Source organism: Myotis myotis, unplaced genomic scaffold (genome assembly GCF_014108235.1).
Source record: "Myotis myotis isolate mMyoMyo1 unplaced genomic scaffold, mMyoMyo1.p scaffold_m19_p_8, whole genome shotgun sequence".
Lineage (NCBI taxonomy): Eukaryota > Metazoa > Chordata > Mammalia > Chiroptera > Vespertilionidae > Myotis > Myotis myotis.
The window spans coordinates 35,309,805-35,362,233 of record NW_023416390.1 but is presented as its reverse complement, the minus strand read 5'-3'; the positions used below and the strand labels follow the sequence as shown (position 1 = coordinate 35,362,233).

The 52,429-nt window shown below is 46.1% G+C and overlaps 1 protein-coding gene across 9 annotated transcripts; it reads right to left on the bottom strand.

Moving 5' to 3' along the window:
• Positions 1-4,589: 4,589 nt before the first annotated feature.
• On the bottom strand, positions 4,590-49,356 carry TRAF3IP1 (TRAF3 interacting protein 1). Of its 9 annotated transcripts, none has more exons than XM_036319431.1 (17): positions 49,126-49,350; positions 46,022-46,090; positions 45,468-45,629; positions 43,532-43,672; positions 42,995-43,429; positions 40,659-40,730; positions 40,412-40,576; positions 39,605-39,680; positions 29,150-29,251; positions 26,464-26,484; positions 25,260-25,344; positions 24,735-24,818; positions 23,487-23,592; positions 23,239-23,275; positions 21,644-21,720; positions 7,840-8,063; positions 4,914-6,708 (listed from the first exon to the last, which is right to left on the bottom strand). In XM_036319431.1, the coding sequence occupies exons 1-17, from the start codon at positions 49,246-49,248 to the stop codon at positions 6,543-6,545; spliced, it is 2,145 nt and encodes a 714-aa protein (XP_036175324.1). In that variant the 5' UTR covers positions 49,249-49,350; the 3' UTR covers positions 4,914-6,542. The 9 variants fall into 9 exon arrangements, with proteins under 9 accessions (XP_036175328.1, XP_036175324.1, XP_036175323.1 ...); XM_036319430.1 differs by having other exon boundaries at positions 23,469-23,592; positions 49,126-49,346; XM_036319438.1 differs by lacking the exon at positions 40,412-40,576 and adding an exon at positions 35,097-35,213 and having other exon boundaries at positions 23,469-23,592; positions 49,126-49,344.
• Positions 49,357-52,429: the final 3,073 nt, after the last annotated feature.

The following is a 52,429-nucleotide window of genomic DNA, read 5'->3' as shown; positions in this document are numbered from 1 at the left end:
ATATATCCCAAGAAACCAGAAACACCAATCAGAAAGGATATATGCACCCCTATGTTCATAGCAGCACAATTCACCATAGCTAAGATCTGGAAACAGCCTAAGTGCCCATCAGTAGATGAATGGATTAGAAAACTGTGGTACATCTACACGATGGAATACTATGCTGCTCTAAAAAGGAAGGAACTCTTACCATTTGCAACGTCATGGATGGAACTGGAGAGCATTATGCTAAGTGAAATAAGCCAGTCAATGAAGGAAAAATACCACATGATCTCACTCATTCATGGATAATAGAGACCATTATAAACTTTTGAACAATAATAGATACAGAGGCAGAGCTGCCTCAAACAGATTGTCAAACTGCAGCGGGAAGGCCGGAGAGGGTTGGGGGGCAGGAGGTAGGGGGGTAAGAGATCAACTAAAGGACTTGTATGCATGCATATAAGCATAACCAGTGGACATAAGACACTGGGGGATAGGGGAGGCTAGGGGACTGTCTAGGGCGGGGGGATAAAATGGACACATATGTAATACCCTTTGTAATACTTTAAGCAATAAATTAAAAAAAAAAATTTTTTCTATTTCCAAAACTAGGCCCCAAAAAAGTGAGTCTGGAAAAAAAAAGAAAAAAGAAAACCAGAGGGGGAAATAGAGAGCTCATTTTATTTTTTTTAAATATATTTTATTGATTTTTTTACAGAGAGGAAGGGAGAGGGATAGAGAGTTAGAAACATCGATCAGCTGCCTCCTGCACACCCCTCCTGGGGATATGTCCGCAACCAAGGTACATGCCCTTGACTGGAATCGAACCTGGGACCCTTTAGTCCCTAGGCCGACGCTCTATCCACTGAGCCAAACCGGCCAGGGCTAGAGAGCTCATTTTAATGAGATGGTATAATAAACCCAACGGGAATAAATCCTCCGTAACACAACCAAATGTTTACAAGACACAATTAAAATATAAGAATTCAGATAGATTTAAAGGCAAAAGATGACAAAATATGTCAAGGAGAAATCAATTAACCGTCAGAGTGGGTGGGAGACTTGAACACAGTAAGTGATAAATCCCATAAAAAATGTCTATTAGGACATGGATTTGGACAAGACAATCCACAGACATGACAGCATGATCACACACAGATATCACATTGTACCTAATAATTTGAAAGGATGGATTTTTAAAATATGGGAAACAAAAATATCAAGTGCGGCAAAAAATGGAGGGAAATGGCCCCTTGTGCTCAACTGGAGGGAATAGAAAACGGTCCAGCCACTGTGGAAAACAGCCCGGCAGATCCTCAAAAAAATTACACGGAACTACCAATTCCAACTCTGGGTACATATGCAAAAGAATGGAAAGCAAGTACACAAACAGATATGTGTTCACCCTGTTCACAGCAGCATTAGTCACAATGGCCAAGGGGTGAGAGCAGTCAGTGTTCATCAATGGGCGAATGGATAAATAAACGTGGTTCAGACACACATGGACTACGACTCAGCCTTGAAAAGAAAATGAATTCTGACACCTTCTACACAAGGATGAACCTCGAAGACATTGTGCTGAGCAAAGTAAGCCCGTCACATAAGGACAAATACCGAGTCCACACATACGGGGGACCCACGGTAGCCAGATTCTGGGGACAGAAAGAAGAGGGTGGCCAGGGGCTGGGGGAGGGGATGGGGAGTTACTGTTTAATGGAGAAGAGTCTCTGTTTGGGAAAATGGAAACGTTCTGGGGATGGTGGTGATAGTTGCATAACAATGTGAATGTACTTAATACCACTAAACTACATACTTAAAGATGGTTAAAATGGTAAATGTTATGTGTATTTTATCACAATAAAAAGGGGGTGGGGGAAATGACATGCAAAATGTTTAAATCCAAAAAAATGATAAATGGTAAAAAAAAAAAAAATTAGATGGACCTTTTATGGAACTGACAGTGTGCTAGGCCGTTGAGGGAAGAGGAATGGGGAATGAGACATGTATTTGGCAATGAAGAAACCATTATGGAATGAGAAAATGCTTGCAACTGAACCAAAATAAGGTATCAGTGAACTAGCATGCAGCTATTCAAGTAATGGTATGAGAACAGTGTACATATGTGTGCTTATGTGTGTGTTGTATGTGCATAAATTGAGGGGTAGGAGGCCATATCCGAAGCCCTTAAGCATGTCTGTTGGAACCTCAAGTGGCTATTTTGTGGGGAAGGATGACAGGTGTAGTCACTTGGAAAGTAATCAGCTTCCCTCCCGGGCACCATCCCAGCGGCCCCTCCACCTGCTCCCAGATCCAGCACACTGGCCTTTACCGCGGCGGGGGACTCGGGGAACACAACTGGAAGGAGCTGTTAAGGAAACAGATGATCTTAGAAGGGAGGACAAACCCCATTATAAGAGGGGATCTCCAGGGCCTACCCTGGCGTGGGAGGAGAGCTGATTTCTCCAGGGGCCCCTCTGCCTAGGACACTAAGAGAGCACTAGCTCCCAGTCAGAACCTAGAGGACCAAACCAGAGACCACCTCCTCCCCTGGTCCGGGGGAGGTGAATTATAAATGTTAACAATGACATAACACATATTTTGAAAAAATTAGTGAGATAAAGATGTGTAGCCCACAATTTCCATATAATAAAATATAAAGTGCTCTCTTTTGTAACTTCCATGTAGGTGATTGGTTCTCATAGGCTTTTGCTGATTTTTGCTGAACTGGCGAATCCATAGCCAAACTACGGTTGCAGGTGAGAAGCAAGTGTAGTTCTGACCTTCACTTACTTTAACAAGAGAAAAGCAGGAGCTGCGAGGATGTCACTTGCTCGGCAGTGACACAGGTGACGTCCTTGCTGGACTGAATGATAGTTTTTGAACACTGGAAGGAACTGCCTCCACTTTTTGTGCTGTTCATAATGAACGGCTGCAGATAAAACACACTTTTTGGTTAATGTGCATCATTACCTTTCACCCTATGGCATCTGCCCATTTCCACAGTGCGACTCCTCCCACCTTGGCCAGAAGTGACTGCACTGAACCTGAGTCAGGAAGAGCTGGGCCGTGGCACAAAGTATTTCCATCCTACGGATACAAGGCACAGGCAGCCTCAAGGGCATAGGGAACAGTAAATGTAATAAAAGAAATTAAGTGATGAGTTTTCAGTATCTACTACTCTTATTTTATTTTTTTAAATATGTTTTTATTGATTTCAGAGAGGAAGGGAGAGGGAGAGAGAAACCTCAATGGTGAGAGAATCACTGATCGGCTGCCTCCTGCACACCCCCTACTGGCGATCAAGCCCACAACCCAGGCATGTGCCCTGACCAGGAATTGAACCGTGACCGCCTGGTTCATAGGTTGACACTCAACCACTGAGCAACACCGGCCAGGCTACTATTCTTGTTTTAACATAATGGCTTGAAAACTTCCTGGAAGTTTAATAGTCACCTGCAGCAGGAGACCAAAAGTGCAGGCCCCAGTGAGCCCATGTCTAGGGCAGGGTCTGGGAGTTGGCAGGTGGTGGCCAAGTGTGGACATGAAGCGCCCCACAGGCTGGGTTCTGCCAGGCTCATCCTTTTGGGGGCGGGGCAGGGAGGAAGTGAGGGGACCCCTTAACACAGTCCAACTCACCCGGGGACTACTTGGCTCTTTATAAATTGTGACCTTGTTCATTGGTGAGGAGTCCAAGACTTTTATTTTAATCCCACAAATGGTTGTTTTGGCAGGTGTGGCAGGAGGGGAAATAGCGACATGGGTGTGCAGTTTTACAGGCGACAGGAGGCTCTGGGGGGAGCCGGGCCTGCTCTCAGCTGGGGCGCTGCAGGCCGAGAGTGCCAAGGCCACATGCTGACTCCAGGTTTTGATTTTGCAATTATCCAAACGAGCTTAATGCTTCAAATCCCTGGTTTAGGAGTTTTTATTTGAAAGTTCTATTTTTAAATGCATCCGTGTTTGTATTGAAACTGCCCCAAAGACGCCTTCCTTCAGAGCCTTAATCCCTGGAAATGGAAAACCCGCCAGAAGAATGCGGGTGCTGCTCTGCTCCCCAGGTCCCAGGTGGAGAGCAGAAGGAGGTCACCTTCACGGTGGGTCTAGCCACAGGGGACCAATAGGTGTGAGTCCCAGTGACCAACTCAGGCTGCACAATAGCCCAGGACAACAGCCCATGGGCCCTTCCTCCATAGAAAAGATTAAAATGTTTATAACTGCATTGCTATAAAGGCAAAAATATCACATATTAAAATATTTGCTTTGACTTAAAAGTTCACTTTTGTCTTCTAAGAATTTACACTTTCATGGTCTCCTAAAGTGCCCTGGGCCCTGACAATAGTTTTTCAATATATATTTTTTATTGATTTCAGAGAGGAAGGAAGAGGGAGAGAGAGATAGAAATATCAATGATGACAGAGAATCACTGATTGGCTGCCTCCTGCACACCCACTACTGGAGACTGAGCCCACAACCCAGGCATGTGCCCTGACCAGGAATCAAACCATGACCTCCTGGTTCATAGGTTGACACTCAACCATTGAACCACACCGGCTGGACTCAGCTAAACTTTAGAACTAAAATTATGAAGTATGACTCCAGTACTTCCTGAAAACTTATAAACCAAAGTAGAGAAAACATTTAATAATCCCATTTGTGTAGTTTATCAAAATAATAAGCAACACCAGGATTTAACTCATCTATAAGACACAGTTATAATCAGACTTTCTAAAGCTTCATGAATGATCTTAAAATTTGATAAATGCTTGTCTCATAAAACTTCAATTTATACAGAAAAGAAGCAAATGTCACAATATGAATGAAAAGGTACATTTCCCTGAACTTTCTTCAAAGAAAAAAAGGACATTCAAAAATTTAAAAAATCCAAATGCTTGTAAACTTCTTCCAGGTATGAACTGAATTGCACAACCCATATATTTATAGAAAAAATACGATTATTTTTAATGATTTATGTATAAAAGAAAAAATAAATTTTATGGTACAATTTGAAAGACTACTTCATACAAAATTTTACCCACATACAATGTATGTAATTTTTTGCAACAAAAATTCTAGTCATATATACAAATTCATAAAGGGCAGACATCTTATCTTGAAGCAAAACAGGGCCATTTGGGATTGTGGCTAAGTCATTCAATTCAGTAGAAAACAGATTGTACGTATATGAAGGACTAGTTAGCTAGAATGCCTCCCCGCCTCCAACAAACTATTTAGTATAATCAGATCAAACAGAACTTTACGGTGCCTTTAGAAAGGAGAAAAAGACCAGTGTTTCTAAATGGCAGATCTTGGTAATCTGATCTTGAACTTACTCAGCTTAGAAAATCATATAACTACCTTAGTAAAAGATTTATTTTGGAAATCACACTAAGAAAAATCCAAGCTGTGCCATTTGTGTTAGCCCTCAGAGAAACAAAACTTCCTCAGGCAATTCCAACACTTAACCAGCACGCCTTGGTTTACATAATAAATACAGCATCTAGAAATACAAGTATCAGGACCAGTAAGTACATCTCTGAATGGTGAAACCCTTTATATACAAACTTGAAGACATGTACGGTATTGTATGTAAATGAAAAACTAAATATAAACCATATTTTAAAAAATTTGGCTTTAAAAAATAATTTCCTCCCCCCATAAATAGGTCTTATAAAAAATTGGTAAATTGTGCCTCCTTTAAAGTCTTCCTTTCTCAGATTCCCCTAAACTATCCATCTCTCGGGTGCACAGGTGCATAGACCTGTCCGAAGGGAAGACGTGCTCCAGGCCTGGGAGAGCAGGCCTCCTGCAGAGCCACACAAGCGCCCACCTGGGGAAGCGCAGGGCTGATGCCGAAGGAAGTGAGGATGGCCGGGACAAACTCATGTCCAGACAATGTCATGATGGCCACACTGAAATCGCCTTCTTAAATGTATGAACTTTACAGGTTAGAAACACAAGCAAAAGATAACAGGAACCAATAAGAAAGTTACATAAAGAATTATATACAAGTATGAAGAGGTTTAAAGAGTTCACCTGCATCCTTATAAAAATACACCCTTTAACCCTTTTCAAGTGCAAATGGATTAAAAATACAATCCATTCATGTTCAGGCCACATTCTATTTATAAAGTGCCTCAAAAAGCACAGTCATCCTTCATCCAGTGTCTGACTTGCAGAAGTCCTCACCAAACCTGAAACTGAAATCTATGACCACTGTTCGCCTTGGTATGCCAACAGCACTCCTGCCAGAGAATGTCAGTGTAGAACTGACCTCCCCAGGCTGCTGCGGACAGAACATGCCTGCAGAGAAATTCCCACCGGTGTCTGGAAGAGCTGTTTGTAACCAGTGAGCAGCCTAGCCTGAGGAAGGTAGAAAACACGGTCTTTTATACACTGAATGTGCCTACAGTTTTGAAAGCTCTGAAAATTAGCTGGATAACATTAACATTATAAATTGGTTTTTTTTGGTTTTTTTTTGCAAATTGAGAGTTAAAGAGAAATAATGTTCTGCCTTTTTATTTTCAAACTGAGGCTGACTTCAAATCTTTGAAATTTTTTAGCTTTCACCTTCTTGAACTCAGATTGATACTGTACACCATTTTCTGAATTTTCTCCTCGTTCTTCAGGATGTTGGCCTTCACGGCACAGATCTTGTCCTGCTGGTCTTTAATCAGCTGCTCCAGCTCCGCCAGCTCCACCTTCAAGGGTTCCACGGCACTGTCCGTGATACTGACGGGAACAAAACCAGCGACTCATAAGTATCCCGTCTCATTTTAGATTTGCTTCTTAATTAAAACCCTGAAAGACTACAAAAGTGCTTATCTCATCCAAAGAAAAAGGGCAAAAATATAAGTGTACATGATAATGACATAAAGGGACAGAAACCTCATGCCTGGGGAAGATCCACTCATTTTCACATCCCGCCACAACCAAAAGTGAAGTCAAACATGAAATTTATACAAAGGAGGCTAGTATTTCTTCCTTTTATCCACTGATTTTCTTAGAGCGTGACCAGGAGGGAGGGAAGGAGAGAGAGAAACATTGATGCCTCCCTCACACGCCCCCACCAGGTCGGGATCGAACCTGCAACCTAGGTATATGCCCTTGATGGGGAATCAAACCCAAGACTCTTCAGTGAATGGGCTGATGCTCTAACCACTGAACACGCTGGCCAGGGCAAAAACACAACAGTTGATACAGTTACATGCATCCTAGATTCACTGATTATAAATACCGAGTATCAAACAACGTTCTAAAATAATCTTTTTAATGACTATTACATTTCTTATATCGTAGCAATTTCAAAATGGGTTCACTAGCAGTTCTTTTTTTTTTTTTTTTTTTTTTTTTTTATATTTTATTGATATTCCACAGAGAGGAAGGGAGAGAGACAGAGAGTCAGAAACATCGATGAGAGAGAAACATCGATCAGCTGCCTCCCGCACATCTCCCACTGGAGATGTGCCCGCAACCCAGGCACATGCCCCCGACCGGAATCGAACCTGGGACCCTCCAGTCCGCAAGCCGATGCTCTATCCACTGAGCCAAACCGGTTTCGGCAGCAGTTCTTTTAGAGTAAAAAAATAAAATACTTTTGAACTGCAAACAGATAAAACTTGGGGAATTTTGATAAAACACATGAAAAATATGGTATCCAAATTGCAAAGTTTCCTCTATCTTTTAATGCCTAAATCTGTTTTGTGTATGAACATTAACTGCCAATCTCTTCTAACTGCTACAAAAAAAATGCACACCCTGATGGGAATGAGGAACCAAGATGACAGGGGCGCCCAGAGGCCTGCAGACTTGGGGGAGTCCTGACACTGCCCCACACCCCCTCCACCCGGACCCGCCCCTGACCTCTGCTCCTTCTGCAGGGCCTCGGCATGCTGCTGGTTCTCCTGGTGCCACAGCTGCAGCTCGTTCTGCATGGCGTCCGCGTCCTCCTGGAGGTAGTCCATGATTTTGCCCAGGGGCAGCGCACTCTTGCACAGCGTCTGGATGGACAGGCGGAGCTTCTCTATCTCCTTGGAAACGATGTCCTTCTCCTTCTTCCACGCTGACTCCAAGGCCAGGGACTTCTCCTACAATCAGCGGGAGAAGGAAAGAAACATCCTCAGTCGGATGGCAGGAGGGCACAGGAGCGGGCTGCCGGTTCAGCCTGGTCAGGGCTCAGACCTGGGTTGTGGGCTCCATCCCCCGTGGGGATGTGTAAGGGAGGCAACCCATGGAAGTTTCTCTCCCGCCGCCCCCTTTCCCCTTTCATCCTCCTTCTCCCCCTTCCTCTTTCTAAACTTAGAAAACATATCCTCAGGTGAGGATTTTTTTAAAGTTCCTTGTTTTCATAAACTGAGAATGCCTGTGTTCAAGTTACAACAGAAGAGCAGACACCGACTATCGAGTGTGCTGTTCACCCAGAAATATTCCAGCATCAAACTCCTTCATAAAGCACGTGTTAACTTTCCCACACTCACAGAAAAGCACAGGGAACATGGAAGCAGCGTTAACAAATGATAAAGTGACACGGGCAGGCTGCGTCCCCGGGCCCGAGGCATCCTCCGAGGTGACAGTCCTGGAGGGCACCTTGGCCTGCTGCTATCTCCCCGCCTGTTCCATCCCACAGGACAAAGGGAATTGTATGTCCACACCCGTGGTTCAAGGGTCAGCCATGCTGCACCTGCACGCATATTTTACTCATTTGCTTTGCTGACTGGCATTTCATTTTAGGACTACCCATGATTTATTCATCCTCCCCAAGGCTGACGGACACATGGGTCATTCTTGGACTGGGCTCTTACAAACCATGCAGCTCTGAATAATCTCACACACATCCCAGCACACAAGGGCCCGGACATGCCATGTGTAGGGCCACTAGGGGTCAAAGGGTATGCCTGCCTCTAACCTTGGGACACAATGTCAAACAGTTCCCAAAAGGGCTATTGACGTCAAATATGGTTCATGAAGCAGTATTGTATTCGTAAGCTCTGAGAGCTGCCGAGTCAGTGGCAGCTCTGCAGTGACAGGTGCAGGCAGTCAGCACTGAGCCAGGGCCCTGGCCGCAGAGAGAAGCTGCCGCTCAGGTCAGAACATGCATGACCCCAAGCAAGCAACCTTCTAGGTGCAGAGCCTGCACACGGAGCAACTACAGACAGAAATCACATGAGCGGGAGGCTCCTGGATGCAGGTACGAGCTGTACCACCTGTGGTTTCACTGCGCAGACTGGGGCCCATCGGACTGGGGTGATGTCTGACCTCTGCAACTTACTGTCTATGTCATCTCGGTCAAGATAACGTTTGTGCTTTAGTTTCCTAACTAGAAAATGGGGAAGATACCTGGCTCATAGATCACTGAGGATTAAATAAAAAGACATATGTAAGTCCTCAGTCATAAGCGCTCTGTAATGTCAGCTATTGCTATAATGATTATATTGCCCACAACGAAGAATAACCAATTGGCTGATAAGGGACCTCCCACAGCCGATACAGATCATTCGATGTCAGCTACTCCTACAAACAGTTCTGTCCTTGCGAAGGACCAAGGGACGGCCTTGGAAGTCTGGGTAAGGTCAGCGTAGGGATGCTGGCCTGAGACCAGGGGTCACTGTGGCTAAAGCAAAGGTTAGTGCACAGGACAGAGGAGACAACGTTCAGACCCGCCTTTCCCACCAACCTGAAAAGGGGAAATAATTTAACACTGACATTAACAAAGCAAGCAGGCAACAGGGAAATGCAGAACTCAATTTCTCGACTAAAAGGCTCCCTTCTCTACCTAAAGAAATGAAAGTAAGTTAAGAATGTGACATTACTGGCCAAACATTTTTATGAAAGACTATTCTCATATATTTATCTTCCAGATGAACTTAAGAATATTCTTTGCCAAGTTCCAAACCTCCACTGAACATTTATTAGAATTACATTAAATTTATAAGTTAATTTCAGAGAAATGACATCTCTATAATATTGAGTTTCCCATCCAGGAGCACAGTGTCTGGATTTTTTTCCAGACTTTTATATTTCTTGGTAAAATTCCTTGGCTTCTCAATCTAGTTCCTAGAAAAGTCCTTTTAAAAGCACGCATGCCCCGGGAAGTCAGTTTTGTCTCCAGCTCTGCAGGGGACACTGTTTTCACCGCTGACTGCTGACATAGAGGGAAAATACTGACCTCTGTGTATTTATTTGTCACCGGCCATCTGATACATTTGTTTCTAACAGTTTTAACTTTGGGGGTTGATTTCCTTGACAAACTGTTGTCATCTTCAAATATGGTGACACCCTGTCTCCCTTCCAGAATCACATCTCATTTCTCTGGCACTGGCCAGAGCCTCCAGAACATCTCAGCCGGGTCAAATCCCATCCCTGCACCTGAACCTGGTAGAAGTCGCTGCAGCCCCTTGCTGCGGCACCGGATGCTGAGCACTTGGCGCGGGCCTTCCTGCTCCCCTGGTTCAAAGTACCTTTCTACCCCAGTTCGGGTGAGTTTGCAGCGCAATGGGTGCTGAATTGTACATATGCCACTTATTTTTAAGAGACAACACCCTTACTGGTGATATTATTTGGTTCGAGAGTAACTTTTTGGTTAAATGTAAGACAAGCAAGCCACGTTTAATGGATGCTACAACTGACGAATTTTTTTAACTGGAACATCTGACTCTTTGCCTGATGTAGCAGTACGAATGAGGAAGAAATTGACAAAGGAAACGATGAGACTGTATTTCTCTAATAAGGAAGTTTTCAATCCTAGAATATATTCTACTTCACTGTTAATTATATAATAAAATACATGCTTTAGTAATTCCTAACCTTGACTTTTATTCTTTCAGAATAAACACAGAGTGAAAGAAAATTTTTGTTTTGTTAATATTCACCCAAGGATATTTTTCCCAAGGATATTTAGCGAGAGTGGAAGGGCAAAAGGGGGGGGACAGAGAGAGAGAAAGAGATAGAGAGATATCGATGTGAGAGAGATCAGACGGGGGATCAAACCTGCAATCCAGATATGTGCCCTTGACTGGGAATCGAACCTGAGACTGCTTGGTGCTTGAGCCGATGCTCTAAGCCCAGAGCAACACCAGCCAGGATGGAAAGCAATTTGTTTAAAAATTAGAGATATCAGTGAAAAGAAAAGAAAAAATTCAAAGAGAAAATCAACAAAGCCAAAAGTTGGTGGTTTAAGAAGACAAATTTCCGGAAAAAAACAAAAAAACAAAAAACAACAAAAAGCACAAATAGGTAATATAATTAGTAAAAAGAGAGAAAAACTAAACTATAAGTAGAGCAGATATTTAAAAGAATTCTATCAAGACAATAAACTTGAAAATTTCTAAAGAAAGTGGTAACTGGGGCTGACTTGAGAAGAAACAGAAAGCCTAAATACTCCCATAATTAATATAAAAATAAAAGCAGTAGTTTCAATTTTTTCCACCAAAGAAACATGACGCTCAGACAGTTTTACAGGTGAGTCCCACCAGTTGTCAAGACACAGTATCATTCTACCTACAATCTATTCTAGAGAAGAGAACACTCCCCATTCATTTTAAACCTGGCACTCAGACAAGAGCAGGAAAGAAAATCACGGGCCCATTTAATCCATGAATATAAATAATAATTATCAACTACAATCTAACAGTGAATAGATCTATATCATAAAAGGCCTGTGGTCGTGACACCAACATGGCCCTCTGAAATGTGCCTCTGTAAACGGGTACAATTGTGGTCGTGACACCAAACGAGCAGAGGCTCTCGTGGCAGGCAGGGCTCGAACTACTAGTGGCAGAGAGCTACTGAGCGGCGGAGGAGGGCGGGCGAGAGCTACAAGCTATGATGGGCGGGGTAACCAGCTGAGGCAAGCAGAGGCGAGCTACTCGCACACAATTTCGATTTCAAGCGCGCTGGGCCTCTAGTAGAAAGATAATATAACATTACAATGCTGGTTTTATTCCAAAAATGTAAGAATAATTTAATATTAGAAAAGCTATAAATGTCATTTAGTAAGTTAACAGAATCATGTCATTCATCACAGAAAAAGAATTTAGTAAAATTACCACTCAATTCATGATATTGGGGGAAAACTGTACTTTCCCCATCTGTTTGCTACAACAAATACCAGCCAAGGGTAAATTCCAAAAGTGTTCCCATGAAAAATCAGGAAGGGAACAGGTGGCCAGAGCAATCAGGCAATGAAAGGAAAGTGCAAGGATGGGAAGGGGGAAATTAAGGCTGTGACTCAGCGTGACAAGAACAGCCAGTGAAGCTCATAAGAAAGAGCACGGCCTGGGGCCAGAACACCTGGGTGTGACCCCAACTCTGCCGCTCACTGGTGTCCCCAGTGCCATCTCAGGTAAGTCCCGTAACCTCCTGAGACCCCACCTGTACCTCTCTATCATCCAGTCAGTATCCAGCCGCTATTAAAGCACAGAAACATAAGAAAATCAACAGACACATTTTGAAAACGATCAGTGTATCAATGAGGCTGGTTGTGTCAACAGCATTCCTACCTCCTGGCAATAAAGAATTAGAACACCAAGTTAAAGCATGCAGTGTTACAACAGCAGAATAAACTCAAGAGTACCCGGATACAATGTAGCTAAAGACGGGCACAACCTCAGCAGAGAAAATCGAACCGTTTACAGAGAGAGACACACTGCAGAGGGCCAGGCACAAACACTTCCGCTAAATCCCAAGCCAGCTTCCAAGGCACTCAGTGAGCTGGTCAAAGCGCCTGCCCGGCAGTGAGAGGACCGACCCGTGTGCCAGCCCGGCCACCAGCCGTGGGGCCCGAGGAAGCTGCAGGAGGTAAAGCAGGGGGAGTTGGGCTGGGCCAGGGAGACAGCTTAAGCCCACAGTCTGGGGACAAGCCCATGGACTAAGAACAGTTTTCACATCCTTAAATAGTTCAAGACAATATGTAAAGAAGATACTTTGTGACACACAAGAAAGTTCTATAAAATTCAACTTCCACACGTGAGGTTTTATTGGAACCTAGGCAGGCTCATTCACCAGGGCACCACCGAGCGGGAGGACAAAGAACAAGGCTCTCTCAGCTGAAAATCCCAACTACCCTTTCCAGAAAAAGTGTGCTGACCCCCGGTGCAGTGAATCCAAAAAGAGCCCCCGACACACAGATGAGTGTGGAAAGGGGAGACACTGGTTACCTATATGGAACACACACACACCTCCTCTCACAGAATAGGAAGACGAACTCCAGGTGGATTAAGGGTTCAACTGCCCAAAAAAGCTTTCATTAAAAAAAAAAAAAAGTATCTTTCTGACCTTAAAAGAGGTTTCTTAATTGAGGCAAAAAAAAAAGCACTAATCATAATAGATAAGACTGAGAAAAGTTAAAAACTAAAGTAAAAAACTCAGCCATCAAGACACCTTAAAGTAAGTGAAGAAAAAAGCTTCTGCACCCTGGCCAGGTGGCTCAGTTGGTTAGAGCAGCGGTCACCAACCCATGGTCCGCGGACCACTGGAGATCCGTGAGGTCTGAAAGGTTGGCAGCCGCTGGTTTTGAGTACCGTCCCATACACCAAAAGGTGACAGGTTCAATTCCCAGGGCAGGGCATACCCAAGTTTCAGGTTTGATCCCCGGTCAGGGTGAGTTCAGGAGGCAACCAATGGATGTTTCTCATATTGCTCTTTCTCTCTCTGTGTGTCCCCCTCCCTCCCTCACTTTCTCTAATATCAACTGAAAAAATACTTTGGAATAAATTATGATTTTAATGTGGTTTTAACTCCCTTGACCCTATACCCTACTATCTATTATGATGTTATTTTTCTATACTCTAATTTTTTGAAAACTGGTTTAGGGCTTTTGCATTAAATTCTGTAGTGAGAGTTATGTTCAATTCTACTTGCTTAACTGGTTTTTTGTTTTGTTTTTTAAATATATTTTATTGATTTTTTACAGAGAGGAAGAGAGAGAGAGAGATAGAGAGCTAGAAACATCGATGAGAGAGAAACATCGATCAGCTGCCTCCTGCACAGGTACATGCCCTTGACCGGAATCAAACCTGGGACCCTTGAGTCCACAGGCCGACGCTCTATCCACTGAGCCAAACCGGTTTCGGCATTGCTTAACTGGTTTTAATGCTCAGCTTAATTCATTTCATCCACACCAATGCTGCCCAATAGAAATATATGGACCACATAGACAATTTAACATTTCCAATAGTTTCGTTTAAAAATAAATGGGTGAAATTAATTTCAAAAAATTTATTTAACTCAATATATCCAAAATATTGTTTCAACATATAGTTAGTATAAAAATTACTAACAGGATTTTATGTCTTTCTTTCCTTCTGTCTTTGAAATCAGCTGTGTATTTCACACTTGAGGCGCTTCAGCATGGATCTGCCACTTTTCAAGTGTCCCAGCGCCACCTGTGACGAGGGTCAGCTCAGGGCCACCCTCTGCCCTTCCAATACTGTGAGTTCCCTTTGTACCCAGAACATAAAAGCGCTGAGTGCAGACTCACAGCAGGTTAAGCTTCTTGCTTTCATAGAAGTACCACAGTGCCTCTAAAATAGCATGCTTTATGTTTAATGTCATACTAATCTAGGTCAGACGCTGTTTTAACTTCATTCCTATCACACTTCTCTTGGAAATCTGTATTACTGTCCAAACTACAAATTTCCAAGTTGTGGCAGAAAACCAGAGCCAGAGAGCTGAGCCGGGCCCCCACTGCCAGGGCCTGCGGTCAGGACGGCTGCACTGCAGGGGCTAAAAAAGCTTCACCCAGCAGATTCTGTGGGGCTCACCGAGGCCATGGCCCCTCCTCATTGTGCCCTGACCGTAGGCTTCATGGGAAATGTCCGTTACGCCTCCTAACAAAGACGAATCCTCAGTAGTTTGAAGGACTTTGTCCTCAGACCTCTTCAAACTACTGAGGGCTAGTCTTCCATTGCTGGACCCAAGGTCACCGGGCAGTTCCAGCTTCTGTACCATGGGACCAAGTCCCTGCTGTTTTCCCAACAAATGCTTTCCCGACCACCTGCACTTTCCCAAGCTTCACTCACATTACACTCAGTCTGACTAAACCCAACCTGAATTCTGGTTCTACCCACTGATTTTCATCCTGTGGCTAATGTGATGTCAACTCCTCACACATTCCTTAATGTGTCAGTTAATATATTTAAATACCAGGTCTACACTACTTAGTAACTGAATTTACACCTACAGGCTTAGGCTGTCAAAGTCAATCAAACTGGACATACTTTGCCCTAGCCAGTTTGGCTCAGTGGATAGAGTGTTGTTGGCCTTCGGACTAAAGGGTCCCAGGTTAGATTCCGGTCACTTACCTGGGTTGTGGGTTCACTCCTCTCAGGGTGCATAGGGGAGGCAACTAGTCAATGTCTCTCTCTCACATCAATGTTTCTCTCTCTCCTTCTCCTCCCCCCTCCCTTCCACTCTCCTGAAAAGCAATATCCTCAGACGAGCATTAACAACAACAACAACAAAAAACCCTTTAAAAAAAAGAAAGTATGAAATTTACATTCAATTAGAATAGATACAACATGAAAAAAAGACTGAAAAATCAGAAGAGAACAGTCTTCACACAGTCCCCAAAAGTGAGTTAACCACCTTTGAAATCACTGGTTATTATTCCAAAGCATCTTCATTTACAAAGTTTAAAACACAAGTATTTTTAAAGTATAACTAACACTAATAAAAGTGCTTTTCTGGTTGTTTTTCAAAAACTTCATAAATCTGAAGAAAAAATGTTGGCATGAACTAATATCTTACTATTAGCAAAGTTTAATATTTCCTCTTGAAAAGGGAACAAATAAGTCAGGATAATGAAAAAAATGCTCAAAGCAGTCTGATTCACATATTTATTTTATAATATATTATTCAATCCATTAGTACACTAAGAAATGGCTTTTCTTCCAACAAAACTTCAAAGACAGGCTGGAGAGATGCCCAGATTACAAATATGTATTTCCTTAGCATTGAAAAAAAAAAAGCTCCCTCCAAAAAAAGTAAAAAGTACTACGACTAAGGGCACACTATAACTTATACGTGAAAAGCAGAGAAAACACCTAGTATTTGAATTTGTTGTGTTGTTGTTAATCCTCACCCAAGGATATTTTTCCAATCACTTTTAGAGAGAATGGTAGGGAAGGGAAGGAGAGAGAGAGAAACATCTATGTCAGAGAGATACATCGATTGGTTGCCTCTGACATGCACCCCTACTGGGGCTGGGGATTGAACCTGCAACCCGGGTACATGCCCTTGACTAGAATCAAAACCAAGACCCTTCAGTGTATGGGGCAATGCTCTAACTACTGAGTACACCACCCAGGACTAGTATTTGAATTTTCAGAGATAGCAGATATGCAAGTAATATTATGATTAATTTGTATAAATCAATAATAACAGGCAACTACAGCCCACAGGCACTGAGTACATTACAATCACCTCCCCAGGTAGTCCACAGGGTGTACTGAAGCCCAGCCCCAAAGTGTAGAAGGTAGAAATGTGCGAGCACCCTAAGCTTTTACAAACACCGATCACAGCCAGGCCAAGAAGAAAGGCTCACTTCCAAATAATCAGTACCATGTAGGCCATGTTCTCTGAATGTGCAATTACTTTAGGTACTGTCAATAAAAAGACTTTTCAGCTCTGGTTGTGTGGCTCAGTTAACTGGAGCATTGTCCCATACACCAAAAGGTCTAAAGTTCGATTCCCAGTCAGGGCACATGCCAGGATTGCAGGTTTGATGACCAGCCCTGGTCAGGACATGGACAGGAGGCAACCAATCAGTGTTTCTCTCTCTCCCGGCCCCTTTAACCTCTCTCTAAAAAAAATCAATGAACATGTCCTTGGGTGAGGATTTAAAAAGAAAAAAGACTTAAAAAAAAAAAAGACTTTTTAAAAAGTCTTATATTTGAAAGCTAAAGAACAGACTCCCAAGTAGTCTACATGTCTAAAAGAAATAACAACAAAGGACTTCATATTAAAATTTGAGAAAATTTAATATTAATTTGTTATTTAAGAAATTTAAAAATCAAGGTTAAAGCATGCTTAAAGAGAAATGTATAGTCGTGAATATATTAATTTTTAAAATGACAAAAACTGGGGAGAGAACCAAGATGGCGGCATAGGTTAACGCCGGAGATTGCTGCCTTGAACAACCAAATCAAAATACACCTATAAGACGGAACGGACATCATCCAGAACCACAGGAAGGCTGGCTGAGTGGAAATTCTACAACTGGGAGGAAAGAGAATATCATACCCAGACTCAGAGGAGGCGCAGTGCTGAAGTGAAATACTCAGGTACGGAGTGTGCGCGGAGCTGGCTGGCGGCGGAGGGCGCGGTTGGTGCTTTCAATCGGGAGGGAGTCTCAGATTCTGAGCTCCAGATCTGGGCGAGTCTCTAGGGACCCAGACTCAACGGAGAAGCGGGACTGTGGGACTGTCTGGCTTCAGTCGGAACTCGAAGGCAGCTTTCTCTCCGAGGTTTGCAGCGGTTGCTGGGACTCTGTGAGGCAGAGCCCCTAGGGACGGAACTGACAGCAGCCATAACTACTCTCTCCGGCCCACCCTGTTGATCCCGAGCCCGAGCAGCCCACCCGCCCTGCCCAAGCCCTGCGTAGAGCCATTTGCCAGATAGCCTCAGGCAAAGGCTAGATTAGCACCTCCCTAGAGGACAGAAGTTTTCCCACTGCAGACACAGCTGATTCTCACAGCCAGCTAGCCTGGAGGTCAAATCCCCCTAGTATTAACTACAACAATCAAGGCTTAACTACAACAAGACTGCACACAAAGACCACTAGGGGGTGCACCAAGAAAGCATAAAAAATGCGGAGACAAAGAAACAGGACAAAACTGTCAATGGAGGATATTCAGTTCAGAACCACACTTTTAAGGTCTCTCAAGAACTGTCTAGAAGCCACCCATAAAGTTATTGAGATCCTCAACAAATCCAATGAGACCCTCAATGTTATGATAAAGAACCAACTAGAAATTAAGCATACACGGACTGAAATAATGAATATTATACAGACTCCCAACAGCAGACCAGAGGACCACAAGAATCAAGGCAAAGATTTGAAATGTGAAGAAGCTAAAAACACCCAACCGGAAAAGCAAAATGAAAAAAGAATCCGAAAATACGAAGATAGTGTAAGGAGCCTCTGCGACAGCTTCAAGCGTACAAACATCAGAATTATAGGGGTGCCAGAAGATGAGAGAGAGCAAGATATTGAAAACCTATTTGAAGAAATAATGACAGAAAACTTCCCCTACCTGGTCAAAGAAATAGACTTACAAGTCCAGGAAGCACGGAGAACCCCAAACAAAAGGAATCCAAAGAGGACCACACCAAGACACATCATAATTAAAATGCCAAGAGCAAAAGACAAAGAGAGACTCTTAAGAGCAGCAAGAGAAAGAAACTCAGTTACCTACAAGGGAGTACCCATACGACTGTCAGCTGATCTCTCAACAGAAACTTTGCAGGCCAGAAGGGAGTGGCAAGAAATATTCAAAGTGATGAATACCAAGAACCTACAACCAAGATTACTTTATCCAGCAAAGCTATCATTCAGAATTGAAGGTCAGATAAAGAGCTTCACAGATAAGGAAAAGCTAAAGGAGTTCATCACCACCAAACCAGTATTATATGAAATGCTGAAAGGTATCCTTAAGAAGAGGAAGAAGAAGAAAAAGGTAAAGATACAAATTATGAACAACAAACATGCATCTATCAACAAGTGAATCTAAGAATCAAGTGAATAAATAATCTGATGAACAGAATGAACTGGTGATTATAATAGAATCAGGGACATAGAAAGGGAATGGACTAACTATTCTTGGGGGGGAAAGGGGTGTGGGAGATGCGGGAAGAGACTGGACAAAAATCGTGCACCTATGGATGAGGACAGTGGGTGGGGAGTGAGGGCGGATGGTGGGGCGGGAACTGGGAGGAGGGGAGTTATGGGGGGAAAAAAGAGGAACAAATGTAATAATCTGAACAATAAAGATTTAATTAAAAAAAAATGACAAAAACTAAAAATAAATGAGCTAAGTTTTACACAAGAGGCTAGAAAAAGTAAATGCATAAAGGAATTAAAAGGAAAAAAAAGAAAAAGAAAAAGAAAAAGAAATTAAAAGGGCCTTAGCTGGTTTGGCTCAGTGGATAGAGCATTGGCCTGCGGACTGAAGGGTCCCGGGTTCGATTCCGATCAAGGGCACATGCCCGGGTTGTGAGCTCTATCCCCAGCAGGGGGCGTGCAGAAGGCAGCCGATCAATGATTCTCTCTCATCACTGATGTTTCTCTCTCTCCCTCTCCCTTCCTCTCTGAAATCAATAAAAATATATATTTTTTAAAAAGAAATTAAAAGAAAAAAGAGCAGAAATCACTGAAATGAAAACAACACAAAAGTGAGTATCTACAAAACCAAAGTTAATTCTTTGCTAGGGAGTGCCTACTTCAGTAGTTTTACAAAAGTCTCCTCAAGGGAAAAAAAAAGATGACATTTCCAGAAGGAAAGGAAAACTGTAACTATAGATATATTTTTAAATCATAAAGTATACGTCAAACATGTTCTTGCCATGACTTTGGAAAACATGAATGAAACGAACAACTTCCTGGAGAAGCACCGTGGAGAGACTGCTGGTCAACCCCGTTTCTGACCTCTGACAAGCTTCCTGCCACTGAGAGCAGCCACATGTGGTAGCCGTGCTAGTTCCAGAAATCCTCGGCCCCAGCCAGGCAGGCAGCCTCCTCCACTGACCCATGTGCCTTGCAAATATTATCATTTCTGAGTGTGCCAGGCAGTGAGGAAACCTGGAAAGTTTTAGTCTGTGTTAATGGAACCCTTGATGGTTAGCCAAGCAAACTGATGCCTGCAATAAAAATGTCACTTCATGGTTCCCTCAGTGACAAAAATGTGGCCCACATAATGTAAGTGGAAGTGGTGTGCACAACTCCCAATCAATAGCCTGAGAGAGCAGAGGTGTGCCCTTCTCCTACTTCCCTTTTCCTCCTTCCTTCTGGCTGGAATGCAGTCCTGAAGGCTGGAACTGGGCAGCCATCTGGGCCCAGGAGGTGCCCTGAGGCATGGAGGTCAGAAGGAAAGAGGTGGAAGGCGTCTGGATCACTGCCACTCCAGGCTCTGGCGCATGAGCTAAAGCACTTTCTACCTCATGTAAGCCACTACTGTTCCGGATCTTTCCTTCACTCGTAGGTCAACTTGATCCTGATTCAAATACTAATTACCGAAAGAAACTAAAAGGGAAATAGGAAAACAGAATTACCCACTAAGGAAGCTGACTTGGTAAAAGGGACAGGAAGGACCAGTTTGAGAGAAGAGGGCAGCCAGCCGCCTCAGGACTTCAATAGCACTGAGTGAGAAGAGCAGGAACCAGCCACTGGACGGCAGGATCCTCAGCCACAGAAGAAGTGCAAAGTAGAACCACAACCAATTACGAAGGCTGACCACTCCAGTCCCAGCCTGGAGGCAGGCCCCTGCACTGGGCTGGGGACACAGCGAGGACTGGCAGGGCAATGCCTGGCCTGTGGAAAGGACTCTGAGACTGAAATTCCACAGACACACACAGCAGGCCAGAGGTCGGCCTCCTTCAGGGGAGCAAGCAGTGCTCTTACGTGAAGCCTCGGGCAACATGTTTCTCCTGTGAGCATCTAACGCAGTGGTTCTCAACCTTGGCTGCACATTAGAATCACCTGGGAATCTTTTTAAAATCCTGATTTCTGGGCCTCATGCGCCGGAAAGTCTGTTTCTTTGTTACTAATGTTGTGGCCCCACCCCATAACAAAGAAACAGACTTTCCGGAGGATGAGGCCCAGACATCAGGATTTTAAAAACATTCCCAGGTGATTCTAATGTGCAGTCAAGGTTGAGAACCACTGATCTAAAGGCTCCCCCTGGTGGTATTCTCACTGCATGGTTCTCGTAGGCTATTTCAGGCCACATCTCCACGACAAAACGAGGTCATTTTAAGCAGAATTATCTAAAACCACCATTAAATCAACATGTGTGTGAGTATGTGTAAAACATGGGAACTGTGGCTGCTGATACAACGAACTCTCTAAGAAATTGTTTTCTGTAAAAAACACACAATAAATATTGTTATTTTTTTAAGCGAATATAACAGAAACCTGGACATGACATTTGCGGCACACTGCCTGGCCTGCAGGTGTTCACCCCAGGGTCACATGCCTAAGGGGCAGTGGCAGGCAGGAGGCCCTGGGTCCCAACAAAGCCTCATCACATACTGTGAGAAAGACTGCTGGGAGGCCTGATACCAGGAGCCTGTATTTAAAAGCCAGACTTGAAAGTTCCCCCCAGCCTCTCGATCAGCCAGCGCCAGGCGGCCTGCTCCTGGCTCTGCGCAACGAAGGGATGGACGAGGCAGGAAGGGGAGAGCCATGGAGTCAGAGCAGAGCAGGCCTGGCCCTTGACTCCTGAGCCCCCAAGCGAGACTGCTGTCCACCCAGGGCAGACCTGACCCAGGTCCGGGGAGGTGACAGCCACTGCAAGAGCCGCAGTGTCTTCCCTCCCCACTGAGGGAGGGGGCGCTTTTCTACATATAAACAGACATTACTGTGTAACCACGCTCCAACGGTGCTTCTAGTTTTTTCAAGTAAATGTATGAAACAGACACTTAACATGCTGATATTTACAAGACATTCCATTACCTTCTCTCCAGGTTTGGGTGACAGCTGCAGCTTCTCATAATCTTTCTTTGTCTCCAGAATTTTTTTGACGAGTCCTCCTGTTGAGAAGCAGCAGCTTTATGCTCCAGTTGTTCTCTGCCCTTTGAAGCTACTCTACTCTGATCGGGCAGAGGGCTGGCAAGAACACCCAAGTCCTTATTCTTCTCCTTCTACACTCAAAACAGCTTCAATAACCTTTATTTGATAAAGATAGCCCGCATCAGACTGATACAACAACTGGTGGTGGAAACTAACTCTACAGCTTCCTATGGTTTCAAAGAAATCAGCTTCTTGAAAGGGAAAAATAATCTTTAGAAATAAAATAGATTTTCTCTTCTGTTTCCAAAGATGAAGAAGAAATGTAGAGCCAGCAGCATGGCTCAGTGGTTGAGCATTGAAGGTCTGATTCCTGGTCAGGGCACATGCCCCAGTTGCAGGCTCAGTCCCCAGTAGGTGGTGTACAGGAGTTAGCCGATGGGTGCTGCTCTCTCACATCGATGTTTCTCTCTCTCTCCCTCTCCCTTTCTCTCTCTCTCAAATCAATAAAAACATATTTAAAATTTTAAAAAACCTGAATCTGATCAACTCTCTAGAACAGTGGTTCTCAACCTTGGCTGCACATTAGAATCACCTGGGAATCTTTTTAAAATCCTGATTTCTGGGCCTCATCCTCCGGAAATTCTGTTTCTTTGTTACTAATGTTGTGGCCCCACCCCATAACAAAGAAACAGAATTTCCGGAGGATGAGGCCCAGAATCAGGATTTTAAAAAGATTCCCAGGTGATTCTAATGTGCAGCCAAGGTTGAGAACCACTGCCCTAGAACTAAGTTCCAAGAATGTGGAAAAAGGCATACGAGAGGGTATGATAAGCAGCACCTCGGCGTGAGAAACTCAGACGACTGGCTTCAATAAATACATCATGAGGGAAAGGGTGGGAGGGCCCCGAGTGAGGGGAGACTTCAGTCAGATCAACTGTAATGCAGGGGCCTGGTCTGGACTGCCAAACTGAAAAAACACAAAAACTGGAAAAAGAGGCATGGATGATACTAAGTAATTTTTTTGTACATATGGCAATGAATTTATGGCTATATTTTTTTAAAAGAGCCCTTATCTTTTAGAGCTACGTACGGTGTATTTCCCGAAGAAATGATGCCCTGGGACTTGCAAAGGGCCTGGGGAGTGGGGTTGGGGGGGTGGAGGCTGAAATAAAACAAGATCAGCCTCACTGTGGGAGCTGTGTGATGGGGACAAGGGGTCACTAGCCTATTCTCTGCTTTCATAGGTGTATGAAATAAAGCAGATCACATTGCAGAACTGTCCACCTGGGAATGACCTTGGAGGTCATGCAATTCCAAATGTAATCACACGGATAAGAAAAGGAGTCACCTACGAAACAGCTCATACCTGACCTCCAGGGTCGGGGTGCCCCTGGGTCCCCCAGGATGGGAGCAGCATCCATCATCTCCCAGAATAAAAAGCACCAACCTCAGAGGGACCCTTGCCCATGGAGCCCTATCTACTGCTGGTCGGACTCCTGCGTCTGACCCTTCCAGCCCACACCAACACCAGCACTCACCGTGCTTCTCATCTTCCTCCAGTTCCACTGCGTGTACCTGAGCAGGAAAGGAAGGAGAAGAAAGGAGATTCGGGTTTGTTGAATTCTCAAAATCCTACCTTCATGGATCTCATCAGAGGAATGGCGAAATTAGGGTAGAAAACTAACTGAAAAATTAGAAGTTCTGTCTGCATAAATCTGAACACTGGAGTGAAAGTGTCATTACCAAACCCCCAGGCCGGGGCACTAACCACTTCGAGTTCTGACACCTCAGAGAGAGGGGGCGCAGCCTCCACCACAAACTGGTCGTCCTCTTCGTTCTCAGAGTTCTGCACATCGACAATCACATTGGAGACGGTTTGACCACTTCCTGTCCTAAATACAAAGAAATCAGATTAAATTAGAAATCTTGTCGATGATGTTTTCATCCACCCCATGCATCTGGAGCTGAGTGCGAGGTTATGTGAGAGGAGCTCAGCACAGGGGCCTGTCGCTCTCGGTGGGAGGCTGCCTGTCCACTGTTGGATGTTTAGCAGCAGCCCTGGCCCCAAACCCCCCAACTGGATGCCAAGAACTTTCCCTCCACCTCCTCCCCAGTCATGTCACCACTCCAGACATGGCCCCAACATCCCCGGGGGTGGGGTGACCCCTGGATGAGGACCTCTGTACAGCCCCCTCTCGTAGAGACCTCCTGCTCCTCCTCCCCAGACTCCTGGTGAATGAGGAAAACTGAGCGGCAGAGAGAACTCACCCACATATTAACTCTCCACGCCCCCTTGCCCACTCAGGGATTCTGTTCCAACACCCCCAGCCTGCTTCGCCCACATCACCAAATCCGCCCCCACAGGATCATCCTGTCACCCAAAAATGTGCTCATTCTCTCGTCTTCAAAACAAGAACCAGTAACTTCCCTCGGCTCTGCCTTCCTTCCCACTCCCTACTGCCCTTCCTTTGCTTCTGTCTCTTTGCAACAAAACCTGAGTAAATGCCTACACCTGCCGTATCCAAGTCCGACCTCCTGCTCTATCTGAAACACCCGACCCAGCCTGTTGACTTCTGTACCTTACAGATCCTACTGCATTCACTGGCAGGTTGTAAACTTACAAAAGCCCTACCTGGCGCTGGCCTTTATATTGTTTATGATTTTCTCATAACCTTTGTTTTTTTATTTCTGTGCAATTAAACCTTTAAATCTTTTTTCCTATTTTTCCCCTCACTGTGTTTACGCTTAGAAAACCCTCCACCCAGAGGTCAGAGAAATGCACCTGAACATCCTCCCCACGTATTGTGAAGGTTTAACTGTGGGAGTGCCTGTGTTCTCTCTCACCCATCTGAAAAGTGAGGCCATGTGTGGTTTCAGGTGAGGGTCTAACCTGATTTTTCTTTTTCTCAACAGCAAGTTTTCCCAGCACCATCCAGTCCACCCTTCCCCTGCAGCATGTGCCCGATTCCCATCGATCCCGAGGTCCCACACACCGGGAGAAGCCCCTTGCCCCTCCGGTTAGAGCGCACCTCACCTGTCCGCTGTTAACACCTCTGCGCTGTCTTGTCGTTTCACTCGGGGAGGCGCTGGCCTGGCACTCCCAGGCCGAGGAATTCTTCTAAAACCAGACAGTGGAAAACCAAATCAGGGGTATAAACACTCCCACATTTCAAAGTAGACAACAGAAAACCCAGGTCAGCTCAGCACTGCCTTCCAGCCACCATCTGCCTCCTAGTCTGCACATACGCTCAGGATATTAAGAAATGCCATTAACCTAAAAGGACCCATCATTTAATCTTTGTCATTTTCATTAATTTTAAGGTACAAAAATAACTATCAGTAATCAAAACATGACATAATTTAGCCATAAGTATGCATTCCCCTAAATCTCTAAAATGTTCTATGTGTCGTTAGTTGTCACCCAGGTACAGGAAGACTAAATAAAATACACGGGTTTTGCTTCTTAGTACAAATGTCTCCTCAGAATTAAGCTCAAGCATTACATGAACTGCAGGAGATAGAGAGGAGCGTGTCAGCTCCGCATGGGGGGAGCACAGACCTGGCACCGGACGGGAGCTCGGGGGGGACCTCAGGGTTCTCGGGCACCTCTGACTTCTCCTGGCTGATGGGTCCCACTTCTCCTTCTGAGGGGACGGCATCCCAGTCAGCAGTTTGCAAAGGAAGGAACAGAAACAACGGATACATACTGGAGAAGACAGTAACCAAGTAATTGCAAATATAAATGAGCTTTCTCACCCATCACCCTGATGAAGATAAAACAGACTCTTGGCATCTAACTCTGGTGAGGACCAGGGAAATGGGCTCCCTCCAACCCTGGCTCAACTCCTCCAGAAACAAAACTAAAAAGGTAGATCAATCAATTCAGCACTTTAACTTAAAGAAAATACAACCTAAAGAAATGGACACGTTAAATAACACATGTGCCAGGAGGCTCCCGTCACCACGAGTGACTAACAACAGGCAATCTGGCCAATACGGCATTGCCACACGCAAGACCTTTCAGTGTAAACAGTGCCATCATTTTAACATGTAACCAGCAGAGTACAGCGATACATCTAATAACTGCATGTCCATACATGGGGTTCTAGAAGGTCTTCATTTAAGTTGTGAGCAGTGGAATTCCCAGTGCTTTTCATTTTCTTCATTTTAAAAATTTTCTACTTTGAGTACACCATATTATATTTATAATCTGAACAAAATTGTCTTCACTTTGATAAAATGATTTAATCTGTAAATAACAAGTCCAAACTATTAAGACAATTACATTTACTCCACTATTTAAAGTAAAAGTGAAAATCCATCAGAATTTGAATATTGAAAATATACTTTATATTTTGGAAAGAAATCCTTTGAAATGTTTTTTTAAATATATTTTTATTGATTTCAGAGAGGAAGGGAGAGGGAGAGATAGAAACATCAGTGATGAGAGAGAATCATTGATTGGCTGCCTCCTGTATGCCCCCTACTGAGGATCAAGCCGGCAATCCAGGCATGTGCCCTTGACTGGAATCAAACCTGGGACCCTTCAGTCTAAAGGCCTACGCTCTACTCACTGAGCCAAACAGGCTAGGGCTTCAAATGTATTTTTGACACATAAAACATGCAGATTAAATCTTAAATTGGGATAGTGGAGACGTGTTTTACTGACACACCTGTAAGACATAAATCTGAGAGCATGTCTGCATCTGTACACACGTGTACACACAATTCATACCGAGCACTCACTCAGCGCCATTCCTTACCTGAAACACTAGGGGAATCACCTGAAAAAAAGAAAAAGACCACATCAGAAATTCACTTTTGTGTTAGTAAACCTCAGTATACAAAAGAAGCAGAACAGTATTAGAGAAAAATACATAATAAACAATTTGGGTTTTATTAGGGGGAAAATGGTCATTTCTTCAAAACTTCTTTTCTAGTTACTATCACTATTTTGTTTTCAAAGGTAGAAAAACAAAGAACAAAGAAAACTATGACTCACAACATGTTATAACAGGAAATTGGTATGAAGAAAGTGTGTCATAGGACAAACACGACTGACTCCAAATGTACGGGTCTAGGCCATTCCTCGAAGGAACTGCCGGCCACGGTTAGGACTCGGGTGAGACCAAGCAACCAGCCTCCCACAACTGGTCAGTGAGGACTTTTCCACCAGCTCCTAAATTAGAAGAAACTTTCTCAAGCTCCACAGGAGTAACCTTTGCACTTGTCACCGGGGTCCTTTTCCTTCAAGTGTTGCTCAGGGCACAGGTAGCTGAGAGAAGCACTATAGGGTTGTAGGGTGGGTGGGTTCAACCCACAGGTGGATCGTCCTTTTTTGTGTTACTCTGAGAATGCACGAACACATGTGCAGAAGAGCTGAAACTACACGCCCCTGGGTCACTGGGAGGACCCACAGGCCAACGCAGGGTGAAGAGCACTCTCGGCCCCCTGCTCTGTCCACCTGCAGGAGGACTTGACTCTCCACTGACTATGAAACACCACACAGAGCCACAGCAACAGTGCCCCAGGGGCAGCGGGAACCGGGAGGCCCCACAGGACCCCACAGAGTGAAAGCAGAGGACAGGCCTGGTGACCAGTGGGGCCCGAGGAACTTGAGGGGCGGTTAAAAGGGGCCGGGAGAATGTGGCTCTAGACCAGTGGTTCTCAACCTTCCTAATGCCGCGACCCTTGAATACAGTTCCTCATGTTGTGGTGACCCCCAACCATAAAATTATTTTCGTTGCTACTTCATAACTGTAATGTTGCTACTGTTATGAATAGTAATATAAATATCTGATATGCAGGATGTATTTTCATTGTTACAAACTGACCAAAATTAAAGCATAGAGATAAATCACAAAACAATATGTAATTATATATGTTTTCTCCGATGGTTTTAGGCGGCCCCTGTGAAAGGGTCGTTAGACCCCCAAAGGGGTCGCGACCCACAGGTTGAGAACCGCTGCTCTAGATGACACCAAGGTGTGAGAAAGTGCACATGGCAATTTCAGTCCCGTGACGTGGTGTGACTAAGCCACTCCTGAAAGCATCATGGCTCCCTGCTGCTAAACTCCCATATGGCCACGACTCCTAGTGGGAGCACGTCCCGATGATCCTGTCCCCCAATGGCCCTCTGTGCTTCGAGGTTCCTGGTGGCCGGCCTGTGTCCTCCTCCTACCCACAGGCTGTCCCTGACCCGGTGGCCAAGTCCCTTCCAGCTCTGGTGCACACCACTGTCCTCAGTCTGCTTTGTGCACACTAACACACTCACTGCCCGGGCCCTGACACCGCTGTCCTCAGTCCGCTTTGTGCACACTCACACACTCACTGCCCGGGGCCTGACACTGCTGTCCTCAGTCCGCTTTGTGCACACTAACACACTCACTGCCCGGGGCCTGACACCGCTGTCCTCTGTCCGCTTTGTGCACACTAACACACTCACTGCCTGGGGCCTGACACCGCTGTCCTCAGTTTGCTTTGTGCACACTCACTGCCCGGGGCCTGACACGGCTGTCCTCTGTCCGCTTTGTGCACACTAACACACTCACTGCCCGGGGCCTGACACCGCTGTCCTCAGTTTGCTTTGTGCACACTAACACACTCACTGCCCGGGGCCTGACACTGCTGTCCTCAGTTTGCTTTGTGCACACTAACACACTCACTGTCCAGGGCCTGACACCGCTGTCCTCTGTCCGCTTTGTGCACACTAACACACTCACTGCTCAGGGCCTGTCACATTAGGCCTCCAACAGGTGTTTTCTGTTTGAGCAAATGGACAAATGTCAGCCCCACCCAGCCACACCAGCCCCAGCAGCCCCTGGCCACCCAGCAACCGGCCCGCACAGCCCTGCTTCTGGGGCACGACATCAAGGAGGCCCTGGCACCCCCCTAGCCCGATAGAAACTCCAGGCCTTAGAAGACAAATGCAGAATGTGCATTTCATCACAACTTTTTTTAAAATGCTAAGAAAACTATGCCAAAAGCAGAGACTAACCAGGTGCAACTTAAGACACTGAAAGAACATTACAGACAGAAAACCATGGTCATGAGAGTGTTGTGAGCTGATGACAGTGTTGTGAGCTGATGAAAGTCATCTTTGAACATGAAATCAGTGGTGTGTGCTTGGCCTGCGGGAAGCCCAGCAGTGGCTGAGGCTGGCTTCAGGGTCATTCCTACACTCCAGGGTCTGCCACTTTACCTCCCTCCGGAAAAACTCCCAGGACAAGGGACAGGCTGGTCTATCCAGCAACGACTAGAATATTCCGCTCTCGTTTATGTAGAGGAGAAAGGGAGTCATGGCCAGGTCTAGGCCTGGCGTATGAAGGTAAGGACAGGGCCCCGTGTGGGCCACAGCTCTGACAGGACCCCAAGAAGGGAAATGCCCACAGGCAGCACCGCGTCGGGGGACTCAGCGCCCCAGGAAAGGAGTGAAAAAGCCGTCCTTACCTTTCTGCTTCACTGCTGGTTCTGGCTCGGGGTTGTCCCGCCACAGACTAGGTGAGTTACCATCTGAAACACTAGCTGAGTTAGTATTAGCTTCTGTCGGTCCTGATATGAAACAGTTTGAAACGGGTAGTTAAGACTGTGCACTGCGGGCTGGTGGCTTTACCAAAGAGCTATTGACCACCAGGTGACCCGCAGTGTATAGTGGACGCACCAAAGGCGATCCCCAGGGGAAGCATTCGAGATCTTGCTCCCAGGCATATGTCCTCATTTTGGCTCAAATAAACTCATAAAAATTCAAAAATAAAAAAAAGGTCCCCAAGTGTGGCTCTGGGGTCCAGAGGGAAGGAAGGGTGCAGCCTGTGAGCAGGGCGAGGCCCACTCAGCCCAGGTGGGGGCCTGGCCCCCCTCCTCCATTTCTAGAAGCGTCTCCCACTACCGCCAGGCCTGGGAGTTGAGAAGCTGCAAATAGGCAGTAATCTCAGGAAAGCAGGAGGAAAAGAAAAATATTTTTGGCATGGTGTAAAGGTCTAGATATCTTAAATGCTCCCAACTACCTGCCTACCAATTAATGATTAATGTGCCAATGTTGATAAAATTAGAAAAAAAAATATATCCAATATCTGAGAAATGTTTTTCCTATTTTAAAAAAAGGGGGGAGGGGCAAGGAGGTACAGGAGGGACAGATTCTGAACTGTGGCAGGACCCTGGGCTTGAAAGTGACCTATCACTGAAGGACCCCACTGTCTAAGAAGAAAATAATATTGGGAGACAAAAATAAAATAGAAAAATGTTCCCTTTCCTGAAACGCAACTTATAATTTCTCAAAAGTATTCAAAGAAATAGTTTATATCAACCTGCCATTGACTATCAAAGAACTGCTTTATTTTATGTAACAGAAGTACATAAATAGATGACATAATCTTCTAAGGTGCTTTTTTTAAAAATCTTTAAAATGATGCAGACAGACAATCTGATTCATGTGGTTAATTACTTATGATATCTTATAGAGGGCAGACAAGGAAGCAATATGAAATATTAAGTTCTAGACAAACATAAGCATCAGCTTGGCAGCTATAGATTATCAATTTTAGAAGAAAACACCCCAATAATTTTAAGTTACATTTTATTTGAAAGAGTCAAATATTTTCTATACTCTACAAAAGCCACTAGCACAATAAGTAAGCTACAAATGTACTATCTTTATTCTGTAGTTCAAGGAGACTAGTGACACTTTGCACAATTTTATCTTTTTAAACTTCTGGTTATTTTCTTGAGTAAGCTTCAAATTCACACAAATAGAACCAAGAAACAGGCTAAATATTTACTAATTATACAACTAATTCTTAATCACAAAGGGAAGGTTAACCAGTTTGCCAAATAACACTCAAAGAAATAATACCCTCATTAAAATTACTATAAACTGGAAAGAAAAAAAAGGCACACTAGCGCCATCTGTTGTCTAAACTACCAGGAACCAAGGAACCTCGCAGGTCAGGTGTGGACCGGGCATCAAGACCTCTCATGTTCTGCTGCCCTTCCTGAGCCGCAGCCTGCAGCTGTGTCCAACGAGATCCCGGTGCACCCCAATGGGAAACAAGGGAAAGAGCACAGTGCACCTGCATCGGGGTGAAGGGGAAGCAAAACGCTCTGCCCGATCCAAGCAGGCCTTCAGGTCTAACAGAAATATGGGGCAGTGGGGAGTAAAGGGGTGTCATAAGTTAAACAACACCACAAAGAAACAACCAGACAAATCCAGAAAGTGAACATTCTACAAGGCAAACAACCTATTCTCTCCAAAAAAGAGCGGGGGTGGGGGGAGGAGGGTTATTCCAAATTCAAAGTAAAGAGGCAAAAATTATAATAAAAATATAGTGTATTAATCTTAACTGGATCCTGGTTTTTAAAAACATAAGAACTTTTTTGACACAATCAGAATACAGCCTGGGTTTTTAGGTGTATCGGGGTCAGATAGCAAGAGAATTTTGTTAGGTGCAACAATAATTTTGTGCTGTGTAGGAGTATGTCTTTTTTATTTTTATTTTTTTTATTTTTTGAGCTACATGCTGAGATATTTAAAGGGAAATATGTAGAGGTAAACTGTTAGGATGTTTTCAATATACCGTGAAATATTTCATAAAAATACATAGCTATGTAAGACCTGGAAACAGCCCAAGTGCCCATCAGTAGATGAGTGGCTAAAAAAGCTGTGGTACATTTATACCGTGGAATACTACGCAGCAATAAAAAAAGAAGAATCTCTTATCCTTTGAGATAGCATGGAGGGACCTGCAGAGTATCATGCTAAGTGAAATAAGTCAGTCAGAGAAAGAAAAGTATCACATGATCTTACTCATATGTAGAATCTAAGTAACAAAATTAACTGATGAACGGAGTGGATCCAGAAACATGGAAGCATGGAACAGAGTGTGGAATCTTGGAGGAAAGGTGGAGGATGGGTGGAGGGGGAGGAAACCAACCAAGGACCTTACATGCATATATGTATAACCCATGGACACAAATGAGGCTATGCATATATGCACAGGGGGAGAACCTGGGCCGGGGTTGGGGGGGCGTGGGCTGGAGGAAGTCAATGGGAGAGTAAGGGAGACATATGTAATACTTTCAGCAATAAAGAATTAAAAATAAATAAAGTTACACAGCTATTAATGAAGCAAATATGACCAAATGTCATCACGATGGATCTAGGTGAGAGATATATGGGTCTTAATCATTCTAATCTCTCTACTTCTGTATCTTTCACAGTAAGAAAATTTAAACAATAAAACAAAATTAAATGAGGGACTCAAGCAAAGTAAAGGCACGGATGGCTTCCTGTTCCGGAAGGCTGGGACTGTCAAACCGCAGTAAAGAGAGCAGGCAGAGCAGGCAGCCTGCACCACAGTCTCAGGAGGGGGAGAAACAGTTCACACTTTAAAATTAAATGGAAAAATTCCTTGTGGGATTCTTTAATCCGCCTGAAAAAGCAAATGATAACAACAAAAACATGAACTCTCCTGCTATCCCTGACAACACAAAGCCAGCCATCTGGCATTGGGCACAGGCCAGCCAGGGCCTCGGTGGGTTGGCACAACATGGGCACCAGGGCTCTCAGTAAACTAACGTGTGTGTAAGGAGCAGAGTGGTATGGCATGCCTGAGACAGGCCAGCCACCTTGTGGATATCATCTCATTCACTTTGACCCACGTGCCAATGAAAGGAGGATCCATGGGCTTGCAGGGGTTGGGGGTGGAATTCTTCCCAAGGCCTGGGACTACACCGGCCACTCCATGCCCCACCCCTGTCCTTTGGCCCAGGGACTGCCTGGGAGCTCCCGCCTGGACCCTGCCTACAGCTGAGAGAAGCTCCCGCAAAGATGACATAAATGCACCACCCCAAGAAGCGACTGCACTGCAGCACGTGGGCCCTTTGTGAGAGCGTTTTCATTGTAAGGAGTCATCCTGCTCCAGTTCAGTCAGTGCCCTTTTTTCAGTCGTCCCGCAGTGCTGGAGACCCAGATAAAACACAGAGCTGACCCACTTGGAACAAACAGCAAGGCCACCTCACGCAGGGCCTGGGGACCCCACTGGAGCAGGGCTGCAGACACACAACTTTCAGAAATGTGGTTCTTATCTTAGGGGAAACACATGGTAGGAAAGACATCCCTATCATGCTTCTAGCCACAGGTACAACATTTTAAAAATCAGAGATATAAGGTAAGTTCAGCCTAAAAATTTTTATTTTTCCCTACAGTCAGATTTACACTCTTTTTTCCCTTCAACGACACTAAAGAATTCTAGTATTTCTGAAGAATTTAGTTTAACATCACAGAAGGCTACAATTACTGGTATTTAATTAACATCATCCCATTTGAATTTCAAATTCATACATCTAATTGCTCCTTATCAGCAGGCGAGGCTGCGTGCCCACGTCACACTGCCGACCTCAAACAGAAAAAGAAAGGCAAGCCACAGAACAGCTCCCCAAGTGCCCACAGCAAGCACTTCCCAGTCTTCCCTGTGGGCATTTTCTAGAACAGAGTGGAAAAGTATGGAAACCTGGAAGATGATTTTCCTAACACCCACATCATTTTGTAAAATCCCAACAGCAAGATGAAGACAGCATTTTGGTTTAGATCAGTGATTCCCAACCTTTTTTTTGGCTCTGCCCCATCTAAGCATCTTTAAAATCCAGATTACCCCTCCACCTGTGACATATAATTCTTATTATTCAAAAAGTGAACTCCTATTCACATGGGGGAAGCCTAAAGGCCATTAACTTGGTCCAAACAAGCTTCCAAAGAACATGGCATCCATGAAAGAGAAAAATAAAAGAAGGAAAGGACAGTTGAAGCACTGAGGAAGAAATCACTAAGAAATTGGTAAAAATAATAATAATATGAAGTGATATGAAAAAATAACAAATATTCAAAACATACAATAGAGAACTGAAATGCATAAATATGTCACATTATATATTTATATACTGTATATGAGGCCCCTAGAATCATAAGAAATGCAAAAAATTCACTGTTAATATCTCAGTCTAGAATTGCCCCCCCTTGACAGACTCAAAGTCTGAGAAACAGCAATCAGGCTATCAATCCCCAGAAGGAAAGTAGGGGAGGGCGGGGGTAAGGGGAAGAGATCAACCGAAGGACTTGTATACATGTATATAAGCCATACCAAAGGACATGGACAACAGGGGGATGGGAGCATGAGTGTGTGTGGGGGGGAGGTTGGGGGTTAATGGGGGGGATGAGGACACATTTGTAATACCTTAACTAATAATAAAAAAAAAAAAAAAAAGAAATGTCTATGTAATCTTACATAGGTGCTTATCTATGTATAATATTCTTTATGAATATATGAACATTATTATTTTATTCACCTTTTAGTGGATAGGTTTTGCAATCCTCTTTTTTTGCTAGAGAAATAATTCTACTTTAAATAGACTGTAACCATTATCAGGTTTTTGTAGATAACAAAGATACCCAATAATGTAATCTTTGAAATAATGGGATATTTTATCTTGTCCAAAATACCAAATATTTTTATATGGCTGGCTAGATTTTATTTATTGAACTTAGCATAATAATGGCACAGTTTAAATAAAATTTTTTGAAGGATCAAAAAAAAAAAAAAATAGAATTGCCCCCCCTTAAAAAATCAAACTGCCTCCCTGTGAGGCATGTGCCTCACGTTGTAAATCACTGGTTTAGATGCAAAAATAAGTTGTACTGCCCTGGCCAGTGTTTCTCAGTGGTTAGAGCATCGGCCTGTGCACCGAAGGGTCTCAGGTTCAATTCTTGGTCAAGGGCATGTACCTGGGTTGCAGGTTCAATCCCAGGCCTTGGTTGGGGCACATGTGGGAGACAACCAATTGATGTGTCTCTCTTGCATCAGTGTTCCTTTCTCTCTCTTTCTCTCTCTCTTTCTCCCCTTTCCTCCCTCTCTTCCACTCCAAAAAATCAATGAAAGCCCTGCCAGCATGGCTCAGTGGTTCAGCTTCTACCTATGAACCAGGAGGTCACGGTTCAATTCCCAGTCAGGGCACAAGCCCAAGTTGCAGGCTCGATCCCTAGTAGGGGGCATGCAGGAAGCAGCCAATCAATGATTCTCTCTCATCACTGATGTTTCTATTTCTCTCTCCTTTTCCCTTCCTCTTTGAAGTCAATAAAAAAAATATTTTTAAAAAAATCAATGGGAAAAATATCCTCAGGTGAGGATTAACCACCATAAAAAAATAAGTTGTACAAAAAAGGGCATGGAAAAACTGTTATTCATCTTTATCATCTAACATAGCAAGTTAAAGTAAACAGAATATCAACTCATTTCTGACCTTCAGGACATTACAATGAACATCAAAGTGGTTAGAATAAAAAAAAATAATAATTTATACCTACATTAAGATATAACTATTTCATACCAAAGTGGTTAGAAATTTAAACTAAAGAGTTTATTTTTCTTATCTATTTCTGAATCTGTAGTTTCTTGATCTGGTTCATTATTTAATCCAGACACTATGGGGCCTAAAATGTTAGCTGAAACACGACCCTCCTTCCCTCCTGACATAAAGTAGTTAACGAGAGAGCAGGGTGTTGCCAAGGCCTTTGAGTTGATTGCTTCAGCCGGCATTCATAGGGGCCAATGCCAAGGTCACTAACAGTCTCGGCCTCCATGGGACGCCCCTCTAAAAAGCATTCAACAAGACACCCCCTCCTGAAGTGCCTCCCCTTGGCTTTCAGGACGCCCACTCTCTAAACTTTCCTCCAACTTCTGTGTCCCCTGCCAGAGCTGCCTCCTGCTCTCCGGGCCTGTGCAGCTGGGTGGTCCAGAGCATGTTACCTCCATACCCTCCCAGACTGATGATCACAAGATGGCCCGAGTGAGAAAGACCAACTGCCTGCTACAAATTCCCAACTCTTCGTTTTCACCTTCAGGTTCTCCAACTCTGTTCCTGAACTCCAGGCCTATACACCTGTCCACTGTCTCAACACCCCTATCTGGTTGTGTCACAGGCGTCTCTGAAACAAAATGCCTGCCAATGCCGCCAATGCCACCATTCCCCACCCAACTTCTTCCAAAGCCTTCCCACTTCCGTAATGCCCAGACCCTCCCCAAATGGACCTTACCTTTGATTCCTCTCCTTTCTAACAAATGCCATCCAACCCATCGGCACATGTACCTGCACCCCACCCCCAGTCTGTTCTCACCAGTGACACTTGGGTCCCACAGCAAGGTCCCTCACCTGGACACTGCTTCCACCTGACTGCTCCCCTGCCTCTATGGTCGCCCCTCTACAGTTTTAAAAGGAGGTGCTTCTAAAACAGAAGTCAAATCATGTCCCTATCCTCCTCATCCCTAGGAACTCTGCAATGTGGTCCCGCAACTCAGGCCGCCCACTCGTGAGCCCCTCCTCCCATCACATCCTCTCTCAGCTCCAGCCTCAGGACCTGCTTCCTGTCACTCAAACAGGCAAGCCTGTGCCCAGCTCAGAGCTTCTGCCCGTTCCTGGACACCTACAGGTCCTCCTTCACCCCAGCCAGCTCTGTCCGGATGTCCCCTCCCCAGAGGCCCTCCCTGCCTGCACACCGCCCAACCTTACCCACTCCTCCTAGCTTCACTTCCCTCCAAGTCTCCTGGCTAACTAACATGAATGTAGGCAGGCTGTGTTCTCCTGGCTACCTGTCTTCTCCCTCTCGATCACTGTCCACAGACATTTGCAGAATGAAGAAACAAAGGCTCCAATGCACACACTCAGCTGGGACGGACTCACGGCAGGAAATCCTCGCAGCCCTGCAGCTCGGCGAGCGGGGCACAGGTGTCCTGCCCTGCTCCACAGGCGGTGTCTAGAGCCCAGGCCCCAGGTGGAACCTTTGCTGACCACCTACCGAGCTCCACCTGGTCAATAATAATAGGAAGCAGAGGACAGGTGGCTAAGGGGCCGGCTCTCAAACATCCTGCACAGCCTCCGTCGGGCAGGGCAGCCCAGGTTTCCCATGCTCCTTCTTAGCTTTCCTGCAGGAGGGGTACGTTCTTTCTCAGAGGAAAGACTAGGTTCACTTGTTCTAAGCCCCTTCTTCCTAACATGAAATTACACAATGAAAATATGTACTAAACTGAATTTGTAATGCTGCAGTTATCAAATGAAATTTAAATGCACTCACCAACTCAAAGTGACTAGATGTGCTATAATGTACTATTTAAGAACAGGCAAAAGTTATCTTCTCATGCAGAATGTTTTCTGGATTCTATATGGGTTCTAGAATGGCTTTACGATTCTATGTGTCCAACAGCATAACACCTCACACCCCAGTACATACAGGCTTATCCTTCGAGCTGAACAGAGTTCCTGGGCCTCATGCCCTTTTCCCGATGCTCTCATGCCAACAAGTCAGTGTCAGGGGGGAGTGCCCGCTTTGCTGGGTGAGGATCCACATGAGGTCAGTGCCCCGGCTAGCAGGCAAGAAAGAAGAGAGTCCACCAATTTGCTGACAGCTCAGTAATTCCACATAGCTTGCAAACCTCCGACAGTTGAATGTGTTAAAGAACCTCTAAAGCAGTGGTTCTCAACCTTCCCAATGCCGCGACCCTTTAATACAGTTCCTCATGTTGTGGTGACCCCCAACCATAAAATTATTTTCGTTGCTACTTCATAACTGTAATTTTGCTACTGTTATGAATCGTAATGTAAATATCTGATATGCAAGATGTATTTTCATTGTTACAAATTGAACATAATTAAAGCATAGTTATTAATAACAAAAACAATATGTAATTATATATGTGTTTTCCAATGGTCTTAGGCAACCCCTGTGAAAGGGTCATTCGACCCCCAAAGGGGTCGCGACCCACAGGTTGAGAACCGCTGCTAAAGGAACTCTATAGTGCAAGCTTGCCCATGAACTCAGACGCAGAAAAGAAAAGCACTCAATATGACTGTCAGCTCCGAAAACCCAAAAAGTCAACAGAAGAACTATGACAAGACTTGATTTAGGATACAACTGCAACAATCAATAAAGCATCTACATTCTAACAATAATCACTAAAAATGATGAGGGGAAGAAAGATTCCACTTCCAAAAAACTAAAAACAAAACGAATGATCAAATAAACCTTGACTCACAGACACACATGCACACACATCTTGGGAGGAAGGAGACGCCTGCATAACTCCAAATTAGAAGTATCCAATCTTCCCCACATAATGAAGCCTGAGTTTAACACAAATCCAACTAAATCCAGGGAAGTTAAGGTAGTTTTGTTTCTGGGTCATGGGATTCTTTGACTCATCAAGTGATTTAAAAATACATCTGGAAGAGTAGACAAAAGGGCTGAAAGCTGTTTTAAAGAACAATGATAGGAAACCAGTAGTAAAACAGAAAACAGTGGAAGTTTAAAAAGGCGTGTAGGGAGACCAGAGAGCACGAGGGAAGGAAAATCACTAGTAAGTGATCCTGGAATACTGCTGAGTTATTCTGAAAAAAAAAAAGAAAGAAAGAAAAGAAAGAAAAGAAAGAAAGGAAGAAAGGAAGAAAGGAAGAAAGGAAGAAAGAAAGAAAGACTCTGAAACCTCATCTTCCACCATAAATTAAAGCAGGGGTCCTCAAACTACGGCCCGTGGGCCACATGCAAATACAAATATTGTATTTGTTCCCGTTTTGTTTTTTTACTTCAAGATAAGATATGTGCAGTGTGCACAGGAATTTGTTCATAGTTTTTTTTTAAACTATAGTCCGGCCCTCCAACGGTCTGAGGGACAGTGAACTGGCCCCATTTAAAAAGTTTGAGGACCCCTGAATTAAAGTAAGAAATAGCTAAAACAATTAATGATAATAATGTATGACAAAATACAAAGTCGTCATCTCTCAAATCTCTGGACAAAAAGAAAAAAAAGACTGGCAGCTTCCAATGCAAACAAATTAAACACTTGGGCAAGTCAGAAATCAAACATAATTAATAGAAATGAACTTTAAAAAATGTAAAAAACAAACACTTGTTTAAAAATTGGCAGATGTCCCTCATGTACAGGGAAGTTACGCAAATTAAGACTGAGGCTCTGAGGAGAGTAATAAGGAGTCAGGCAAAGGGAAGAACAGACAAATGAGGAAGTCGATGAGAATTACTGGCCCACAGAGGATGCAGTTTCACTAGGAAGCCCAGGGAGACAGCGAGCCTCTGAAGCCCTAGAGCAGGAGGGGCAGAGGGCACGGCAGGTCCCTGCAGCTAAAAGCTTCGTGCCAGCGCTTACCCTTCCGGGAACCCATCCCACACAGACGTTCATTAAAGTATTACGTGTTATGGTTAAAGGGGATGGACGATTCCATGTCCAAAAAACGCAAAACAAACACCCAAGCTTCATTTCTAAGTGAAAAATTTCAAAGATGACATCCTTGCCTCACTTCTTTAACTTCCACAATTTAGGAAAAGTAACTTTATACTGAACTGAAAACCTTCAACAGCACTTCCCTGCACTGGCTCGCTCTCTCCCCACTTAGTTATTTCTGTCATATGAGTCTATCCTTCGGCAAACCCAGGCTAGGCCTGTTCCCTGCAGCTTCCCAGTGATAGCTTCTGCTGTTTTAAATGCATAGGGACCATCTGCCTGAGAACAGGAGGCTCTTGCTGTCCCTCCTGCATCAGGATTAAATGCAGCCAATCATACAAAGATAAGAGTCGCTGAAACATGGATGACTGGTACATATTTCCAGACAATTAAAATTGGATCACATCTTCTAGGTGTATCTCCAGTAAGGAGGTGCTCTCTGCTCCGGTGTCATGAGCTCATGTATGTGTGTAAGAGCCACATATCTTCATCACTTTCCCAGTCTTTGTTCATCCCCCCAATGGCAGAACTGCTTTCAAGCCACAGGAGTGTTTTCCCATAGATACTGTGATTAAGGCAAAGAAATGACTCTCCACATGTTTAGGCACTTATATGATACAGTTTGCTGTACCTTCCAATGAGGTTTTAGATGGCCGTTTTGAAGTCTTTGTTGCCTTTGACCTGGGTGCTCTACTGGAAACCTCCGTCTTAAAGAGAATAAAAAAAATTAATTGATGCATCCCTCAGAGACCCACGAGCAGATTTATGATCCAAGCTCCGCTCGAGGAAGAACAGGACACAGAACAAGGCCATCCATACTCTTTAGAGGGACTGACACCAACTAGGTGCATTGAAAGCACTCCAGGCCTGAGGAGGCAGAGGGAGGCTGAGCCCGCTCTCGCTCTAGATTTAGGATCCTGTCTTCTGTACAGCCCTGAGCAGGCCAGCAACTTGCCAACCACACCTTATTCAACCACTACGGCTATACACTTGATCACGCATCCGTAGACAACTGTGAGTCCAGATCAGAGAAAACAGCTCATCCCACCCCTCCCACCACTGGCAGTTCCTGCCTTGCCACCTCCCTCAACCAGCCATGACGGCCTCCTAACTGACCTCCTAACTGGCCTCCCAACCTCAGTCCCACCCCTCGCCCCTCTTTCCTGCAGCTGCCTGGGGGCGCTCTCTGAAAGCAAGTTAGATTGTGAGAGCTGGGAAGTATGACCTCCCTAGGATGGCCCACATGGAGAGGAAGGGCCCAGCCTCAACCACCCCCTGCCACTGGAGACGCTGCGGGGTCCCACACAGCCCCGCAGAGCTTGGCCTCTGTCTCCCTGTCTGCCTGGTGACTAGTCCTCACCCAGACTCATCCAAAGTGCCACCTCCCCCTCTCCCGAATGACTACCTTGTCCCTTTGTACACCATACATAGCACTTGCCAAATGAAGCTTTAAGGAAGCCCAGGGGTCCACACAGGAGACCGGAGGATTGCACTCCCCAGCTGTGTGTCCAGGCAGTAAGCCACTCAAATCATCGCTCCTACGACAAGCTGAACAGGGCCCTCCGGCCTGCAGCCCACGCTGCGCGCTCCTCCCGTCTTGTGGCTAGGAGAGGCCCCGGCACAGCAGTTACTATTTCCACACAGCCACAGCTTTGCGTCTCTTAAAGTTATTTTTAAAAGCTTACCTCTGTTTCAGCTTTGGAGTCTTTAAAAGATCCATCGGACAACTTTTTAGATATCTCCCCGGAGCTTGATGACTATAAAAAAAAAGTGTTTTTCTTCAAATTCTATAATTATTCAAATTTACTACATCTAAAATGACATCCAAATGCAAGATGCTTCTTGCTGACAACAGTGAGATAATCATTCCCCGTGTCCCACTGCACATCGGACCCCTGTGGCTGTTAGCTGCTTGGATCCCAAAAGACCATCCAGACCACTCCCACATGGGGCAGAACAGGGGAAGCACGCTCAGGGCAGTGCCTCTCGGGGAAACTGCAGGACAGTGTCTCCTGGCGCCAGGCCAAACCTCTCGGGCACATCCTAGTGAGAGACAGGGACCCGGCCGTGGGGGAGAGTGGCCCGCTCCCTCCCCGGCTCTGAGAGCCAGGCACTCTCAAAGGGAGGCTCCAGATTGTGCGCCAGGAAAGCCCTCTTTAGACAAATTGCAGGGAAACTGTGAAAACCACCTTGCATCTTGAATCAAATTCCCTGGAAGACACATCTCGTACTGGGAGAGGAGATACAATCACTGAGGTTCCTCTGTGAAGACAGAGGGCATTATGCCTCGTCAACATTTCGACGACTAAATGTCCTCATCACTTAGTCCTGACGGGACAGACGGCACTGGCCATAATGACCCTGCTCGGGGCGCCCCCAGCCCAGGTGCACCCAGCTGTCTCCTCAGAGGAGACAGGGTGTCACGCCCACAGATGGCCTGGGTCCTTCACCCTCACACATGTCACTGTGACTTCTCAGAGCACTTCACACCCACCATTTCACCTTTTCCTCACAAACCCCACAGGGAGGCTGAGAATGCCATCTAAGCTGGACAGAAGTCGAAGGGAGGCAACTCCCACCTCCTAAGCTACCGGTTACATACAGAAGTCGGGACTGGTGTCTGTCTGTCTCTCTCTGGCGGCCCAGCTCCAAGCAGGAACAGTGCCTTCTCCCTGGTCTCACATACATTTACACAAAACCATTGCTCTTACTTGGCTCCAATAGGTGCCACATACCCACCCGCAAAACCGCTCTTTAGAATTGTCTCTCCATCAAAACCTCGTCACAGCACAGCAAGTGTAGTGAACAGAACAGGTGGGAACACTGGCCATTCACTTCGCTGCCTGGCGCACAGTAAAACACACCAGAATGTGCCAGCGCCTCAGAAAAAGCAAGTTGGTGACAAACTTCTTAGACCTCTGGAAAGAGCAAAACATGGGGGATATCTTTTTTTTTTTAAAACATTCTCTTTTTTAACTGATCTCAGAGAGAGGAATAGAGAGAGGGAGGGAGGGGGAGGGAATGGAAGGGAGAGAGAGAGGGAGGGAGAGAGAGAAAGAGACAGAGAGAGAGAGAGCATCGATGCGTGAGAGAACATGGGGAATGTCTTTGTATTTCTCAGACTCTTGCGGTGACCCTGGTTTTCATGACACCTGCCATAGGTTATATTACTCCAGGGCCCATGGGGACCCCAAGGCTCCCAGTAGATCACAACTCAATTACTAACCAAACCTATGTGCAGTGCCCAGGCCTCCCGCAGAGCCAGGCCCATCTACCCCTGGGCCCCCTGTGCAGCACCCTGAGGTACCATGCTACAAAACCAGAGGGCTGTCCCTGGAGGCAGCACAGCTCAGGCCTCGCCCCTCACCACCTTGAAATGACCTTGAACCTTTCTAGACCTTGGGTCCCTCCTTTCTAGCAGCTGGAGGCCAGAAGACCCCCACGACCTTCTTCCCAGAACACTCCAGAACCACATGATGCCCCCAGGAGGACAGTTGGAACACTAGCCTGACGGGACACCTATACAATCCATAGGGAACCCAAAGCAACTTGTACATTCAGAAAACACTGAAACCAAACTAATTTTCTGGTCAATCCTAAATTTATCTGAACATTTAACTAAACAAGAAATACAGAAACCAAGGACTTACTGTACTTGCCCACTAATACCTACAAGACTCAGGAAGTAGCCATAATCCTTAATAAATGCAGCCACAACCAGGCTCCTAGGCCCACACACCACTGAGCCAGCCTGTGCACACTAATCACAACGCTGGGTCCCGGCCGTTCCACAGACTTCAGAAAAACACCCAAACACCACTCACAGCACAGAGCAAATCTGAAATCACCTGCAAAAAACTGGCATCTCTCCCAGTTTCTACTGAGAATCCAAGACCCTCTTAATTTTAAATTGGCGATTAAAAAATCAGTTTCCTAGTCACATTCTAATGAAGACAAAAATCATTTTAGAGAACACCACAAACTCTAAGTTAGAGGCTCACACTTTCAAAGAGGACTTTACCTTCTTCTCCGGTTTATCATGCTCTCGGCTCTTTTCCTTGACGGGGTCCCGGGCATGCTCCCCGTTTTTCACCCTCCGCCTGTCCCTATCCCTGTCCCTGCCCTTGTCTCGCTCGCGCTCCTTCTCCCTGTCTTTCCACCGCTCCTTTTCTTTTCCTCCCTCGTTTCTCTTCTCTCGCGCACGGTCCACATCCTTGTCGCGGTCCCTGTTGCCTCTGTCTCTGTCCCTGTCAGGCCTGGCCCTGGCCCTGGTCCTCTCTCTCTCCCCTTCGCGGCCCTTGTCTCTCTCAGAGTCTTTATGTCGGTCACGGTCATTCTCCTTGGTCTTCTCCTTGTCCCTTTCTTTTTCCCTCTGTTTGCTTTCTTCTCTCAATTCTTCTTTTTGTTTGCGATCTCTGCTTGTACTTCTCTCATTTATTTCAGAATTTCTTCTGCCCTGGAGAAAAAAAGTCAAATAACAAGCTCATTTACAGATGTCATTGCCTGACCTACAAAAAGACTCACTGTCTCATGCTCCAATATGTCGCCTCGAAATCACCTCTTCATCTTTAGGAACCCTGGGCTCCTCTTCCCTCACATTCCTGTTGTCTGGTTCTTGAGGTTTCGACGTCAGTGAGGCCCTTCCCTTCACGTCCTTCTCTCCAGCTAGCACTCTCTTCACCGCATCATCGCTGGACAGCTTGTTGTCCCAACGGGAGGAAATGAAATGCGGGTGAAATTGGGATTAGCACACGTAACAAACATGAACTCAAAGGCAGCTCATTACAGATTCCTCGTCTATCAGTGAGATTCGAAGGATAAGACGTGAAGAGGAAGTGCTGTCCCCACAAAGTACGCCACCTGCTGGCAGTACACTAGCAGCACTGCAGTGTGGACAGCAGAACCCACCCGAGCTCAATGAATCGTGCTTGAAGTGTGGACACACTGTTCAAGGACAACTCCATGAATGCCTCCCAGTCCCTACAGGGTCACAGACACCCAGCATTAAAGGCCTGAAGGAAGGAAATGAGAGAATCCCTCTGCAGCACCCCGCCCACCGGCCAGAGCCTGGGCACACCTCACACTCCCGCACTCTCTCCACAGGAGGCACTAGACCGGGGGCTGAGGATATACTGGAGCAGTGGTTGCCAACCGGTGGTCCGTGAGGTCCTAAAGGTTGGCCACCGCTGTACTGGAGAATATACCGCATACTAGGGGATGTCCTGGGAGACATGGCTAACTACAATGGTTAAACGGCTGTGCTTATGTGTGTGCTATGGAAACACAAGCCAGCCTGGGAGGAGGAAAGGCTAGGGGTCCCGCTTTGCTGCCAGATGAAACTGGGAGGCGGGAGAACAACCAGGGCAGGAAACCTCAGGGCAGGCACAGGTGCAGTAGACAAGAGAGAACTGGAGGACGGGGAATAGCAGCAGGTCTCTCTGGGCCTTATGAGCCACATCACAGAGCTGTCTATGCGTGCGCACGCATACACACACACACACACACACACACACGCACGCGCGCGCACGCACACACCCAGGCAACAGGAAGCCCCAAAGGATTCAGCAGGGAAGACAGGAGTCAGATTTGCTTTCTGGAAAGAGAAGCAACATGAAGGGCATGGGGTGGGGATTGGGGACAGAAACATTCTCTCTCCCCACCACCCGCACTCAGCTTCTGCATCTCCAAGCCTGTGAGTTGGACACAGACCAGAGAGGCTCTCCTGAGGCCTCCTAGTAGCCACCACTGCTGCTACCAGCAACAATGAAGGTTAGCCCCCAGCCCATAACCCACCAGGTACACAAAGGGCTTTATTAGCTAGCCCTTCATAAAGGTCCAACCCCACTCCCCTGGGGGGCTACCCAGCTCCCACAAAGAAGGCAGGCCCTGGGGATGACCTTCTCCATCTTCTCAGCAAACAGGACCAGGTTGCACCTAACCAGAGGCCATGCTTCCAGGCCATAGTGAGGACCTCAGGAAGTAACAATTCCAGTCCCTGTACAATTGAAACAGGGTTTCTCTGAAGGCAGCACAGCTCTGCAAACAACAACCAGGAGAGGGGAGGGCAATAGGGAAGAAAGGAGGGAAGGACGCGACACCAGAGGCTGGGAAGGCAAGCAGAGAACTGGGACGTTCCATGAGCCCCAAGTAAGAAAAGGAGTTGCTCCATCTATCTGGGCCCCAGTGGGAAACAGTCACCTGCCCTGAAAGGGGCCCTGAAAGGAGGAGGACAAGGCCGGGAAGCCTGGGCACACAGCCTCAGGCCACTGGCCCCAGGAGCCGAGGGCCTGTGAGTCCCAATTTTACACTGAAAGCCTGTGGAACCTGGGTCTCTGTTTCATTACACAGTTTTAAGTTACTCCCATGTAACTCCGAGGTTCCAGATTAGGTGGGATCAGATTCAAAGTGCAGCGTCCAACACACATCACCCAAAACTCCTGCTGTAATCGCTGCTCTCGTGCTGGTGAGTTCGAAGGGCCCGGCTGCAGCATTACCTTGCTGAGGCAGCACTTCCCAATTCTCTGGAGCAGCTCGTTTGTTCTCTCGGGCTCGTGCCCCGCCACGATCCGGGCTGGCTTCGCCGACAATGGCTCTCCCGAGACCATCGCAACCACATCTATGGCCTTCTGAAGGAAGCTAATTTTTGCATCTTTATCCTGAAAGATTTTCATTTAAAATACAAATAATAAAATATTTCAAATGTTTTGTGTTACCTTTAGTATGTTCGGTAGGCACAGTTCCTGTTTGCATAAAAAGCTATTTTTAGATGTCAATTGAAAAATACTGACCCTCTATAACAAAACAAAAAAATTCAATAAAGCTTTTAATATTAGTTGATGTGCTAGCACTAACCTTTGCAACACTAATCCCATTTCTCAGTGAATAAAATTAGCATGAATACAGTTGCCAAAAATGAGAAAATGAAATGAAAAAGAGTACACAGCAATTCACAAATTATCCAACCATAATCAGCATATAAATGACACACACCAAGGTACACAGCTTATAAAAAAAACAAACCATTCATTAAGGCCCCCCTCAAACCTACCTTCACATTATCTGACTTCATCTCGGCCTCCGTGTACAGGCCCTTCATGAAGCCAGTCATCCGAATCACCTTCAAAAGATAAAGTAAAACATGATCAGCACCCCACAGGGCAGCCTCTTCATCAGCCTCATTCATTGAACCCCGAATCTGTCTGCACCCAAGATCTAATTCACGTACTCACCCCACAAACACAAGTCTATCATGTGTGAGGCCTTGACCAGGAGAAACCAGCCCAACTGTGGGAACAGGTAAACATCAGAGAGTCTTATGGGGTGGTAAGGGAAGAGGGGAACAGTACCCATCCAAACTCCGGAGGGGTGAGGGTGTCAAGGAATACCTCCCAGAAGACGTCAGTCAGACCTAAACTGAGACCAGAGGCATACAGGAGAAGAGTTGGGGGAGGGGGTTTTGAGGAAGCACATGCCAGTCTAAGTGAACAGCCCTGGAAAGGTCCAGACCAAGAAAATCGCAGCCTGAGGCCAGAGTCAGGCAGGGGCCTGACCCCGATGGCCTCTGAAGCCATTCAGGAATAGGGACTTAGCCTAAGGACCACAAGGAGGCCCTGGGAGGTTCAAAAGCAGGAGACAACATCTTACAAGGGTCACTCAGGCCCAGTGGAAAGAATGGATTCCAGAAAGAAGAGGAACTTCTCAGCCTGGGTTTCTGAAACTAGGTGGAAGGTCTTTCTCCTTCACTGTGTCCCTCACTTCCTGGGACAGAGGGTGCTCCGTGCCGCATCACCTCTGTCCTCTCCCTCAGTCAACCGGCACCTCCCCATGACCCCGAACACGAGCTTTTCTGGTCCTCCTCATCCCCACATACAGCCAGGACCCTGGGTTCTCCAAGACCAGCTTTTCTCAAAATGTGGTCAGTTACTATAAAATCAACACAGTGGATAGCAATAGCATTATTTTAGTGAAACAAAAAAAATCAGACTGTGTTTTTATATAGTAAGTATAAATATATCTATCTGTGTGCATTTCAGGTGGATATAAAGCATATTTATTACTGGAAGACATGTTTAAAAACAAAACAAAATAAAACAGAACAGTCCCATGCTAAAGTCAACTGCTTCTCTGAGACCCAGCTACAGCAGGCTACTGATTAAGCATTTATTCCTCATCAAACTATGTAAGAGCTGTGCCATTATTTTTCCTGAGAAAACAGGTAGAACATTAAGAGTATCCTGGCCCTAGCCGGTTTAGCTCAGTGGATAGAGTGTCGGCCTGCGGACTCAAGGATTCCGGGTTTGATTCTGGACAGGGGCATATGCCCAGGTGCAGGCTCTATCCCCAGTAGGGGGTGTGCAGGAGGCAGCTGATCAATGATCAATGATTCTTTCTCATCATTGATGTTCCTCTCTTTCTCTGTCCCTCTCCCTTCTTCTCTGAAATCAATAAAAATATATTTTTTAAAAAAAGAGTACCCTGTACTTCGTATTCCTGGAAACTTTTGTCTCTTTTGAGGTTTTCCCAGTTAGCGGGCAGTTAAAATTGTAAGCAATAATTTTAAGTGACAAGACACATTAACATCACAAGATCAATTATTTGATTTATGAAAGAGGCAAAGTTAGTTTAGCTGTAGCTAAGATACTAAGAGGATGACTTAACTATAATACTCAGGGGCAGTAAAGAATTTTCATACAAGGCTCTGAACCTGTTATCTGAAAATGCTTTCCAATGCGTCTGCCCAGCGACATGCCAAGACCCAGGGGAGGAGGCATGCCCCCACCTCCCTTCCAGACTCTCCGTTTCAGTGGGCAGACAGGACTGACACAGAAGATAAAGCGTGAGGCTATAGTCAGCCAGGCTCCCATCCTGGGGACTGACTTGTACCCTCCTGGGTTAGAAGACGCTACCTGCCTGCTTCACAAGTTGGAGGTGATGAAACACATGGCTGGTTCCCTTCCCCACACATCGTCCAGGGCTGCAGGAGGAGGAAGAGGCCAGACAGCCCTTTGTATGTGGGTGGGATTCCAGAGAGTTTTAAGCACAATTAGGGCTTTTTAACACAGAGACACATATTATAAACATATTATAAGACAGCAGAAATGAGTAAAGCAACGTTTGTGGAAGAGTAAGATGCCCAACCTGCTGGAAAGAGTGATAAATGACATTTGAGAACCAGCAAGGGGGGAGACCAGGAGCCCCTAGAAGTCTGCAAGTTCAAGCTGAGTCCTAACTCCACAGAGCACGCCAGAGTTCAATGCCCGCCCCAGGTGCACCATGGAGATGGATGTCTTCACAGGAGTTACCAGGAGTCTTGACAGATTCTAGGTAACTGAATGTTTGTGTGCACCTTCTGTGTACTGCACCCGGGGCAGCTCACCCGGAACATGTCAACAAGTTACGGTCTCCATGGCTCAGGAATTCACCTTCCTTCCGCTAGGGAAAAGTTACCACCACTCTCAACCGAGGCAGGCTGTGCCACTGATCAGCAAATATGAAAGTGCTCTTTTATAGCTTCTCCCCTACAACCACCTTCAATAAATTCACCCACGGGTATTTATCAAACATACGATATGCAGAGAACCTGTGCAGGGCCCTGTGGAGGAAAACCAGGCGGTAGAGGGGACCATAAAAAAGGGTCGTTTCCTTCTCCCAGGATTTCTGAGCGCCTTCCACGTGCTTGGCACTGAAGAAAAAATCACAGAAACCGCTCTGGCAGGTAGAATGTAAGATGTGCTCTAACATACGAGGGCAGGCTGGAAAGAAATGGCCAGGGACTCCCCGGAAGAGGTGGCCCAAGGGGATGGGTGACAGGGGCGGCGCAGGAGTGGAGAGGCACCCGGCGCACAGGCACCACTGAACTGGGCCCGCGGTCGCCCCTCCGGCCCAAGGCCAGGTCAAAGCGTGGCTCGGCGGGCAGGGGCTGCGCACAGCCACGCGAGGCCCGACCCCGACGCCAGCCCTCATCCCCACCCCGGCCGACGATCCCCCACCTCGACCCTGGCCCACAGCCTGGCCCACACTCGGGCGGACCCTGCTCCCGGACCTACACCTGGGCCCCGACCCGCACCTGGGCCCAGACTCCGGCCCACACCCAGGGCCCCCCCACCCCCGCCCCCGATCCCGCCAGGGCCTGGACCCCGGCCTGGCGCCCACCTCAGTGATGATGTCGTGCAGGTAGCGGAACGGGGGCTTGCTCAGCAGCTTCTCCGTCAGCGGCGGCCTCCGAATCACCCTCCCCAGAGCCTCCTGCGTCCGCTTCACCACCGCCGCGTTCATGGCGGCGTCGCCCGCACCCCCGCCGGCCCGCCGAGCCTCAGCCCCGCCGCCCTGCCGCCCCGGCCCCGCCGCCGCCGCCCGCTCCAGCCCGGACGCGCCGCTCTGGTTTCCATCCCACAGTGCACCGGAGTCCGCCACTGCGCGTGCGCGGAGCCGCGGCACTCGGTCGCCAGGGCAGCACGGCCTTAGCAACGGACGCCACCGGGCGACGGCCCCTGCCCGGCTGCGCGCGGAAGCCGGCTCGCCCCTGTCTGCAGTGACGGCGCCCTCTCCCTGGACCCTCCTAACGGTCCCGGGTAGTGGATGCTCGCCCCGGGTTAGAGGTGACCGCCGAGGAATGTTTAACGGCAACACAGCCTCCAAGATCTGTGTGGCTGTTTCACAGACTCCCAGGAGACTGGACTAAGCTCGCACGGGATAGAAAATGCCCAGTCCTGTCTGTTACATGGCTTCCTGCGCCAGGACAGTCACTCGTTTTCTCTGAGACTCCGTTTCTGTTCCTATAAAGCAGGGACAGTATGTGCCAGCCTCCCTCACTCCCAGGGCGGTGAGGATTGAACTGTGCGTTGGCGTCCAGTAACCAGTGCAAAGTCACGCCGGGGGTTGTGCCAAGTGTCGGTGGTTCTGCCACCTGTCTCCATCCACCATGCACAAGCTCGGTGCAGAGACCCTTTTAGCTACCTGGAAGCTTGGCGGTCTGGTTGTAGTTCTTCTAATGGATACCTTTGTTTACATTCCTTTTTTTACCGTTTTTAATCATCTTTGTTCCTTGTAAAGACCAATATTTCCATCTGGTGTCATGCTCCTCCTGTCTGAAAACCTTCCTTTATTATTTCCACAGGTCACCTGGCAATGAATTCTCTCACCTTATGTTTGTCTGAAAGTCTTTATTGCACCTTCACGTTTGAAAGGTAGTTCCACTGACCTTAGAATTCTGGGTCATGTTTTTTTTTTTTTTCTTTCAGTACTTTAAAGATTTTACTCTACTGATTTCTAGATTACAGAGTAGAGAAGTCTTCTATCATTCCTACCTTTGTTCTATTGTGTGTCTGTCTACCTTCAAGACATTCTTTTTTTTAAGTTTGCCCATAGGTTTATGGAGTGTTTTTTTATACTTAAAATTTAAATTTGATTTTTATTGACATACAATAAAATTCACCCATTTTAACTGTTCAGGCTTCTATACATTTGTTACCACCACCACAATCAAGATGTAGAACATTCCTGCACTTATACATCTCACCTGCTCATCTCCATCTCCTCCCCCAATCCAGCCCCAGGCAACCACTGATCTGTTTTCATCATAATTTTGATTCATCTAGAGTTTCATATTAGTGGAATCATACAGTACATAACTTTTTGTGTTTAATTATTTCTTTTATAATGTTTTTGAGATTCACCAACGTTGCTACATATATTAATATGTCATTCCTTTTTATGGCTGAGTAGTATTCTGTTGTACAATTTGTTTATTCATTCACTAGTTAATGGACATTTGAGTTACTTTCAGGTTGTTGTTTTTTTGTTATTTATGAATAACACTACTAAGACCATTTACATACAAGTCTGTGTGTGAACATAAGTGTTCATTTCTCTTGACTAAATATCTAGGAGTGGGATTGCTGGATTGTATGCTAAGGATATGTTTAGTTTTACAAATTACTACCATACTGTTTTCTTACTGGCTGCACCATTTTTCATCCCCTCAGGCAATATCTGGGATCTCCGGTGGCTCCATGTCCCCGGACACCTGCTATATCAGTCTTTTAACTTTAGTCATTCTAGTGAGTGTGTAATGGTATTTTATTCTGGTTTTAATTTGCATGTCTCTAGGGTTAACAATTGTGAGCATCTTTCATGTATTTATTGGACATTTATATATATATACTAGAAGCCCATTGCACGAAGATTCGCGCAATAGGCCTTCCTTCCCCTGGCTGCCAGCATCGATTCTCCTCTGGCATCTGGGACCCAGGACTTTGGTCTGGCCACAGCGGAGAAGCCAAGCCTCTTCAGTCTTCAGTCTTCAGTCTTCACTCTGTGCCTGCGTATGCAAATTAACTGGCATCTTTGTTGGGTTAATTTGCATAGTCACTCTGATTGGCTGGTAGGCGTAGCAGAGTGACACCAATTTGCATGTTTCTCTTTTATTAGTGTAGACTAGAGGCCCAGTGCACAAAAATTTGTGCTTTTGGGGGGGAGGGGGGGTCCCTCAGCCCGGCCTGTGCCCTCTCGCAGTCTGGAACCCCTCGGGAGATAACAACCTGCTGGCTTAGGCCTGCTCCCGGGTGGCAGAGGGCAGGCCCAATCCCTAGGTGCAGCCCCTGGTCGGGCTCAGAGCAGGGCCGATTGGGGAGTTGGGGCGCCGCCCCGTGTCACGCACAGAGCAGGGCCAATCAGGGGGTTGGGGCACTGCCCCCTGTCACATACAGAGCAGGGCCCACCAGGGGGTTGGGGCGCCGCCCTCTATCACCCACAGAGCAGGGCCGATCAGGGGGTTGGGGCGCTGCCACTCTCACACTCAGGGCAGGGCTGATGGGGAGGTTATGGCTCTACCCTGTCACACACAGAGCAGGGCCTGGGGGGGGGGGGTGCCGCACCCTGTCACACACAGAGCTGCAGGGCGATCAGAGGGTTGGGGAGCTCCCCCCTATCAGGCACAGAGCAGGGCTGATCAGGGGATTGGGGTGCCTTCCCCTGTCACGAACAGAGCAGGGTGGATAGGGAGGTTGTGGCCCTGCCCCCTGTCACACACAGAGCCGCAGGGTGATCAGGGGGTTTGGGCGCTGCCCCGTCATGCTGATCCCGGTGCCGGGAGGCATATTACCCTTTTACTATATAGGGTAGAGGCCTGGTGCACGGGTGGGTGTTGGCTGGTTTGCCCTGAAGGGTGTCCTGGATCAGGGTGGGGGTCCCTACTGGGGTGCCTGGCCAGCCTGGGTGAGGGGATGATGGCTGTTTGCACCTGGTCACACACCCTTTAGGGTGGGGGTCCCCACTGGGGTGCCTGGCCAGTCTGGGTGAGGGGCTGAGGGCTGTTGTCAGGCTGGGGGTGACTGAAGCTTCCAACCACTCCTTTTTTTCTTTTTTTTCTTTTTATTCTGGGCCAGCTTTAGCTTTGAGGCTTGTCTCCAGCTCTTAGGCCTCCGCTGCTGAAAGTAGGTTTCTGGCCTTTGCTTAC

What these genes read in the sequence shown, in the direction of transcription:
- TRAF3IP1 (XM_036319430.1), bottom strand. Translation starts at nt 49,248, where the DNA reads ATGAACGCGGCGGTGGTGAAGCGGACGCAGGAGGCTCTGGGGAGGGTG. An exon ending in TGCACGACATCATCACTGAG is followed by an intron (nt 46,091 to 49,125) that starts GTGGGCGCCAGG and finishes TATCTTTTGAAG; the next exon opens with GTGATTCGGATGACTGGCTT. An exon ending in GGAAGTGCTGCCTCAGCAAG is followed by an intron (nt 43,673 to 45,467) that starts GTAATGCTGCAG and finishes TGGGACAACAAG; the next exon opens with CTGTCCAGCGATGATGCGGT.